The sequence below is a fragment of the Rhinopithecus roxellana genome, chromosome 6, assembly GCF_007565055.1.
Source record: "Rhinopithecus roxellana isolate Shanxi Qingling chromosome 6, ASM756505v1, whole genome shotgun sequence".
In the NCBI taxonomy this organism is placed as follows: Eukaryota; Metazoa; Chordata; class Mammalia; order Primates; family Cercopithecidae; genus Rhinopithecus; species Rhinopithecus roxellana.
Genome location: NC_044554.1, coordinates 126,309,218 through 126,381,306, shown reverse-complemented (window position 1 = coordinate 126,381,306; position 72,089 = coordinate 126,309,218).

Sequence of the window (72,089 nt, the reverse complement as noted above, 5' to 3'; positions counted from 1 at the left end):
AATTTTTATAGCAATAAAATATTATTGGCAAAAATAAAGACCCATGGTTCCTTGACCTGAATACTGCCACAAAACTCAGGCAGTTTAGTAATTCTCAACTATATGGATATATACATACATACACATTTGAAAACATTATATATATTCTTTATCTTAAAAAATGGAGCAGGCAAGTGGCTGAAAGCTTAAAATTACTGCCTTGCCACATACCACATAGTTTAATAAGTCAAACTGCTTACTATATTTCATATATTCAGAGGCTTTCATACTTTTTCTGTTGTCTTTTCTTATCTTTTCCTCTAATCTTTTTTTTTTTAATAAAGAGATAAAGTATCACAGGTGTAATTAAGTCCTTTTGGCACCCTTCCCTGATCTCATTTCTCTCTTCCTGTCTCTCTCTTAAGAGGTAACCAGTAGTCCAAACTGGTGCATCTTTTATGTTCATTTTCTAAGTTTTAATTGCATCTGTGTGCATCCTGAATTAATAAACAATACTGTTCAGTATTTTAAAATTTATAAGCATTGATTTATTCCATATGTATCTTTTGTACTCAACATTGTTCTTGAATTTTTATCAAATAGTCGTACCACCTCTCAATGCTTACGATTACATGTGCAAGTTCCTAATTCCCTTGTCATCCCTTCTATCTAATTGCAAATCCCCAAGGCTCTGTTTGACCTTGTAGAATTGTTGAAGATGCAGTTCTCAACAACATCACTAGATGTTGTAAGTATATTAAATACATTTAATAAGTGGGATCCATTACCTGATAATAGCATTTGTAATAACTTATAGGACTGGACCATCCTCTGATATTTAAATTTTGGAGTTTCCTTAGGTGACCTTTTGAAGTTTTCTAATGGTGTGTCTAGAACATAATGATCATATAAAATTTGACATATGTAATGACCAAGAAAAGGCCATAATATTTTAATTACATCACAGAAAAGATAGGTGTATCTTATCATTCAATCTGTACTCCAAACATATTCTTACCAATTAATTTATTAGAATGTTAAAAGCCCATATCCAGACTTGCCTCAATCAATGAACACATCCACAAGTAAGATTAATGTGTCCAAATAAATGTTCCCTCTGAAAAGAACCAGAGGTCTTTGGAGAAGTGGCTGATTCTGTGACAAGAAATATGCAAGATGACCTGGGAACATCTCATCCTATAGATATCAAGTAAACTATCAAAAGACTTCTATGGTCATTTCAAAAGGACTCAGGAACCAAAATAAAGAGGCTTCAAATGACCAGAAATAGGATAAATAGTGCATCAATTCAGATAAAAACTGCAATGGATTAAAACTGTTCAAATATGTTTAAATCTATGGTCACCTTTGAAGAATGCAAGCCAACTCATAATTTTGAAAATAGGTAAACAAAAAGAAAGAATCAAGTATTTATTCCACCTTCCCTATATATTATATGCCAATGGGTAACTGCTATGGTCTGAATGTTTGTGTCCCCCTAGAATTCGCAGGTTGAAATCCTAATTCCCGGGGTGATGGTATTAAGAGGCGAGGGTTTTGCGAGGTGGTTAGGTAAAGAAGCCTCCACCCTCAAGAGTTTGGATTAGTTCCCTTATAAGAGACCACAGAAAGACTCCTCTCCTTTTCTACCATGTGGACCCTCGCCAAACATTGAATTTTCTGATACTCTCACCTTGGACTTCCCAGCCACCAGAAATGTGAGAAATCAATTTCTGTTGTTTATAATCCACCCAGTATATGGTATTTTGTTATAGCAGCCAAAACAGACTAAAACAGTAACAAAATAGGAAATGCAAGAAAATAGCTCTTTGAATAAGTGTTATAGCTAATAAATAAAGAAGAGATGATAGAATTATAATATTACTATTTTGCAACCTTTCATGAACTAATGGATTAATAATAGCTGCTAACAAATATCTCACAAATAGAGATAATTCTTCATAAGGCCAGGTGCAGTGGTTCACCCTTGTAGTCCCAACACTCTGGGAGGCCGAGGTGCGTGGATCACCTGAGGTCAGGAGTTCGAAATTAGCCTGGCCAACATGGTGAAACCCTGTCTCTACTAAAAATACAAAAAAATTAGCCAGGTGTGGTGGTGTGCACCTGTGATCCCATCTACTTGGGAGGCTGAGGCAGAAGAATCTCTTCAACCTGGGGGCAGAGGTTGCAGTGAGCTGAGATGGTACCACTGCACTCCAACCTGGGGGACAGAGTGAGACTGTCTCAAAAAAAAAAAAAATAAATAAAAGAGAGAAAACTCCTGATAGAAATACAAACCACCACTACTTTGACGAAATAGCCTCAACAAACAAATCAAATTTAAATCCAACAAATCTCTAGGTCCAGCTAATAATTTATGTGAAATACAGTCAGAAGAAAAACATATGCAAGAAATATATTAAACTACACCATGGGGATGCAACCAGCAAAACCCCAACCCAATGAAATTCTGTAGGAAAACCAACCTGTGTCTTCAACAAGTAAATTACAAGCAGAAAGAAAGGGAGAGAGAATTCATAGATTAAAAGTGACTTCAGAAACATACCAAGAAATCATAACATGGAAAATTTACTTGAATTCTGATATAATCAAATGCACCATTAAAACACTTTTATGACATTTATGAGATCATTGGAAATATGAACACTGTATGATAACATGAGGAATTGCTTGAGTTTTTTTTAGGTTTGAAAATGGTACTGTAGCTGTTCTTATAATTTGCATGATTTCTTATGTAAATAAGGTATTTAGAAAAGGATTAGTATATAGGTTTTGATTCAAGATAATAAGGAAAGAATGTATGGTATACTTCAGTAACTAATTGATGAAGTAATATGAGGAGAGGTACAGACATAAATGAAATCAAATTGGCCATAAGCTGGTAATTGTTGAATCAGTTCATGAGCACATGGGGATTTGTTATACTATTTTATATGTTTGAAATTTTCTGTAATAAAAAGTTTTTGAAAAAACCTAACTGGGGAAAAATAAAGTGGGGAAGAAGAATTTAGACATCAAGCTTTGCTTAGGAGTCTCTGATTGTAGTTTTTCTAAGACAAGAGTTGCAGATTCTATAAGAAAAGGGGTCACTTTAGGAAAGGATATGATGTGAAAACCATAAAAATAAATTCCAGGAACAGCACTTGTTCAAACAGCATACCTGTGATGTTTGGACCCCAGGGGGTGCTGACATGGACTTCAGAAAGTTTTCAAATTCCCTGAAGTTGTAATCAAGATATTCTCCATATGTGCATATGTGTAAGAAGAAAGTGCAAGCTTCATCAGACCCTTAAAGGAAACCCTTTCCTCCTGAACTTTTAAGAACTACTACCTGCAGCAGGGAAATGAAAACAGAAAGGATATATACCCATGTGTTCCATGGCCAACCCAATAGGAAGTGAGCAGCTGTGAGCACTGCAGGATCTCTGTGAAACTGGATACTTGGGCAGTACCACAGTATCTGGGTTGTATCTGTGGTCAGTCATCCCTTACTCTTCTAGCTGAAGAAAAGGTCATGGTGAACCATGACCCCACGCACTTTACCAACAACTATTATCAGTGCTCATGCAGCTGTAATGGCAGCAATCCTCAGTTTAGGGAATTTTCAAGTCAGCACTTTCTGTTCAGAATATCTATTGGCCCTGGAATTTTCTAATGCTTCATAAAGGCACTGTCAATAAGTGTCTTTCTGATGCTGAAAATAAAAAATGAGGCTAAGGTTTAGGAAACCCTGTGTTACTCCAGCACACCAGACATCTAAGAGAAGATGAAGTAGAAACTTCCAGGGACATTGACTAGCTTCTCTCAATGATTTATTCATTTCAGTGACTTATGCAATTCATGATATGCAGTCTCCGAGATGAAAACAAAAGTGGTGAGTTTTCCTAGACTAATCCTTTTTCTCCTACAAAAGGTAATCATGGCTTTTTGCCTGCTGGGAAAAAAAGTTGCAGTGGTGACTTGGGCCACCAGCAAGAAGAGGCTTTCAGAATAGCAAGCAGGTTTTTACTTTCAAGTCTGTGCTATTATATTCAAATAGACACAGAGTTCCAGAGCTCTCAGGCGCCAAACGCTCATTGTTCAAGAATAATAATAACTATAAAACAGAACAGCATATAGATTGATAGGTCCTTGGAGGTTATAATGGGGATCAAAGAGTTTAACAACTCACTAAATAGGCATGTTTTTAACAACTGAGCTGATCATAGCCTTTTTGGAGACCCTGCATGTCTAAAGATAAGCTTATGCTTCTAGTAGAGAAATAATGACCAGTGTATTCTGTTGCTGACCATCCAGGGTTATTTTATGCAGCACTTGATCAATGCTTGGGTGTTAGAAGACCAATCATTATTTAAGGGAATCAGCATTGCTGGGTCTTAGATTGGCCTGATAAAGGGAGGGGCCCCTAGAGAAACTGAGAGATGCAAGCCATTTCTCAGACTGAAACAGAATCAATCACCTATTATAGAATGCATCTTATGGTGAAGTTATATAACTCATCCACATTCATTTGGCCCCTACATCAGAACAAGATGGCCAGTGCCAAGCACAATGCCTTCCTTACATGTAGAAGGAACTCAAACATGTGTTGAATGAATTACTGCAGCATATCAGTGAATTTGAGCATGAAATCACTGGCTAGAGAAGTTTTTCTATTCTAGAATTTACTCTTTCATCAGAAAATAAAGGAATGGAGAATGTATTAGGCTATTTTGACATAACCCAAATAATAGTAGCTTGCGTTTTTGAATATTTACTGTACATTGGGGAGTATTATAAACATTTTACATGTGTTAATTCTCACAAGCTTGTGAGACAGGTATCATGATCCATTTTTACAAATAGAAAACTGAGGCACAGAGAATAAAATGTATATGCTATAAGTCTTATAGTTGGTTAGTGGTACAGCCTGGAATCAAACCTAGTCTGACTCACTCCAGGATCTGCAGTCTTTATCAGTGTTCCAGACTGCCACTACCTATCCACAGCAAGTGAACAAAGGCCTTATTTAAAGATCTGCATTTACTTTGAGAGGATATTTCAAGGAAAATTTTCTGTATAATAAAGATGCCATATACTACAGTGGTATAGAGCCTAGGCCCCAGAATCAGGATTTGATTTATGGCTCTACTAATGATCCTAAGCAGGTTAACCTCTCTAAGCTTACTTTAAACTGGAGATAATAGTACTTGCCTCAGAGAGCATTTCTGAAAATTAAATAAAATAGTCCACATAGGATTGGATAAAGAAAATATGGCACATGTACATCATGGAATACTATGCAGCCATTAAAAAGAATGAAATTTTGTCCTTTGCAGCAACATGAATGCAGTTGGAGGCCATATCCTAAGTAAATTGACAGAAGAACAGAAAACCAAATTCCATGTGTTCTCACTTGTAAGTGGGACCTAAACACTGGGTACTCATGGATATAAACATGGGTTATAACAATAGACACTTTGGACTACTAGAAGTGGGAGGGAGGGGGACAGTCAGGGTTGAAAAACTAACTATTGGGTACCATATTCAGTACCTGGGTGATGGGATTAATTGTACCCCAAACATCGGCATTATGCAAACCTGCACACATACCACCTCAATCTAAAGTAAAAGTTGAATGTATTAAAAAATAATAATTCACATAAAGCACTTAGTATATTTGGCACACCTAATAATGATAATAATAACATATTTACTGAGCTATTATGTACTAAACATCCAACACATTTTAGTTAAAATAGTTCAGTGTGCTCAATGGCAGCTTGATATCCACCACATTTGGATGGTTTTTAGTCTTTCTTAACATTAAGTGATGTACTTATCATCATTGAATTCAATAACTTTGTGAAACAATCTTCATTAGCCTCAAGTTAACGATTAATCAAAATAAGATTGGGGCTTTTTTTTTGTGAAAGGTTTATATACTACTAAGATGCCCTAAATCAGAGAGTTGAAGAAGGCTAGCCAATTATATGTTGCTCAGATCCACTCCCTGCTAAGTAGGAGTTAATATTACTAAAGGTCAGTGAGAAAACATTTTAAAACCTGCCTTGACTATTTATTTCCATATAGAGAAGTGGACTTAACATCAACTCTGGATGTCGTCGTAACTTTCAGACCTACTAAGACTTCTCTGGCAAGGCAGGATGGAGAAAAGAGTAAATCAGGACTAGAGGGGACAAACTAGCTCTACCCAATAACTGAGAATCTTGGCCATTACTTAGACCATGCACAGGTGTAATAGTGACCTTAGGTCTGATTCCAACTTGCAATGATATTCAATAAGTCTGATCTCACGGCAGGAGCACCACAATAGTCTTTAGGCTACAGTAATATGTGAAGGTTAACTGATGGTAACATCTTGGTTCTTTGGGATTTCATAATAAGAGGGAGACTTTTTTCACAAAATCCAGTTGTAGCTACATATAAACCTGTGGCAAAAGGAGTAAGAACAAGATCAGGATTTTGAAGGAAAGATGGTAAGAGCTAGAAAGGTTTTCAGGACCATGGCCAAATGTAGTCCAGGCCTGACAGGGAGCTGGAAGGAGTGAAATCCAGGAGCCAAGAAGAAAATCTAACCTCCTCTCTAGGAGCATGTGCTAGAGGATATGAGAAGAAGCTGCAGCAAAGATAATCATGAATGGCTTTTTGAGAATTAAGTAGAAACTAAAGCAGTATAAGGAAGCACAGATAAGTTGGAATAGCAGTGGTGAAGACCTCAAATCCCTTCATGCGCTAAAGCTGAGATCTCTAACCTGGAATCCATTTATGGAGTTCAGAGGTCCCCCTGGAATATGCACCAAATATTCTTAGGTGGACACATACGTGCAGTTTTCTGGGAGGAAAGTTCATAGCTTTCATCTGATTCTCAAAGCAGTCTGTGATCCAAAAAAGATGTATGATGACTGGCCTGAGTGAAGTTCATATAGACTTGATTATTTGGTAGTTACATTCATGAGACATATTTCCTTAATGTTTGAACTCATGAAAACCCAGGTAGTAAATAGTGAAATCACAGCATTTTCACATGCTGCTGTTCTTCATATCCAAAGAGGACCCACTTGGCCCTCAGAGCCACCTGCCTTTGATGAGGCTACCAAAGAGACTAAGGCCTGATCAGAAGGCTAGTGTCCCCTTTGCTGACACTGCATTCTCAAGACTGCCTGGGTGTGTGGCTGCACCTCTCTTTTTTTAGTCCAGTGTTGTTTATGTCATGGATACTAAAATTGATCTGTGGAAAGGGTTCTTAAACTCCTATTTGCAAAGGGGTGCCAGACTGACAAGGCTTTTCATGGTTCACGAAAAAATGAGAAAAACAGAGAAAATTAAATGAATTATATTTCACGAAACTAAATCTATTAAATTTAAGTATCCTTTATTCTGATAAGGACAAAAGATTATACCCTTACTAATTATTTGATGTTAAACAAAATATGTGTTGATGGTGATACTTGATGGTGGTTTGTTCTTTGGTTTTTATTTTACTTGATCTATGTTGGTCTCCAATTTAAAACAAAACAAAAACAAAAGAATCCAACTTACAAGGGATGTAAAGGACCTCTTCAAGGAGAACTACAAACCACTGCTCAGTGAAATAAAAGAGGACACAAACAAATGGAAGAACATACCATGCTCATGGATAGGAAGAATCAATATCGTGAAAATGGCCATACTGCCCAAGGTTATTTATAGATTCAATGCCATCCCCATCAGGCTACCAATAACCTTCTTCACAGAATTGGAAAAAACTGCTTTAAAGTTCATATGGAACCAAAAAAGAGCCCGCATTGCCAAGACAATCCTAAGTCAAAAGAACAAAGCTGGAGGCGTCACGCTACCTGACTTCAAACTATACTACAAGGCTACAGTAACCAAAACAGCATGGTACTGGTACCAAAACAGAGATATAGACCAATGCAACAGAACAGAGCCCTCAGAAATAATACCACACATCTACAGCCATCTGATCTTTAACAAACCTGAGAAAAACAAGAAATGGGGAAAGGATTCCCTATTTAATAAATGGTGCTGGGAAAATTGGCTAGCCATAAGTAGAAAGCTGAAACTGGATCCTTTCCTTACTCCTTATACGAAAATTAATTCAAGATGGATTAGAGACTTAAATGTTAGACCTAATACCATAAAAACCCTAGAAGAAAACCTAGGTAGTACCATTCAGGACATAGGCATGGGCAAGGACTTCATGTCTAAAACACCAAAAGCAATGGCAACAAAAGCCACAATTGACAAATGGGATCTAATTAAACTAAAGAGCTTCTGCACAGCAAAAGAAACTACCATCAGAGTGAACAGGCAACCTACAGAATGGGAGAAAATTTTTGCAATCTACTCATCTGACAAAGGGCTAATATCCAGAACCTACAAAGCACTCAAACAAATTTACAAGAAAAAAACTAACAACCCCATCAAAAAGTGGACAAAGGATATGAACAGACATTTCTCAAAGAAGACATTCATACAGCCAACAGACACATGAAAAAATGCTCATCATCACTGGCCATCAGAGAAATGCAAATCAAAACCACAATGAGATACCATCTCATACCAGTTAGAATGGCAATCATTAAAAAGTCAGGAAACAACAGGTGCTGGAGAGGATGTGGAGAAATAGGAACACTTTTACACTGTTAGTGGGATTGTAAACTAGTTCAACTATTGTGGAAAACAGTTATGGAGATTCCTCAAGGATCTAGAAGTAGAAATACCATATGACCCAGCCATCCCACTACTGGGTATATACCCAAAGGATTATAAATCATGCTGCTATAAAGACACATGCACACGTATGTTTATTGCGGCACTATTCGCAATAGCAAAGACTTGGAATCAACCCAAATGTCCATCAGTGACAGACTGGATTAAGAAAATGTGGCACATATGCACCATGGAATACTATGCAGCCATAAAAAAGGATGAGTTTGTGTCCTTTGTAGGGACATGGATGCAGCTGGAAACAATCATTCTCAGCAAACTATCACAAGAACAGAAAACCAAACACCGCATGTTCTCACTCATAGGTGGGAACTGAACAATGAGATCACTTGGACTCGGGAAGGGGAACATCACACACCGGGGCCTATTATGGGGAGGGGGAAAGGGGAGGGATGGCATTGGGTGTTTTACATGATGTAAATGATGAGTTGATGGGTGCTGACGAGTTGATGGGTGCAGCACACCAACATGGCACAAGTACACATATGTAACAAACCTGCACGTTGTGCACATGTACCCTAGAACTTAAAGTATAATAATAATTTTAAAAATTTTTTAAAAAACAAAACCTTTTTCTAGCCCATGAAATCAAAATTGTAGGAACTGGTTCCTGATCTACTCAACAGCAATGCATCTAGCCTACAAGTGACTGCCACAATCAGATCAAATGTTTGTTTTTCCATTCTATGCCTAGTGACTACTAGGAAAAAAGTCCTGATTTTATGTGGTAGAGTTGGAACTAAAACAAGCACAACTGACTTGTTTGTTTATTTGTTAAGTAGACACCTGGCTTAGACAATTAGGATAGCATCAGGACTTAGTAGTAGGATAGTATCAGGACTTAGAATGTACACAGCATCACATTTAGTAAATGCTTGTTGAAATAAAATTGACTCGCTTTGTTCAGGACACGTAAGGAACCCTCACGCAGTTCCCTCCTGCCCGCTGTGAGTCACATTCAGCCAACTGCCACCCAGCACAGGGCTACTCACTTTCTGTGAGTGAAAAGTAGCTCTTATAAAGGGATGGAGTATTAGAGCAATAATCTACTTATGAGCGTCTCAGTCTCAATTTTATTACTGACTTATTCTGTGACCTGAAATGGTCACTCAAGTGGACTTTCTATCCTACTTGCAGGTAATGAAAAGGTGGCAAATAACTGTTGTTGCCTAATAGTCTTAGTATGAGGACACTAGGCTGAATGAGGTATGTAAACATTATTCAGGAACACAAATTTCTTGACATAACTGTGGACTTCAAAAACTGTGAAGCTGAAACATTTTAATCTCAGGATAAACCCATTATTTAAGTTAAGGTACTTTTGAGAACAAATATGATTACTTCATTGAGGTATTCACACCAGAGTATTAAGACATTTTGGTTTTTGAAAAATCCATGTGCTTTCACTCTTTATCAGTTGAATAGTGTCTATTATAGTTAAGACTAGTCTATTAAACAATCTTTATATAAAATGATTTTATAGAAAAACTATTAAAATAAATGTCTTGTACAGAAAAGTTATAATGGGACAGAAACTATTATTAAACTCATTTTCAAGAATGATTCTCTACAAGAAATACTTTGTATGACCTTTGTTTGTGTAACCTTGTCAAGGTTACAGGGTTACCTGGACAATTTAGGTAACATCTCCCTGCTCCTCTACGCTATAAATAACAATAGAAGCTACCTCAAAGAATTAAATGTGGTAACACATGTATGTTAGCAGAGCAGGATACACAACAATCATCTGATAAACTTTAGCTAGTATTATATTCTTCTTCTTATTATTGGCACACTTGAAGTATCAGTTGCAGAATACGTTAACAGCAAGAAAAAAGCTGTGAACAATCTCATATTGTTTTGTTCTATGATTAAGTTGCAAGTTTCCCTCAATTCATCTCTATCGTATCTTCCTGAGAAAACAGCAGAATATAAATAAGTTCAATCATTCTCCATCTCAAACCTTGTAAGACTCTCAGAAAAGCCTATCTGATCTCTAGCAAATCTATACCAACATCATGCACACAAGCGTGTGTGTGCACACTTGCACACAGACACGTGTGCACGTGCACACCCATACAAAGCAACGTGTCATTTTTAGTGAGATTCTCTATGAATTTCAATAACCATCTATAGATAAGGTTCATTATTTAAATTATATTTTATGGCAAGCATTGCTATAAACAATAAGAATGTTGCTTAAAAGCATGAGCCTAGCAGGCGGGCCATGTGGTTTCAAGTTTCAGCTCTACAATGTACAATTATTTATCTTTTCTAATCCTTGGCACCGTCATCTGTAAGACCTGCTTTATAGGGGAAAGACTGTAGTTAAACGAGGTGCTGCATGTAAAACACTCAGTGCAGGGTCTGTCACCTTGTCAATATTCATTAAATTTTAGCTATTATTACTCTTCATTACAGATGTTGTATTTTTCATCTCCAAAAGTTCTATTTGGATCCTTTTTATATTTTCCATTTCTCTCTTCTTAAGGCTTGTGTTTTCTCTAAAATTTTGAGCACATAGAGAATATAATAAGTGTTTGAAGTCCTCATCTGTTAGCTCCGTCATCTGTTAGTTCCCTCATCTTTGTCATTTCCCAGTCTGGAAATACTTTGGTCATTAAACTGGTGCAATCATAGGACTCACCTTGTTTGCTTCTCTTCTCTCAGGGATGAGGGTCCTGTGCTCCCTACTGTTCAATGTCTAAAAATTGCTATTCCATATTTTTTGTCCAGTTTTCTAGTTGCTCAGGGTGGGAGGATAAATCCAGTCCACGTTACTCCATCTTAGCCAGCAGTTGAAGTCTTTGGCTATTATTATATCTAAAAGTCAGTCTTACTTATAAAGCGGTCCTCAACTGTAAGTCAGATTAAAAGGAGTAACAAATGTGAGACATTACAGACTGTACAGGTTTGTGTATGTGGTTATAGGATGTTATTAAATACATCTATCAATTTAAGCATGCACCATTTTCTTTTCCTTTTTGTTTTTCACTTCTGAAAACATTTGATCTTTGAATTATTGACACTGGGCCAATCTTTATGAAAAGCCACAAGTTAGGAAGCTTTGTATAATTTAAAATCCTGCTTAAGGTGTGATTAAGGCTTTTGTGAATGACTTGGTAAATTAAAATTTTCCTAAAAGAAAAAAAATTGATTTTCTTTTGTTTTTTCTGAGCCATGCCATCCTCTGAATATTGAAAATTAGATTACTCTTACATAAATACATTGCAACTGTAATTGAACAACCTATGAGGCTGAAGTATTAAGATCCTCCCAGTGCAAGGTTTAATTTTTATTACACAGAATCATACGAATATTAAGCATTATTACATTGTTTAACATTAGATGAATTTGTAGAAAGTGTGTGTATGACAGAGTGTGTGTGTGTGTGTGTGTGTGTGTGTCTGTGTGTGTGTGTGTGTGTATAGGAGACCCAGGAAGAATATGCACACATGACAGGGAGAATTAAGCTCAATTTCTTGCTTAAATAAATATTTTATACTTGTTAATATGGTATTTAATCTTCAGGCTGAGAATTATAAATCCATGAGGGGAAACTGAGGAATTCAGACTTTAAAAAATGCCCTTGAAATGAAATTTAATCACTGCATTTTGAGACATATAAAATATACTGCAAAGTGTGAGATAGCACTACAAAATTTTTATTACATAGAAATCATTCAAATGAGAAACACCTCCTAGATTCGCAAACTGTAGTATATATGTCTAATAAAAATTACTCTTAAATCTTACGTTTCCCCTTTGAGACATTTATTGTTCCTGGAGAAAGCAATATTTTTTTCTTATTCCTAAATCTGTCTTCTATTAAACTAGGAAGTTCTATAAATCAGTGATAACTTTTTAGATATCAACCTCTTCATAATTATGTCCTCCAAATCCAGGTAATTATTTACATATTTTATACAGAAATAAATAGGAGAAAACATATGTTCCATTTGATTGGGGGAGGTATAAAGATTTAGACTATTTTTCAGCATTTGTGAAGTTTGGCTTCACACTCTTTTATATTACATTTGAATAATTAATTTATTTCACACAGAGAAACAAATACATCAGATGATGCTATGCAGTTCTGAAGGAAGAACATGTATTGCCAGGTAGGAACTGATATGGATTGTTTCAATATATGGCTTTCATTAAATATAATCCTCTACATGAGTTAGTATACCTGGAGTGTACTATGGCTATGATTTTAACTATCTAACGAGTCAAAATGAATGTTTGGTTTTAGTCAAATCAAGCTCTGGGTATTCTGATGCTTTTGCTGTATTTCTCAACAGGAAGTGGGTAAACTTCCAAACAAGAATGATCTCAGATTAAGAAACAACACCAGCATCTGGAAGGCTGTCTGTTTGTACAATGAAATGACAGCAAACAGAGAGGCCTGCAGCTGTTTTCCTAGATGCCTACTCTGGGTGCCAGCCATCTGTGTTCATTTAGATGGTGTATGTGTGTGTAGGTAGGTGAAGGGAGGGGGAGAGACAGATCTCAGGTTGCAGGTCTGAGTGTGGTCTCTGATACAGAATGAAACCTCTGCCTGGTGCCTCTCAAACAAGACCCTCATCTGCTGGTCTCTCCAGAGAAGTAATTTCACCAATACCAGCTGCAAGGGGTATGTTTTGTGTTTTCTTTATTCAAAGTGAAAGATGTTAAACAGAAATTTTCAGAAGCACTTTTGTTTGGAAGAGGGGAAAGGAAGATCACGGGAACTGGAAAACATCCATGAAATTAGCCCTAAATCATGGCCAATACTGATCATTTCCTGACAAGCTGTCTATCAACCAAGCCACAACAATAGTTTATTCAAGGTCCTCTGGTGCTGACAGTGATAGAGTATTGTTAATTAAATGTTGGTATAATGGTGGATTTTTTAAATTTTAACTTTCATAACTGCAGTAGTGGCTAGAACAGCACTGTACTATCAGGAGTCTTCAAAATACATTGTTAATGTCTGCCTTACAGATTGCATTAACAGGAATTAGAAAAATATCAGTTTGAAGTAAAGTCCCTGAGAGCTTATTTGACTCACCTAAGAGCAGTGAAAGAGAACAGAAAGTAGAGATGCTTTCAGTCATGTTAGCTCCAAATTTGGTATTTATTTGTGAAAAAGTCTATCTAAATACAATGTCTATAAATAGGAGACGGAAATGAGCTAATTTGGCTGTGTGATTTTATTTATTCATTATTCATAACCAAAAAATTCTGGTTGCCTTTAATTAATGTTATATTTCACAACATTTCTATGGCCTGAAATATCATTAGAATATTCTTCCAATGCTATTCTCCCACCTCTCTCTTTCCCTCTTACTCTCTCTCCATCCCCTTCTCTCTCATTATCTCTCTCAGTTTTTGTAGCTCTCATTTATCTGACCTTCTGTGACATATTCATAAAATTTCACAATATTTCTATGGCCTGAAATATCATTAGAATATTCTTCCAGTGCTATTCTCCCACCCTCTCTCTTTTCCTTTTGCTCTCTCTCCACCCCCTTCTCTCTCATTATCTCTCTGAGTTTTTGTAGCTCTCACTTATCTGACCTTCTGTGACATATTCTGGTCTTAAACTTGAATTGGTCAATGTTGTGATTTTAACACCCATGTGCTAATGTAAGAGGAGGGCATGCCAGATTCTGGGGTTAACTTTCTGGATGTCATGTCTGCTTACAGAAAAATGATTTGTATTCCCAACTTAGTGTCAAATTATCCATTTATGAAATTATTATAAGGTGTAAAACTGTTCCTCCTAAGCCCTTCTCAGGGAAAAAAAATCTTTTTATTAACTGGACAAAAAAGCTACTTGAGAAAAGCTCCCAAAATTTATAGTGGTAAGAACATTTCAAATTTCTTAGAATGCTGTGTTTCTAGGGTTTGCATGTAATCAAAATGCTTAGGAGAGGAGCAGGAACACTTATTAAGTATTTCACATATTTTGAGAATTATTTAAAATGAGAAACAGACTCACCTGGGTAGCATTTTGCCTTGAAAATTCACTGGCCCGAGTTTGTACACCACAATGCAAAAGATGCATAAGGAACTATTTAAGCTGAACTCTTTCTATTCTGGTATTTGACAACCACTACAAGAGATTTCTTCCTGGGTGTAAAGCAGTTTCTTCCTAAGGGCTCTGATAAACTCTGTCTCTACCTTTTGCAATTTGTGTCTTCCTGTTACTCTGTCTTATTTCATGAGCCAGCAAGCACATATCTGTCCAGACTCTTAGGATTCTCACAAAAAGTACAGGACAAAGATCCTATACTCAAGAAGCTTAGCATGTGGGAAGGGGGAAGCAAAACTAATACATGTAGGAAATAAATGGAGAACCTATATGTTTTGAAGAGCAATAGGAAATGGTTTTGAGAGATTAGTTGAGTAGAAAGCAATGGCATAGATTAGGGAAATAGCTTGGCTTATAAGACTAACACTGAAGAGAGCCCTTTCAGTAGAGAAGAAGGCAAGGAAGACATGTAAAATAATGTTGGACAGATGAGAGGGAATCAATTCATTTACTACCTTGAACTTGATGTCACTGTAGATTCTTGAGTGGGGAGTGACATGATGAAGCAGGTGTTTAGGAAAATCACTCTGACAATGATATTGGAGGTTTGGTAGGAAATGGTCTGGAAGCATGGAGCTGTATCAAGCAGCCTTTGGAGTGATCCACAATGATCAGACTTGGGCTGAGGTTATGGCAGAGTTAATGAAAATAGCCCAATCTTGAGGATACTTTAAAGAAATAAACAATAGTATATGACAGACTATAGGAGAAGGGCACTGGTAAATCATCCAAGGTGACATCATGATCTCAAGCTTGGAAAGCTGGAAGAATGCTGGTATCACCCAGAGAAATGAAAAGGTTGGTAATTTGGATAGGAAATGCATTTTCAAAAAATTTTAAAATGTATTTGAGAGTATGGTAGCTTCAATTAACATTCATATATATATATACACACATATAACATTCTAGGCCAGGCATGGTGGCTCATGCCTGTAATCCCAGGCCAAGGTGGGCAGATCACTTGAAGTCAGGAGTTCGAGACCAGCAGGGCCAACATGGAGAAACCCTGTCTCTACTAAAAATACAAAAATTAACTGGGTATGTGGCTCCAATCCCAGTTACTCGGGAGGCTAAGGCACGACAGCCACCTGAACCCAGGATGTGGAGGTTAGAGTGAGCCGAGATTGCGTTATTACACTCCACACTCCAGCCTGGGAGGCAGAGTGAGACTCCATCTCAAAACAAACAAAACGTTCTAATACTCTAGCATTCTTACTTTTGAATATACAGCACAAATAATTGAAAGTAGGGATTTGAACAGATATTTGTACATCCGTGTTCACAGAGCAGCATGATTCACAATAGCCAAAAGATGGAAACAACCAAAATGTCCATTGAAGGATGAAGGAATAAACAAAATGGGGTGTACACACACACACACACACACACACGAATATTTTTCACCCTTAAAATGGAATGGACCAGGCATAGTAGCTCACACCTGTAATCCTAGTACTTTGGGAGGCCAAGGCTAGTGGATCGCTTGAGCCCAGGAGTTTGAGACCAGCCTGGCTAACGTGGCGAAACCTTGTCTCTACTAAAAAAAAAAAAAAAAAAAAAAAAAATTAGTCGGGCATGGTGGCTCACACCTGTAGTCCTAGTCGCTCAGAAGGCTGAGACAGGATGACCACCTGGACCTGGGAGGCCAAGGCTCCAGTGAGCTGTGAACACACCACTGCACTCCAGCATGGGCAACAGAGTGAGACTCTGTCTCAAAGTAAAAGAAAGGAATGAAGCCCTGATACATGCTAAAACATGAATGAAGCTTGAGGGCATTATACTAAGTAAAATAAGCCAGATACAAAGGGACAAATATTGCATGAGTCCACTTACATGTGGTACCTATAGTAATCAAATGCCTAGAGACAGGAAGTAGATAGAGTTTATCAGGGGTTGCAGGGAGAGAGGAATGGAGAGTTACGGTTTAATGGGTACAGAGTTCAGTTTGGACAGATGAAAACATTCTGGAGACAATGGTGGTGACAGTTGCAGAACAATGTGAAAGTACTTAATGCCACTGAAATCTATACTCAACAACAGCTAAAATGGTTAAGTTTATGTTATGTATATTTCCAAATAGAAAAATGAGTGTCATAAAAAAAGGCCATGTAAACACTGAGGGCAAACCAAATAAGGGCTTCCAAGAAACAAGTGGAATCTGTACACCTGAATTCAAACTTATGAACTGCCACTTACTAACTGTGTGCCTCTTTTTCTTGTCTGTAAAAGGGTACAATGATGAGAACTAAAAGAAATAACCTGTAGCACTCCTTTTGTACTTGGTAGGTACTCCATAAATATCAATTTTCTTTACAGTTAAAAAAAATTATGCTTCAGTTTGAACTTTTTCCCTGGACAGAATTAGACTTCAGATATATTACTGTGGATCTTTCATGCCAGAGAATAACTTCAAAGAAGAGGTGCAGCAGCTGTCAGAGAGCAAAGACATGCCTCGTTCATGCAGGAAGGGCACCTCTTTCCTTATGCAAAGACTGAAAAACAGGAAAACGTAGCAGTAAATATGGGACTGCCTTTGTCTGGCAGCTTCCCTTCCTGCCTGTGCCTCTAGCCCAAATCCCAGAAACATCTGTCACATACACTTGACTGTGTTTGGTTTTTATCTTAAAGAATCTTTATGACTAAATAAACTAATAAGACATGAGAAAACTTTCAAGTTCTCAGAAAGTTGACAGTTTGCTCAGAAATGCCCCAATGATTTCAGTTCTCTCAGTTCATTGGTAGAGAAGGAGGTTCAAGGGAGAAGTAAGACAATGTCATGTTAAAAAGCTAGCACTGCCTCTGGTTAAGAAAGAAAACTGGAAATTATCATAACTATTAGCATGTGGTTAGAAAGGATTTTTAAAATATCATAAATGTTACAAAAACCCTTAGATATTTTCATGACTTCTAAAACATTATTATGTTCCTGATTAATATAAGAAGAAATGTTTTTAATCAAAAAGGATGTCAAAGCCAGAATCCACTGATGAGAAAATACTTCCAAAAATCTAAATAAGTAACCAAACCTCTCTGCTTTAAAAGAAAAAAAAGAGATACCTCTGTAAAACAGAGGCAGCAACACAAAGCGAGATACATGAATTTAGACATTCATTACATTTGTATACCCCACATCAGTATCCTTAAAAACTGCAAGTAATCTCAGAGATCCTGTATGCTGGAGCTAAGACCAGAATCCAGGGCTCCTAATCCTGAGTTCAGTTTTGTGTTCCACTGTATCCACTGCCACTGCAGGGGGTCACAGAGTGGTCTTCAAAGAATCCCCCAAAACCACCCCCATATCCGATATTGGCATAACGGATCCAAAATAAAGCCATCTGGACAATTTTGATGGTGATCCTGAGATGCCACCTCATCCAAAATAAACCTCACTCGCTCTGATTTCCAACTGACTGACAATCCACACCACACCTTCCAATGTGACCACATTTGGCTTGGGCTTGTGGTTTGCATGTTAGTCCACCCCCACCCTGACCCCATGAATAATCACCTCTCCAACTGAAGCTCAGACGACAGGCATCCTGCCTCCTGCTTTACATCGCAAGCATTTTAAAGAGACGCCCTTGTGGTCTTAATTCCTGGAAAACAATCATTTACACTGTACAAAACTTAAAACTCTAGGGAGGCGGTTAAGTAATTTAGCATTTTTGTTTCATGTGAAAATGTTATTTCCAGTTCATAATGGGAAGTTCAAAACATTGTTTCTTATCATTAAAAGCTCTCAGAAGTGTGTAATCTGGGCTATTTATAGGTATGTTCCCTATAAAATGCCCTGAGGAACAGAATACAGGTCTTTCTACAAAGAAATGCCTTCAATATCTTTTGTTGTTTGAGGAAAAGTTCTTTAATTTAGAGTTGAATAGTCATAGAGATAAACACTTTAAAGTCCTTGGAATCTGCAGTTAGTTTAACAAGCTTTTAAGACAAATGAGGAGTGTTTTTCGTCTGTAACGTTGTGATGACTGTGAACTGGAAGTAGGGAGTATACAGCTCATCCATTCAAGAAATTTTTTTTCATCCCATTCTGTTCCAGACTCTTCAAGGCAGTTGGACACACATGGATCTGGCCCTCAGGGATCTTACAGTCAAGTCAGGGTTCTGTACAGGATTGAATAGTGTCTCCTCACAATACCCCTGCACAATTCATGTCCACCAAGAACCTCAGAATGTGACTTTACTCAGAATTAGGGTCTTTGCAGATACAATTAAGGCGTAAGTTAAGAAAAGGTCATACTGGATTAGGCTAAGACTTAAATCCAGTGGTTGTCATCCATATGAAAAGAGGAGAGGGCGCACAGACATAGAAACACATGGGCCATGTGCGTGTGAAAGTGGAGGCAGAGACTGGAGTGATACAATTACAAACCAAGGAAGGCCAAGTATTGCTGGCCACAGCTGGAGCTACAAGCAGCCCCCTCCCAGGAGCTTTTGAGGGATGGTGGCCTGCCAACACTTTGACTTGGTTCTTCCAGCCTCGACAACTGTGAGAGAACAGATTGCTGTTGTTTTAAGTCACTCAGTTTGAGATAATTTGTTACAGCAGCCCTAGCAAACTAATACAGGCTCCATCTTCAAACAGTCTGATTTAATTGGCCTGGGGTAAACTTGGGCATCAGTATTTTCATGAAAGCTCCCTAGGTGATTCTAATGTTTTAGAACCATCACTCTAGATTGGTAGCTTTCAAAGTCTTCATTAGCATCAGCATCAACTGGGAACTTAATACAAATGAAAATTCTCTGGCCCCACACAGGCTTCCCAAATTAAAAATTCTAGGGGTAGGGCCCAGCAATTTGTAGCTTAACAAGCACTCCAAGTCATTCTGATGCCGCTAATGTTTGAGAACCGTTGTTCTGGTTGATAGGGGATCCAGGGAGCAATGGAAAATAATCAGTGAACAAGAATGGAGCAAAGCCAATAGGCAGGCATATTTTAGAAAGTAAGGGAGGAGTGTTCATGTGTTCTCCTGGAGGCACAGTGACAGTACATCTGAAAACCTCAACATCATGCTTGGTGTTGCTTAGAGGTATGTGTCCAATCAATCATCTTCCAAGTGCAATTTTTGAAGACCTACTATTTTTAAATGTGAGGGCGGCCCTGACAATTTTCTTGCTATTCAGGTCTATAGCCACCCAGACTCTACATTAAGATTGTATCTGTACACACATCCTAGGAGGCAGAGAAGGAGGGCAATCTCAACACCTGAGATGAAAAACTTCATTGAGGCCAACTTCTTTTCATTCAATTATTAGAAAACTGGCTCCCTTTGCCACTTCTTTTACCCACAGCCCAAAGAACAAAACAGGCCAATACATTTCATTTTGGCATGGAATTATGCTCTTTGCCAGAATCAAGCTATGTGAGGCTACAGTAACCACTAAGGATGGGGTAACTGGAAATTGCCCCCCTTGATGAAAAGCCTTGGTAAAATCCACATGGCTGGCAGTTGATACAAAAGAAAATATTAGATGTTATTTTTTTCAGAGATGAATGGTTTAAGAATCCAATTTAAATATTTTTATTTGTTTGCTTGATTTTCATGCTTCTGACCTCAAGCAGAAAGGCTTCCCTGGCAGCACTGACAAGATTCTTTCTCAAGTTGCTTGCATTGTAGTCACATGTTCAGCTCAGCTTTCTCTTATGCCTTTATGGCCCTAGTATTGCATTGTCAACTTAAGGTACCATTTCCACAAGCATCAAGGTAAAAAGTACTAATTTTTCTTATAACTCTTTCTCTTACTCGATCTAGATTTAGAAACTACCCTGACAGAAAGAATTAACTTCTCATTTCTAGCCAGTACAAGAGAAATTATTAAGTAGACCAAGTTTGTCTTTGAAGTCCCTTTCCGTTTCTTTTTGGGGTGCTCATCCCATGCACCCAGTGCCCACAAGCAGACGATTGCTCAGGACTCCCATCTAATTGGAGTGGTCCCTCATTTTTCAGATTTTTCTTCTTCTCTCATGTCTCATAGTACATTGGTCTTGTGGATTAAGAAGACCATGCTCTCCCTTGGTTAACAATAGGGATAATGGGTTGATGATTGCTATTTGTTAATTAGCTGAGGTTACCCTTACTAGATAAAGTAATATTTTAACCCACATGAAGTACAGACGTCTTCTTACAAGAGGAAATGTGAATGATAAGAACAGCAAGCTCTTGCAGGCATAGATTGGGGACATCTGCCTGGAGTCCTTACAGAGTTGCCCCAACTGGCTGGTAGCTCATTGATGTCAAAATCAGCTAGTGTGTTTGTTAAACGAAATGTAGACTATTGCATTCCACCCTAGACCTTCTGAATCAGAGTCTCAGTGGTTGGCACTCAGGAATCTGAATGTTAACAACTCTCCTGATTATTTTTTGGTGCACTGGAGTTTGAGACTCTCTGGTGTCATGGAAAGATCCCCAGATTCAGAGTTGGCAGGCCTGATTTTTAATCTCATCTTCACCATGTGCCATGTAGTCCTGGGCAAGTCGTGCCTCTGGTTTTGGGATTTAGTTCCTTTACTGTCACATGCAGGTAAAAATACTTGCCATGTCCACCTTAGAGAATAGTTATAAGGCTCAAATGAGTTAAAGCCTCCAGACTGCCCTTTGTATTACAGGGCTGGCACTAGAGTAAGGAGAGTTGGACACTCACCTTGGGGCACAAAATTAAAGGGGGTCCCAAAAAACCCATAATCAAGATAAATGATATTATAATGCAATATTTTAAAATAAAAATTAGTGCATAAAAGTCCATAATGATCAAAACATCAACACTTGTGATGTTTTGGGTTAGTGTTACTAATTTTTTTCTTTTGGCCTCAAATTCATAGTATAGCATGACATTGTTACTAATATTTATTTTAAAAGTTGATGTTGTGTTTACTGTAGATATTTTGCACTAGTTTTGATTTTTAAAAAGTGCTTCCATCGAAATATTGTTTTCTTGATTAATTGATTGCTGTGTGGTACTCCCTTAAAATCTGCACCTTGGGTTGGTAACTCACTGGTCTCTCTCTAGTCCCAGCCCTATAATCTAGAATAGGTTGTGCAGATGCATGTTGTTTTTACCAGGCTTGGACTCTCCCAGCTCCAACATTTCCTCAAACAGTTGCATGCTCACGTCAAAAAGCCCTGCTGGCATCCTAGCTAAATTCTGCCTGTTGAATGGTGGGAATGTGGTCCTAAGAACATAAGGCAGGCATAGGCACGCGCACCGTGCTTTTCAGGGGCCTCCCTTTCCCAGGGGCACAGAAGAAGAACTCTTCATTGGGATATTTGGTGTGAGAACCAGTTTAACTGGTGTAACTGGAAAATTTGCCTTTGTTTAAGGAAGAACTCCTCCTGCAACTACACACCCATCCCAGAAAAGTTTGGATTTGCAAGTTGCCCCATGTGTAGCTTTTTCTTTCAAAGGCTACTATTATGTACCAAGGTTACCAAGTCCTCTTGTGCTGGAGGCAAGAATAAGTGACACCCAGACTGGGTAGCTGGTAACCAGGGAGTGGAATGATTAAAAAGAGGCCTGAGGGTCGGGGAGAGGGGTGATCTACTGAGCAGAAAGAAGCCCCTGCTCTTAAGCTGCTTTTGGTTTCCCCACCTCACTCAAGGAGGCTGCTTAAAATCCAGTAATGAGAAGACACAGGGCCAGGTGGAACAGGTGCCCACTTCCTCACCTCCTGCCAACCTGGAAGGTCTAGGATAATACCTTTAACTTCTTTTATAGGACCCCAATATTTGTGCAGTGTTTGCTGTACAAGGAGGAAAAATGGGAAGAAAGCATGGCATAAAAAGAGGGAGGAGACCCAGCATGAGAAACCCAGCTCAGCAGGCCAGAGGACCCTGGATCCATGAGAGTAAGCATCCAGCCTTCGCAAAGCAACAGATAAACTTAGAGATGCCCAACTCTGGAGTGATAACAGAGCGAGCCTGGGTGTAGAGGTAAGCAGATGACAGCCACAGAAGGAAAAAAAAAAAAAAAAAGGTAGAAAAAAAATTAACTCTCTAAGTCTTTGACACCAGATACTAAAACTAAAGACCAACAACATTGTGACATTCTCAACCATGATATTTACACATGATATTTTCCATTCTTCCAATTCTTCCCTGGTCCATACATAATTATTTTTAGAATAAAGTGTTATACAGCTTATCACATATCAGAAAAGCCTTGGTGGCTGTGGTAAGTTAAACAATGTCCCCCTCACCCCCCATAAAAAGTCCACATTAGAATCCCTGTACACTGTGAACATGTTGGCTTACAGAGTAAAAGAGATTTTGCAGATGTGATTAAGAATGTAGAGATGGGAGGCCAGGCATGGTGGCTCATGCCTGTAATCCCAGCACTTGGGGAGGCCGAGGCGGATAGATTACAAGTTCAGGAGTTCAAGACCAACTTGGCCAACATAGTGAAACTCCATCTCTACTAAGAATACAAAAAATATGGGGCATGGTGGCATCCCAGCTACTCAGGAGACTGAGGTAGGATAATCGCTTGAACCCAGGAGGCAAAGGTTGCAGTGAGCCAAGATCACACCACTGCACTCCAGCCTGGGCGATAGAGTGAGACTCCACCTCAAAAAAAAAAAAAAAAAAAAAAAAAAAAAAAAAAAGAAGGTAGAAATGGGAAGATTAGCTTGGTTTATCTAGGTGGGCCCAGAGCAATCACAAGGGCCTTTATAAATGGAGGCAGGAGGCTCAGAGTGAGTAGAAGGAGTTGAGAAGATTAAAGCAAGAGGCTGGAGGGATTGAGAGAGGGGCTTCTAGAAGTTGAAAAAGTCAAGGAACCCCCTGAAGCCTTGAGAAGGGATACAGTCCTGCTAACACCCATGTTTTAGGCTTCTGACCTCCAGAACTGTAAAAGAATCAATTTGCCTTGTTTTAAGCCACTAAAATTATGGAGATTTGTTACAGTGGCAATAGGAAACCAATACAGTTGGTAATGGGTTAACACTGGTCATTCTGACTTTAAAAATTTTTGCCTAGACTTAATAAGCAATGACCTTGTCTTGCAAGTAATTTGGTGGCAAATGTTCAAAGCTGGCAAAACATTTACTTAGCTGTGTATTTGGAGGACCTCAAAGTTTGTTTGAGCTGAACATGGCGTAGTACACAGGCCTGACACTTAGGCAGCACCCAGGTCAGTGCTATATACTATGAGGCACTTAATAAATGTTTTTTGTCAGTCTCAACAGGAATAACAGCTGACTATGGGTTATGGTGTTCCCATTTCCACCAGGGTAAGACAATTTAGAAAGTTGGATTCCAGAGACTTGAATCATGAAATCTAATATTTACAGCTCCACCTCAAGAAAAAAGAATTGGGCAACGTAATGGAACAAAGATATAAATGGATATAAATGAGTAACTTTTCTATATGGTGAGAGGATTTTTAAGGATACCAATTAAATGGAGTCATTTGGAAGGGTTAGGATTTGGGAGGCACTTTTTGGTAAGTGAGTGGAATAACTCCTTGTCAATTCCATGCTGGCTTCTGCATCTACTTGTGGCTATGCCTTTTCTGTTCATAATGGTTATGGCACTGATGTGTTTATACTTTCCAGTGGAGTCTGAATCAGCAAGGTTTATACACACACAGATAATTCAAATCCATAAAGCCATGCCTGTGATTCTCTTCAGGTGTTTACTTAGAGTGAGGCACATGTAGCCACACTTAGCATTTTACCTTATGGTTTCTGGCTGTCTTCTCTGATTCACATGAAGAGCTGCTCATTCATCTTCACAGTTAGAGAGATGCCACAGTTTGATGTGTCTTTGAAAAAGAACTTCACTCTATAGAGAGTTAAAGTCATTGTGGTGAAGATGAAGTTGAAAACAGGCATATGATTTTCAGATTCCTTTCTAAGCAGCGACCACAGGCAGGAAGGAGAATGTACTCAGTGGCTACATGAGTACACTCTGTAGGGCATAACCTCTGGACCTATTCTGCCAGCGATTGCATCCCACATTGCCACTTACTAGCTATCTTTTCTTGGGGAACTTACTTAACATTTGTACCCTAGTTTTCTCATCTCTAAAATGGGGATGATTGGATCTACCCCACAAGGTTGTTGTGAAGATTGCATAAGTTAATATGCATGAAGTGTAATCAAATGATTCCTGGCCCACAGCATTTATCATTCTTCTTCATGGGTCCTTTACTCTTCCCACTGCTCTACTGAGCCCCGCACCATCCTTGGTGCCAGCACTGTGAAGATTGTTCTTGCCTGCCTGGCTGCCATTTAGGTGATCTCTACAATCTGGCCCCAGCAGAAAGAACTTGCTGGCAGCATATCAATAGCAGAGATGGAAGTCTGGTCATATGGTGTCCACATCTATTGAAGTAATCATGCTGATACCAGTTATCCCTGGCTCTCTGTCTTCAAGGCACATGGTAGAACTATACTTCCTAGCTTTCTGTGTGGCTGGGTGGGTCACATGACAAGTGCAGACAGATGAGTTATGACTAGAAGCATTTAATTGTTAATACATATTCTAGTGCTCTTTCCTTCTGCCATCACAACTGACGATGTTTCAGACAGTGACTTCTCCACCATGCTGGTTCCAGAGTGAAAATAGAGCCCAGCAGAGTCTGTAGCTGAATACAATACGGACACGTAGGGTGAATGAGAAAAAGCTTTTGTTGGGTTTAGCATCTGAAGTTTGATGGTTTGTTACTACTGCAGCACATCCTTACCTATGCTAACTAATATGATTATCATTGACTAACCTGACAACAGAAGAATCTTTCCACTTCTACTGTGATGAGGAACAGAGTTTTACCTGTTATATCTTATTATTAGATAGCAGCAGCCTCTGGAAATAATTCTATCTCTACCATTTCTTACCCATGTGGCATAAAGCCAGCTACTAAACCTCTCCATGTTTCAGTTTTCCCTTTTAAAAGTGGGAATAAAAAGACCTTTCTCATGGAGTTACTGATCAAATGAAATAATTAAATAACGAGTATTTAAATTTAAATGAAAATTCAAATGAAATAATGCCTATGAAGTAGTTATTCAGTCCATAATATCCTCAGTAAACAGTAGTTGGTCTTACTAACACAAAGGAAATTGACAAAGCCATGCCATTTTTCCAAAGCAGTTTCTAGGACCATATTATCTCAAAAAATCCCAACTTTCCACTGTAAATTTGAGCTGTAAACAGGTTAATCCATTGCAATGGCCTGTTCATCCTTCTTGTTAGAGTTTAGCTATCAGTCATCTTGTTGCTGAGAACAAAGCCAGCCTAGTTGTTTGTAAGCAGGCCTCTACAGAGACAGAAACTGTCTTGTATTTATTTGAATATCCTCTACTGCATCTAACACTGTGCCTCAGCTATATTTCTGGATCTTTATTTGTTTTGAATGCTTCTTATGTTTAATTTCTGCCATCTCCTTTAGGAAAACAATGTAATCCTTCCTCCAACGCTCATGGTATAAGCCTCCATGACTGGGCAACATTTGCCCCCATGTTTAAAGAATGTAGTTCTGTAAGGTTCGTTGACCATCTGACAGGAATTCCTGCACCAAATGGTCAGTCAGTGAAGCTCTCTTTCCACTGGCAACTTTATCAAGAAAGTAAGATACAAGACTGTATGTAAGGTATATTCTCCTATGTGAAATCAAGGGACAGAAAATAACTGGAAGAAAATATTCCAAAATATTAGCAGTAGTTTCTCTCAGAGTGTGATGTATACATTTGGATGGGTGCTATATAAAGTACTTTTCGTAGACCTGGGCAAGAGATGTTTTAGAGGGTACCACATACCACAATCACCCACAAATAAATGTATTAAAGAACACACAGATGCCTTTATCACTCAGGATGTGGCACTCAGAGCTGGTCCAGCATAGTCTATAACACTTAACATCACTCTCATGACCACACTGTTCAGGTCCTAGGGAAATGTACCTCTGTATTTCTTCCCTGTATCCTTAAAAGAAAAGCTGACCTAATTTGAAAGTTGATAAAAATCAGAGATTATGACGATGTTGCTTCAGACTTCTTGGAGGATGTAAGAGAAAAATAGTACTGGGTTATGAGAAGAACAAAACTTATCAAATTCCTCCCTGAAGATAACATAAATACAATAGATTCTTTTACAACAAAGTGTCATTTCTCAATAATGCCAAGAATCCTTTTTCATGCTTCTCTTCTTGTTCACATTCCTGTTTCCCATGCTACTCAATTAGCATAATATTCAGAAAAGTTGCAGACGGTGATTTAGGAACACTTTGTAATATTAACATTTCATATTACCCTTAAATTTGTATGCATGCATCATATGTGTATCATGGTACCAATTCTTTATATTGGTAACTAAGTGGACATAGAGTGTTTACAATGTGAATAGTGTTATCTCTATAAAAACAAGATTTAATTAAAATGTTAATATATGAAATGAAATTTTGGCATATATTAATTATAACTTGAATTTTACCTTTTAAAGTTAATAGATCATTTTGAATATTTTAAAAGACTTTTGTAAACATATAAAATAACTTTTAGATTTTATTTTTCTATTTAATTTATATATTCTCATTAAAATATGTTTAAGTATACTTTGAATATAATTGCAATTTTTAAAGCCTTCAGAGAATTACAATGAGTTGAAAACAAATTATGTAAACATATTGATTATAACAATGAAGTAGTTTTTCTGAAATAATGGCAAGAAAACTTAATTGATGGAACAAATACAAATTTATAAGTTATGTATGCATTTTATTACTCATTCAACCATCACAACCCATAGACAGAAAAGCCAGATGTGTGCAATAATAACTTTAGCAGACATTTTGCCAGCCCTCAGATATATAAAAACTGTAGCTTTACATATATCCTTTAGTTTTTGTCACTATAAGGTATATTTGTCAAGGTAGGAGGATAAAATATATTTTATATAATAGTTTATAATAAAGAACTAAAATCCCCTCCAAGTGTCAGCTTCAACAATCCCTTTGGGTCTATTTGTTCAGACTGGAGTGTCCAGCCAGTCTCCCATTCCAGACGAAATAGAGATTAAAGCCCAGATTGTCCCCAAATGGCAGTATCCCTGACCTCGTGGCAGGACAGAAAGAAGGCAGCCTGCAGGAAGTGACTGATTCACCATGAAACAGTGGTTTCACCAAAAGAGAGACCTCCCAGCAGCTCCAGGCCAGAATTATAAAGTACTTTAAGAGCCAGCTCCACAGGAAGAGGGCCAATTATGTCCCCAGACTGACATGGTACAAAAGAATAGCAGAAAGATACAACCATGGGGAAAATTGAGCCCCACAAATAAAGTCTCTTGTGGTGAGTTTCCTTTAGTTTCCCCAGCCCCAACACTCAGATATGCTTAAGACAAAAAGTCCTTGAACTTGACAGACAGCTGAGAGCACCGATTGTCTCAAGAGCAGAGATTCTTTGGAAATGATACGGTGTAAACACTGTCAAATGGCTCCCTTTGCATTGAACTGCAATCTCCAGCTATAAAGGCTGCCAGGACCAGCAGGGGCAAAGCTCTGAGCCGTCCCTCAAAACACCAGGCTTCTGCTGTCTGAGGGCTCCTGGACTTCCTAAGGACAGAGGCCTAGGAAGCCCAGGTTTGGGATACGTTTTTTCGGAGGAATCTCCAGGCACAATACTCAGAGAAACAAGCAGCCAGTGAAGAAGGTTGTGCGGCCCCTGTTGGGAAGGTTACTAAGCAGGGGGACCTTAAGGTGAAGACAGCTGGGCTTCTCTGCTTTTTTTTTTTCAACCGTCTTTCTCAAAGCTTAGCTGGACAAAGCCCTGCTGAAGCCAGAGGTGGGCCCATGGATGTGTATCTTCTTCTGGGACCGAGCTGCTGGGAAGCATCTCACTTGAGAGAAATTATAAATGTTCTACGCTCCTCAGAATTCCAGATTGTTTCTAAAGGCGGCAGTGCAACCTAGATGGATTCTCAGGTAAAGCGCCCAATCAGAAATCGATCTGGGAAGCTGGTGTTAATTCACGAAGACACGATTACTGGATACTGAAGAACTGAATGCTGCTCAGACCTCACTGAAAGTTCACACATTTGAGAAAACCTGGCATACTCTACCCTGACTTGCCATATGCACATATTCACAAAATGTCCAAGGTCTGGTACTATCAATGTTCAGGTTATTCATTGCTGTCCTCATTTATCAAATACTTATTTAGTGCCTGAGGATTAAAACACAGGAATGTGAAGAATCACAATATTCTTGAGCCCTTAGATTTTTTTAGGTGTTTGAATAAGGCCAGGTTCTGCTATAGGTGGAATAAAGTAAAATTCAGTTTGACAGGGGACGGAGGGTATAAACAACTTCTCTGTGCCCTAGACCATTGAAAACACCAAAATTTGTATTCCAAATTTTAATATGGAAATGTGGTCTGGCCTGATTTTCTTCCTTGTGTTACTGCTTTAATCTAATCCTTCTGTAGCAGCAGTCCCCAGTGCAGAGGTTGTACTAGTGAATATGTTTGGGGAGTACATAGAGGGAGAAATGTGGCTGTTCTCTGTGTGTGTTCAAAGCTTTTGACGTTAAAAAACACACTCTCTACCCTGTGGCTTTTCCACTTACGAGACTTGCTCAGGCCTTCTGTGTCCCTTTCCAGGCGTCTGCTCACATTTGTCCTCCATGAAATGTCCTCCAGTCTCTGTCCAGCTCTGTTTCTTGCACTTGGTGCCCTATTTATACATCAAAAAACCAGTAAAGCTGCCCAGGAGTACTGATCTCTAATGCCAAGAATAAAAAATCACAGTAAAATGTATAGCTAATTTTTCCTGTTTTTAATGTGCCAAGTGCTTTACTTTCTGTTTCATTTTATATTCACAATCTTTGCCATTGTTCTAATGAGGCACTGAGGTCACGAGACTGGCCCGAGATCACATTGCTGGAATGCAGCACATCTAGGATTCAAAACCAAATCTCTTTGACCCCCAAACCTGTGCTCAGAGTTAAAATGCTGTGTGGTCTCCTCTAAGCCCCTTTAACACTCACTGTCTCCAGTTATGTCCTCTTTTCCATTCCTAATATGATCTGTCTTCTGTTCTTAATACACGCAGCCAGAATTTTGTCCCTTTTCAAAGTTTCTTAAGAGAACCAATCTTAATTGTTGATCAATGTTTTCTATTTCATTAATTTTCAACCTGATCTTTTATTTCCTTTGACTTAGGTTCTTAAGACTTATTCTGCTGTTCCTGTTTTTAATTTCTCAAGTTTGATTAGTTCATTAATCTCTACCTTTCGTCAATATGAGCACTCAGGTAATACATTTTCCTCTGCGTACAGCTTTTCTTCAAGTTTTGATATTTAGTCTTGTTAATCATTCGATTCCAAGTATCTTCCATTATGTTAATTCTATGATGCAGAAATTATTTGAGGAGTTTTTAAACTTACAAGTATGCATTTCTCTAACTTAATTGTAAGAATATAGGATGTATGATACCAGACTTTTGTGTCCTAGCACATGGTCACTTTTCATAAATTTTCTGTGTGCTTGGAAAAAATACATATTTACCAGTTGTTGAGCAATGTTCTTATATAGATTCATCTTATCAAATGTGTTGGTGGTATTGTTTGGTTCTATATACTTTGCAATTTTTGTCTTTTGATCTTTTAATTATTGTAATAGAAAAATAGTGTTAAATTTCTCACAATGGTGGTGAATTTAGCAACTTCTTGTAGTGTAATCAGAATTTCCTTTTGATGGAATAAATCTCTGTTTCTAAGTTGATATACACCTAGAATGGTTAAAGCTTCCAGTGAATTACATCATTCATCATTATGTAGGGACTACCTCCACTAATATTTTTTGCCTTATAGTTTATTGTGCCTGATATTAATTACTTTCTCTTCACCAGCTTTCTCTTAAGCAGTATTTTCCTAGTATTTTTGTTGTTGTTGTTAATCTTTTAATTTTAAACACTTCTGGTGGAATGTCTCCATATTTTAGGTGTCCCTTTGGGGAAAACATAACTGAACTGGATTTTATTTTTTAATTTGGTATGATAGTCATTACCTTTTAACTAGAAAGTCTAACCTATTTACTCTTATTGTGAGTTGTGATATATTTAGTCCATGTTATCATTTCTTCAATCTTATCATTTTGGTTTATTTGTTTTTTTCTGGTCGTGTTCTTTCCTGCCTCAATTTAAAAATGTGTTCCATTTTATTCTTTCTATTAGTATAAAAATTATAAATTTGATTTCCCTTCTTTAATGATTTTCTATAAATATTAACATTAATATTTAAGTTAAGTCCATGTCTTTGCATTCTCTTGGAATACTAAGACTTTTTTTTTTTTTTTTTTTTTTTTTTTTTGAGACAGAGTCTCGCTCTGTTGCCCAGGCTGGAGTGCAGTGGCCGGATCTCAGCTCACTGCAAGCTCCGCCTCCTGGGTTTACGCCATTCTCCTGCCTCAGCCTCCCGAGTAGCTGGGACTACAGGCGCCCGCCACCTCACCCGGCTAGTTTTTTGTATTTTTTAGTAGAGATGGGGTTTCACCATGTTGGCCAGGATGGTCTCGATCTCCTGACCTCGTGATCAGCCCAGTCTCGGCCTCCCAAAGTGCTGGGATTACAGGCTTGAGCCACCGCGCCCGGCTGGAATACTAAGACTTTATAATGCTTTCATTATAATGATACCACCACTCCATAAACAAATAATATGCTATTTCTGCTTTTTTTTTTAGTTTTACATGTTAAGCATTTATTATTATTTTATACAGTTCCTATTTATTTCAATATACTGACATTTTTAACATTGATTCTTACATATTGGGGCTTTCTTATGGGACCGTATTCTTTCTTTCTAATGCACTTTTTCTAGATGTTTCTTTAGTAAGATGTTGATAGTACATGGACACAAAGAAAAGAACAACAGACACTAGGGCCTCCACCAGGTGGAGGACAGGAGGAGGGTAAGGATCAAAAAACTAACTATTGGGTACTATGCTTATTACCTGGGTAACAAAAGAATCTGTACACAAAACCCCTATGACATATAATTTACTATTATAACAAACGTGCACCTGTACCCCTCAACTTAAAATAAATGTTTAAATAAACAAATAAATAAAAAGATGTTGATGGTAAGCTTTCTTTTTTTTTTAATCTCAAAATGACCTTAATTCAACCTTGTTCAAAAGAGGTAATTTTACTGGGTATACAATTCTTTTCCTTTCTTTTTTCTTTTTTTTTTTTTTGTAGAGATGGGGTCTTGCTATGTTGCCCAGTCTTACCTTGAACTCCTGGCCTCAATTGATCCTCCCCACTTGGCCTTCCAAGTGCTGGGATTACAGATGTGAGCCACTGTGCCCAACCTACAGTTATTTTCTTTTAGAAATATGTAGAAACATTCCACTCTCCTCTGGCCTCACTGCACTCTAGAGAAGTCCCTCTATAAGTAATAGCAATAATAAGCAATTAAAGTTTTTTTTTATAGTGTTACAATGTGCCAGGGACTATTTTTGGCTGTATTCATACACGCTGTCATTTAATTTTCATGTCCATACAATGGAGTAGGTACTATTGTAGGTCGAGTATCCCTTATCCAAAATGCTTGGGACCTGAAGTGTTTTTGATTTAAGATATTTTTGGATTTGGGAATATTTGCACTTACATAATGATATGTTATTTCATTTATGTTCATTTAAGTTCAATTATGTTTCATATATACCTTATACAAATAACCTGAAGGTAATTTTATACAATATTCTAAACAATTCTGTGCATGAAGTACATGAAACAAAGTTTTGACTGCATTTTGACTAAAACCCATCACATGAGGTCAGGTGTGAAATTTTCTACTTGTGGTGCTCAAAAGCTTCCGATTTTTGAGTGTTTTAAACTTTCAGATTAGGGACACTCTACTTGCATTGCTATTGCCATTTTATAGATGAGGAAACTCGGGAAATTAGTTGTTAGTGATAGAGCCTAGATTTGAATCGAGGCAGTCTGGCTTCAGAGTCTGTATCCTTAACCATTACACTGGCAGCATTTCTGACTTATGTCAAGTAGAACTTTTAATTTTTACTTCTTGGGATTTGTGTAACTTCCCACATTTTATGTGACCTGTTATTCTATAGTTCTGGAAGTTTCTCAGACATTATCACTTCAGATATTGGCTTTTCTTTATCCTTTGAAATATCCAGTAGACATATGTGAAAGCTTATTAATCCCTCATATTTTTCGCATTTCTAATCTTTGTCTAAAAAGCATAATAGTCTCTTCAGTTGGAGTTTCTGTTGCATCATTTTTTCTTTTGTTTTGTTTTGTTTTGTTTTTTGTCCTGATTGGCTTAACCCATTGCTTATCTAATTTAATTACTATATTTTTAGTTCCAGAAATTGTATTTAGTTGGTTTTAAAATTAGCTTGGTACTTTTTATAGTCTCTTCTTGTTTTCTTGGTTATATTTTTAATGGTGTCTTTAATTTATTTAAGTGTATCTCATACAGTTATTTTATATATTTATCCAATAATTTTAATAGCTTTGGTCTGTATTGTTTCTGCTAACTTTCTAATGGTGACTTCTTTCCTCATATATGTTTTAATCTTGCCTGTGTTTCCTGGAATAGTAATTCTTTTAGACCTAAGTTTGGGTGGGTTTCTTCAAATAGAGTTTTCACATTGACAGCAGTTTAAAAAGACGAAGAGTGAGATTATATATTGATAAAAGGCCTTGTCCAACAGGAAAACATGACAATCCTAAATATATATGCACCTAACACTGGAGCTCCCAAATTTATAAAACAATTACTAATAGACCTAAGAAATGAGATAGACAGCAACACAGTAATAGTGGGGTACTTCAATATTCCACTGACAACACTAGATAGGTCATCAAAACAGAAAGTCAAAAAAGAAACAATAGATTTAAACTATACCCTGGAACAAATGGACTTAACAGATATTTACAGAACATTCTATCCAACAACCACAGAATATACATTCTATTCATCAGTGCATAGGACTTTCTCCAAGATAGACCATATGATAGGCCACAAAACGAGCCTCAGTAAATTTAAGGAACTTGAAATTATGTCAAGCACTCTCTCAGACCACAGTGGAATAAAACTGGAAATTGACCCCAAAAGGAACCCTCAAAACCACGCAAATACACAGAAATTAAATAACTTGCTCCTGAATGATCATTGGGTCAAAAATGGAAATTAAAGAATTCTTTGAACTGAACAACAATAGTGACAAAACATATCACGACTTCTGGGATACCACAAAGGCTGTGGTAAAAGGAAAGTTTATAGCCCTAAACGCCTACATCAAAAAGTCTGAAAGAGCACAGACTGACAATCTAAGGTCATACCTTAAGGAACTAGAGAAACAAAAACAAACCAAACCAAAACCCAGCAGAAGAAAGGAAATAACCAAGATTGGAGCTGAACTAAATGAAATTTAAACAAACAAACAAATACAAAAGATAAATAAAACAAAAAGCTGTTTCCTTAAAAATATAAAATTGATAGACATTAGCAATATTAACCAAGAAAAGAAAGGAGAAAATCCAAATAAGCTCAATTAGAAATGAAATGGGATATATTACAACTGACATCACAAAAATACAAAAGATCATTCAAGGCTACTGTGACCACCTTTATGCACATAAACTAGAAAACCTAGAGGAGATGCATAAATTCCTAGGAAGATACAATCCTCCTAACTTAAATCAGGAAGAATTAGATACCCTGAACAAACCAATAACAAGCAGCAGGATTGAAATGGTAATATAAAAGCTACAAAGAAAAAAAAAGTCCAAGACCAGAAGGATTCACAGCAGAATTCTACCAGACATTCAAAGAAGAATTGGTACCAATCCTATTGACACTATTCCACAAGATAGAGAAAGAGGGAATCCTCCCAAAATCATTCTATGAAGCCAGTATCACCCTAATACCAAAACCAGGAAAGCACATAACCAAAAAAGGAAACTATAGACCAATATCCCTGAAGAACATAGATGCAAAAATCCTCAACAAAATACTAACTAACTGAATCCAACAATATATCAAAAAGATAATCCACCATGATCAAGTGGGTTTCATACCAATGATGCAGGATGGTTCAACCTATGCAAGTCAATACATGCAATATACCACATAGACAGAATTAAAAACAAAAATCACATGATCATCTCAACAGATGCAGAAAAAGCATTGGAAAAAATCCAGCATCACTTTATGACTAAAACTCTCAGCAAAATTGGCATACAAGGGACATACTTCAATGTAATAAAAGTGCCATCTATGACAAACCCACAGGCAACATAATACTGAATGGGGAAAAGTTGAAAGCATTCCCTCTGAGAAGTGGAACAAGACAAGGATACCCACTGTTGCCACTCCTCTTCAGCATACTATTGGACGTTCTAGCCAGAGCAATCAGACAAGAGAAAGAAATAAAGGGCAAGTCAAACTGTCACTGCAAGAGAAAGTCAATCTGTCTCTGTTTACTGATGGTATGATTGTTTAACTAGAAAATCCTAAAGACCCCTCCAGAAAGCTCCTACAACTGACAAACGAATTCAGCAAAGTTTCCAGATACAAAATTAATGTACACAAATCAGTAACTCTTCTATATGACAACAGCGACCAATCTGAGAATCAAATAAAAAACTCAACTACTTTTATAATAGCTGAAATAATAATAATAATAATAAAATACTTAGGAATATACTAAACCAAGGAGGTGAAAGACAAGGAAAACCACAGATCACTGCTGAAGGAAATCATAGATGACACAAACAAATGGAAACACATCCCATGCTCACGGATGGGTAGAATCAATGCTGTGAAAATGACCATACTGCCAAAAGCAATCTACAAATTCAACTCAGTTTCCATCAAAATACCACCATCATTTTTCACAGAACTAGAAAAAACAATCCTAAAATTCATGTGGAAGCAAAACAGAGCCCACATAGCCAAAGCAAGACTAAGCAAAAAGAACAAATCTGGAGGCATCACATTACTTGATTTCAAACTACTATAAGGCCATACTCACCAAAACAGCGTGGTACTGGTATAAAAATAGGCACATAGACCTATGGAACATAATAAGGGAACCCAGAAATAAACCCAAATACTCACAGCCAACTGATCTTCAAAAACAGCAAACAAAACATAGAGTGGGGAAAGGACACCCTATTCAACAAATGGTGCTGGGATAATTGGCTAGCCACATGTAGAAGAATGAAACTGGATCCTCGTCTCTCACCTTATACAAAAATCAACTCAAGGTGGATCAAGGATTTAAATCTAAGACCTGAAACTATAAAAATTCTAGACAATAACATTGGAAAAACCCTTCTAGACATTGACTTAGGCAAGGATTTCATGACAAGAAACGCAAAAGCAAATGCAATAAAAACAAAGATAAACAGCTGGGACTTAATTAAACTAAAGAACTTTTGCATGGCAAAAAGAATAGTCAGCAAATTTAACAGACTACCCACAGAGTGGGAGAAAATCTTCAAAATCTATACATCTGAAAAAGGACTAATATCCAGAATCTACAACGAACTCAAACAAATTAGCAAGAAAAAAACAATGCCATCAAAAATTGGGCTAAAGTAATGAATAGACAATTCTCAAAGGAAGATACACAAATGGCCAGCAAACATATGAAAAAATGCTCAACATCACTAATGATCAGGGAAATGCAAATCAAAACCATAATGTGATACCACCTTACTCCTGCAAGAATGGCCATAATTTTTAACAAATCAAAAAAATAATAGATGTCGGTATGGATGAAGTGAACAGGGAACACTTCTATACTGCTGGTGGGAATGTAAACTAGTACAACCACTATGGAAATCAGTGTGGAGATTCCTTAAAGAACTAAAAGTAGAACTACCATTTGATCCAGTAATCCCACTATTGGGTATCTACCCAGAGGAAAAGAAGTCATTATATGAAAAAGATACTTGCACAAACATGTTTATAACAGCATAATTCACAATTGCAAAAACACGGAACCAACCCAAATGCCCAGTGAGTGGATAAAGAAACTGTGGTGTGTGTGTGTGTGTGTGTGTGTGTGTGTGTGTGTATATATATCTATATATATATATATAACAAAAAGGGAGAGGACGCTTCACTGAGTCCCAAAGGTCAAATGGGTCCAAATGGGGATATGGAGGGTAACATGGGTGGAAGCCATGAAAGAACACAGGATATTCAGAAAATGCAAATTTTTTCACATGGCTTAGGCCGAAAAAACAATGGAAAGCAATCAAGTCAAGAGCAGCTCTTACTGGGTCTGGTGGCATGCACTTGTAATCCCAGCTACAGAGGAGGCTGAGGCAGGAGAATCGCTTGAGGCCAGGAGGTTGAGGCCAGCCATGGCAACATAGCAACACCCCATCTCTAAAATAATATTTAAAAATTAGCTGGGCAGGGTGGCACATACCTGTAGTTCTAACTAGTTGGGAGACTGAAGCTGAAGGATTGGTTGAGGTCAGGAGTTCAAGGTTACAGTGAGCTATGATTGCACGACTGCACAACAGCATAGGTAACAGAGTAAGACTTCGTCGATAAAAACAAATTTTTTAAAAAGAGAAGCTCTTGTAGGAAGCAGTAGAGACAGAAAAGCTTCTAGGGAGAACAGTTTGGAGAGTGAAGTAGAAAGAGAAGATCTTAGAAATGTAGATGAATACCTCAGCAAATGACTTGCAAAAAGAGCAAAATGCAAAATATCTTGTGCCAAAGGTTTATTATTTAGACCAATACTTCCAAATATTACTGTGCATACAATTTCACCTGGGGTCTTATTGAAATTAAAATTCTGATTCAATGGGCAAGGGATGGGCCTGAGATTCTGCATTTCTAACAAGCTCTCAAGTGATGCTAATGCTGCTGATCCGTAGGCCACACTCTGAGTAGCAAGGGTTTAGAATGTATCATGGTTTCTCCTAAGTCATTTACGTGATTGTAAAGGTAGGCTCTAGTCCCATCTTTCAAAATCCACCCCATGTTACTAATATTTCCAAAGAATCTACTTTTAAAGCTTCATATAGGATGTTCCTTAACCTTTTATTGCATTTAAACCCTAGAATTAGATGAAAAGAAAAACAAATTTCATTCTTTCCTCTTCTTTCAGGATGAATATGCTTCTGGGATCTCATTTTCTCTTTTACCAAATACAGTATCTCTTCCAAAAGAATATTTTACAATTTGGTTCTCTCATTTCCTGAACATTTTATGGATACACAATACAGTTCCTCTAATAAAGAAGTCCTATAATTCAGCAGATTATAAATTTCTTGGAATCTGTAACTAGATTTTGGAGAATTTTGTACCTCCCATAGTACCAAATATAGAGCTTTGTAACAGTGAATGCTCGTATCTGTCTATTGAATAATACATATATACTCTGTTGTTTCAAAAGAATTTCATGACTACATAGAAACTGATTGTACACATAATGTTTTTTCCTCATGTGCATGTAAATTTTGCATTTCAAATGCAAAAAATGGGCTTCTTTCACTTCCAATGGGAGTTTTGCACACAGTCTATAAATCTTGCTGTTAAGACATTTTCCTTCATTATCCTAAATTTATCTTAATTTCAATCCAATTAAAAACTGTTTACTAGAGTTTTCCCCTCATATAATTGAGCACAGTATAGTTGATTTTTAAACTGTAAACATACATCTGTGAATAATTCCTAAATGCCACAGTATATAGGAGATTCTGCAGCATAATGGAAGTAATTTATTTCCAAATTGCTCCCATTTCTCTTATGACTTGCTTGCAAAGCTTTATTAAAATCAAGTCCAGCAGGTATGACAAGAGACTGACCTCGTTTCCTAAGCATTATGCCTGCTCCCTGTGCAAAAGACTCCTAAGGCTTTTGCATAGCTAATAAATGCATGTCTATCTCTGAAGCTATGTCTCTAGTTAGTGATCACAGCGAAGAATACCAGCAATACAGAGGAATGTTTAAAAGCATGAAATCCAGAGTAAGATTGCAGAAATTCAGATTGTCTCTCTACCATTCATCTGTAAAGTAGAATAATAACAGGAGATACTTCACAGGATCATTGTGAGGATCAAATGAGCTGATGCACATTAAGAACATGATCAGTAGTTATTAATATAATCAGTATTAGGGTCATTTTTAATTCTTACCCACTTCTATAGCAGCCAATTTCCAGGCAATAGATAGAATTGCCACAGACAGACAGTAATAACTAAACACCATCTGCACAAAGAGTATAGCAACTATAACATGGTCTGTCTGGTCATCTTCGTGGTCCAATGTGATTTGTCAGCCAATCAAATTCATCTTTCAGAAAATAATCTTTTAATATTTCCTAAACCAGCTTATTGTTTTACTCTGTGTCTCAGTAGAGCTGGGTTTTCTATCAGACAATTTGAACAATGTGTCAATTGGATCTGATTCATCAAATTGGTATTGAACATCCACAGTGTGCAAGGTACTCAGCGATACCAACTTGATACAAAGAAGTGTGGAAGATACAACAATGAATAATTATTCAATAGCTACTAAATGCCTTTCTATAGGCCAGACACTGAGCTAGGTGATGATGATGTAAAAGAGAGAAGGTACATATAGTTTCTGTCCTTGGGGACCTTCAAGTCTAGAGGGAAAAAATAAACCACAATTATAATGAAGTCTCAGTGCTGTGCCAAGGAAGGACAAAATGCTATGGGAAAAAAAGAGCAAGATGAGGTGGAGGTCTAGGAAGGTGACCAGGTGGAAGCGACTCTAAGTTGAGAACAAAGCATGAGTAGGAATTACCCAGGTAAAGAGCTAGGAAGAGAACTAGGGAACAGAACAGGGAAAGGTCCAGGCAACCGCAGGCCCCCACAGGCTTCCCTGAGAAAGCAGTAGGAGTTAAGTATGACTATAGTGTAAGGTGTAGTGCAAGAGGGGAAATGAGGGAGAGATGCTGATAGCACCTGGTAAGCCATGGTAAGGAGTTGAGAATTTATCTCAAGGGCAGTGGAAATATACTAAAGATTTTGGCAGGGGAATGAGATGATCAGACACACAGCGATTGTAGAAAAATCACTCTGACTGCAGAGTAAGGAATGAATAGGTAAAGGGAGGGCTGGGAGCAAGACTTGAGTGAGGAAAGCCAAATCAATTGCTGTGAGGACAAAAGCAAGAGCCAGAGATGGCCTGGACTCAGAGAGGGTCATGGAAATATAAAGAAGTGAAGGGGCTGGGCACAGTGGTTCATGCCTGTAATCCCAGCACTTTGGGAGGCCAAGGTGGGCAGATCACCTGAACTCAGAAGTTCGAGACCAGTCTGGCTAACATGGTGAAACTCCTTCTCTACTAAAAATACAAAAATTAGCCAGGCATGGTGGTGGATGCCTGTAATCCCAGCTACTCAGGAGGCTGAGGCAGGAGAATTGTTGAACACAGGAGGTGGAGGCTGCAGTGAGCCAAGATCTCACCATTCCACTCCAGCCTGGGCAACAAGAGTGAGACTCTGTCTAAAAAAAAAAAAAAAAAAAAAAAAAAAGAAGACGGGTTTCAAGAGATATTGAGAAGAGATAATCAAGAACAGTCCGTAACTAACAAGATGCAGCGGATGTGGAAAAAGAAAGACTCAAAGATAACTTTGAGATGAGAAAGAGGACAGGAAGTACAGAACAAAGCCTCCTGATCTCTGTTGTATGGAACAGGAGTTAGGACAGAATATGATCACTGACATAATAGAAATTCAAAAACACAGGAGTGGCATGAGCAAATAAATCTTTAGGGATGAGGGCTTCAGAAACACCTTGGGAGGCATTGGAGTTGGTTAAGATTAGTGGGGACTGGTAGCTTAGAGATGCTGAAAGGATATTTCCACTCTCCAGTGATGGTCAGTCCTATAGCTTGGACCCTTTTCAGTGGCAAGCATCCTCAGGGCAGAAGAGGCTTTCAGGGAAAGATACTTCCATCTGTTCTTCAGGACCTGGAATTTCTGCCTGCAAAAATCTGCGGCACCAAGTAACATTTCTCAAGCTGTAGATACTTGAGGTCATGTCCAGGTCTTTTATGGTTTGGGAATTACTGCTTTGAAAGAGTACTTAGCGAAGGCCTTGCCAAAGGTATCGGTACAAATCACTTTCCCTACCCCCCTAAAGTTTCTTCCTTTTTAAAGAAGACAAAAGCCAAATTTTGATATAATTTTTTAAGATTTTTCATACCAGATTTTGAAGTGGATTTTGATGCAGTATCAGACCTCAAAGAAACAGATACTGCTCTCAGTCTGGATTCTGAACACTGACCCTTTCTCCTCTAGCCCTACTAACGTTAGCCCCACAATCAGAGCTTTCAGCAGTGCTCTGAAGGCCCAGAGAGGAGTTATCCTGACTTAAATTGCCAAACCAGCACATGTGGGATATGTCTTTAACCACAAAATATGTTTTCTTTAAGGCCTTTCCTCAATTGTGAAAACTTAAATTTAATAAGGATTGAAAAAGCCTATAAATCAAACACAATAAAATATTAAATTATGCACCTTACTCTAAGTGGGGTACATATATTTTATCATCGAAAGTGTGGGTCTGGACATTCTGGAAATTCTGGTTTCTCAGGCAGACTGGGAGTAGGAGAACAAAGCTGCATTAGTTTTCAATTTACAGAACATGATGTTAGTGATTACATTAACTTAATCTAATATTATTTCCCATATTTAAAGACAGAATGAGAACCTTGTGTTTAGATTGTTGTTGGCTTTAAAAAATATAAATGTGAATGTATGTGTGTGAGTGTGTGTGTCTGTGTGTGCATACATAAAGAAATAAGGACCCGGCTGGCTTTCCATATAATAGGCCATGTTATTAGTACAGCTGCACATTCTGTGTCTCAGGGGATTAGAAGCTCAGCCTAAAATCTCATTTAATTACAGAGCATTGACTACCATGGACCTCTTGCATCTGGACCCAGGAATAATAGAGAACATTTTCTCTGAATGGTTTGTAGTGTTCAGGATAGAAACACATGTAGTTCAATTTCTAACATTTGGTTAAAACACAAAAAGCAAAAGTTCACAGATGGTTAGCTCAGCCTATTAAATAATTTTACTGAAGTTCCTTGACACTCTTTTTCTTTGGAGGCATAAAAAGTGCAATTTCTTTCCCTTTCGGATGCAGAGGTGAAAGGGCACAAAATGATTTAGTTCATCTGTAAATGACCGTAACAATAGTCCCTACCTCAGAAGTTATCATGGAGAGGAAGCCAGATAACACGAATGAAAGGACACCCCAAAATATCAAATGCTATTCAATGTTAGTTAAATAGTATTATCATCATTACTCATTTACTCCTTTATTTTTAAAAATAACCTTTTGAGCACCTACTAAATACAAAGCACGGTTCTACATGAAGAAAAAGTAGGCCGGGCGCGGTGGCTCAAGCCTGTAATCCCAGCACTTTGGGAGGCCGAGACGGGCGGATCACGAGGTCAGGAGATCGAGACCATCCTGGCTAACACGGTGAAACTCCGTCTCTACTAAAAAAAATACAAAAAAACTAGCCGGGCGATGTGGCGGGCGCCTGTAGTCCCGGTTCCTCGGGAGGCTGAGGCAGGAGAATGGCGTAAACCCGGGACGCGGAGCTTGCAGTGAGCCGAGATCGCGCCACTGTACTCCAGCCTGGGCGACAGGGCAAGACTCCGTCTCAAAAAAAAAAAAAAAAAGAAAGAAAGAAAAAGAAAAAGTAGTGGTGAATCTGACAGACACGACTTCTGCTCTAATGCAATTTCCATTCTAGTGAGGCAGACGGATAAACAAATTAGATATTCCATAGAGATAAGTACTGTGAAAAATATGAAACAAGACATATTTTTCTTGGTAGACAGTGGCTGCGGCATTTCTTTGGAACAATCCCTCTGAAAAAGTAACAATAGTTGTTGCAAATAGTTGTAACAATAGTTGTAACAAATAGTTGTAACAAAAGTTATAATAGAGATGTGAATTAAGAGGCTATTACAATAGCTGAGGGGAGAGAAATGATGGTGGCAGTAGGGCGGTTGCAAGAAGACAGAAAAACAGGCAATCAAAGTAGAGGGGTCAAGCTGGAAGCTTCATTGATGACCTAGAGTTCAGGCAGAAGTTCAGGGTAGACTTGTAAAAGTCATCAGCAAAGTATTGTAGGGACTGAATTGTCCAACCCATGGCCCATGGGTGGCATGCAGCCCAGGATGGCTTTGAATGCGGCCCAACACAAATTCATAGACTTTCTTAAAACATTATGAGATTTTTTTTTTTTTTTTTTTTTTTTTTTGAGATGGAGACTCGCTCTGTCACCTAGGCTGGAGTGCAGTGGCGCAATTTCAGCTCACTGCAAACTTTGCCTCCCAGGTTCAAGCAATTCTCCTGCCTCAGCCTCCCAAGTAGCTGGGATTACAAGCATCCACCACCATGCCTGGCTAATTTTTGTATTTTTAGTAGATACAGGGTTTCACCATGTTGGCCAGGCTGGTCTTGAACTCCTAACCTCAGGTGATCCACTCGCCTTGGCCTCCCAAAGTGCTGGGATTATAGGTGTGAGTCACTGCGCCTGGTCCAAACATTATGAGATCTTTTTGCAATTTTCTTTTAGTTCATCAGCTATGGTTAGTGTTAGTGTATGTTACTTGTGGCTGAAGACAATTCTTCTTCTTCCAATGTGGCCCAGAGAAGCCAAAAGATTAGACACCCCTGATGTAGAGAAAAACAGAGGAGGAAAGTAACAGCAAAGGAGCAACCAACAAGAGGCAGGGAGAAATCTAGGAAAGTATGGTCTAAGAGCCAAGAGAAGAAAGTGCTAAGGAGGGGCAGTTAAGAAGGAAGGAAGTGGTCAATGAGTCAAGTGTAGTTGGAATGAGGAGGAAGACGAGTACCCAGAAGAGGTCACTGGATTTGGCAAAGTGGAAATCATAGATGATCCTTAAAAGGAAACTAAACTCCAATTAAGGTGGGCTGGAAAAACACCTGAGGAATGTAGAAAACAATTTTAGACAACTCTTCTGCAAAGTTTTACTATGAAGGATCAAAGAAATGAGACATGGGTCAAAAATATTCTTGTTACAGGCATATGAAAAAACGCTCAACATCACTAATCATCTAAGAAATGCAAATAAAACTATGATGAGCTATCATCTCATCCCATTCAAAGTGGTTTTTATCCAAAAGACAGGCAATAATGAATTCTGGCAAGGATGTGGAGAAAAGAAAACCCCTGGGCACTATTGGTGGGACTATAAACGAGTGCATCAACTTTGAAGAAAAGTATGAAGGTTTCTCAAAAAACTAATCAGAGAACTACCGTATGTCCAGAAATCCCACTGCAGGGTATATACCCAAAAGAAAGAAAATCAGTATATCGAAGAGATATCTGCACCCTCATGTTTATTGCAGCACTATTCACAATAGCCAAGATATGGAATCAACCCATGCTATCAACAAACAAGCAGATAAAGAAAATGTGGTACAAACATATGCACAACGGAATATTATTTAGCCATAAAAGGAATAAAATCTTGTCATTCACAACAACATGGATGGAACTGGAGGTCATTACGTTAAGTGACTAAGACACAGAAAGATAAATATCACATGTTCTCACTAATATGTAGGAGCTAAAAAAAAAAAGAACTGGTGAAGATAGACAGAGTAGAATGATGATTAGCAGAGGCTAGAAAGGGGAGAGAGGAAGGACGGAATAAAGATGAGGTGGGTAATGGGTACAGAAATACATTTAGAGGAATAAGATCTAGTGTTCAGCAGCACAACAGAATGACTATAGTTAATAATAATTAATTATATATTTCAAAATAACTAAAAGAGTGGAATTAGAATGTTCCTAACACAAAGAAATGATAAACACTTAAAGTGAGAGATATCCCAGTTACTCTAGTTTTGGGCTCAAGGAGTTCAAGGCTGCTGTGAACTTTTATTGTGCCGCTGCACTCCAGCAACGGTGACAGAGCAGAAAACCCTGTCACAAACAACAACAACAACAAAACTAGTCAATAACTTTGTTTTTTCTTGCTTTGGTGTTTTCTACCTATACTATGCACAAAATAAAAATGGCTGGCTGACTTTCCCTTGTGAAACATTTCAACTGGAAGCATTAGGTAAAGTCATTAAACACTGGGTCATCTTGAAACTTATACATGTCACTAAAAAAATACAATGTGGATATAGACAAATCAACAGTTTAAATGAAAAGTAGAAACAACCCCCATGGCAATCCTAAACAGAGATTTTTTTAAGCATTCAATTTTATAAAAGAAAAACAGAGTAGCAGGTTTTCTTAGTTGCCAAGTCAGTTTCATCAGATACTCCTTCACCATACATTAAACTTCATCTAAAAAATTTTGTCACCTAAGTGAGTAAGATAATTTTCTTAATCAAAATATAATAAGCCAAAGAAGTAGCTTGAATAATGATAGAATACAGTCCTTCATTTATAGTTGTAGTCACATTTTATTTTATAAAGTGCTTGTAGGAAGTACTCTAGGGAAAGGAAACTAACCTTTTGCTTACTTACCATGTGCTAACCACTATACTTGATGCTATATTTACATTAACTTGCTTAGTACTCACTACTACCCTACAAGATATAACCTGTCTACAATTTAGAAATGAAAAGACTGGTTCAAAGTTTAACAAAACCAATTCAGGTTTACATAGTGATATTGGTGGAGTAGCAGATTTGACTTCAGGTCAGTCTGTCTAAAGGTGCTTCTCACTTCTTTATACTACCTATTTTACATACACAAGAGCAAGATAAGCAGACCATTTCCACCCCACACAAGGCTGAGTATCATAAGATAGACTCCTGTACATGTTGAATCCTTTTGTAGAATTTTACACATTTGTTTGGTGATAAATTCCTCCATAGAATCTACAGTCTGTAGGCTCCATGAGGTCAGATCTTCCCACTTACTACTTTATAAAACCTCTGTACTTTGCACATAGTACTTGCTCAAATATCTGTTAACTGATACCCTTTAAAGAGATTCATAATTTAAAGAAAATACCAGACAAATATACAGTGATTAAAGATCCACAAAGCGGCCGGGCGCGGTGGCTCAAGCCTGTAATCCCAGCACTTTGGGAGGCCGAGACGGGCGGATCACGAGGTCAGGAGATCAAGACCATCCTGGCTAACCCGGTGAAACCCCGTCTCTACTAAAAAATACAAAAAACTAGCCGGGCGAGGTGGCGGGCGCCTGTAGTCCCAGCTACTCGGGAGGCTGAGGCAGGAGAATGGCGTAAACCCGGGAGGCGGAGCTTGCAGTGAGCTGAGATCCGGCCACTGCACTCAGCCCGGGAGACAGAGCGAGACTCCGTCTCAAAAAAAAAAAAAAAAAAAAAAAAAAAAGATCCACAAAGCAAGCTACTCTCTGTCAGAAGACTCATGTCTTGAAAGGTAGCCTGCATCTGATACAACTCTAAGGCAGATTTTTCCAGGTACTTGAAGGTCAGCAAATTCTGTGCCTTTCATTCCTGCCATTCTTGGCCACCACCTCAAAATGTAAGCCTCTCCTGACAGCTGTCCTCTTCAGTCAGTTTAGCTCCTCTGTGCTTCCTCTCTTCTGACCCAGCCCCAATTCCTCCTCTCCCTTGAAAGCATCACGTCACATAACCCTTTGAAACTTATTTCAGAGTAAACAGACTTCCCTCTACTCTTAGCTGCTACACAGAATACATCTTACGCTTTCCACCTTACTGAAATTTGATGCATCTCCCAAGGCCACTGCTGTGGTGGCCCTCTCAAGGGCCATATTCCCATGTTCCATATTTCATAGTTCTAAGAGGTGGCTCCTGTGTTCTTTTCACTCCCCAATGCAGCTTTCAAACCAATATTTCCAAGTCCTAGAGTCTAAAAAACAAAGTTTGTTCTTTGAGAATAATGGCATTTACCATATCATCTCCTCTCCTTCAACTGTCAACCACCAACCACCTAGACATGGTTTTAGTCAAAAATTTTGGCCCCTGAATCATAATACTTCTGTCTACCTAAAGTCCTGTCCAGGTAACTATCCTAATCAATATCCGTATGTGACATTTGCTTACCTTATAAACCCCACTCCACTTCCTCACCTACTCTCATCATACCTCAGACATTGCCATCATTCTCTAAAGTAATGAATTTCAGTGTTCCACTGTCTAATAACAGGCTCTTTCCAGCTTTACCTCCCTCATTCCCACTATGCCTATCCTGGAACTTCAGTTCTCTCCTTTCTGTCCATCCTTTTGTGTTCAGCCTAGACCTCATGCTCCATTGTGTCATCCCTCTTTAACACTCTTCCCCACAACCTTGTCCCACATCCTTCTGTCACACTATCCTAGTAAAGTCCTGTCTTTAACTTCCATGATCTACCGACTGGTAATAGAGCATACACGCTCACAGTGCACTTGGTGTCCCTTTACATTCTAGATCTTTGATTTTTGCTTGGTTTTCAGCATAGCCTATAAATCCTTTATATATTCCTAGCCAGCATTCTCTCCTTAAATAGTAATATCAAAACCTCATCAATCTTCTCAGGCAGCATGTTCAAAACCTATCTCTCTGTCAAGGCATGACCTCACTTCCTACTTCAGAAACAGTGAGGACATAAGCCTATGAGACTTCCTTCAGTTCCCCACTCTCAGATCTATAACATTAGCTAAATCCACCCTTGGCCTTTTCACTGTTTTCTGTCTCAGTGGAAGACTTCATCCTCCTGAAGCTAATCCTTAGACTCATGCTGTGGTGTCCATTTCCCAGATCTGCAGAGATACAACTCCATCAATTATTCCTTTTTGTCTTACCTCTTCAATCTCTCCCTCTCTGCTATTTTGTTCCAATTAGCATATACACACGCTTAAGTCTCTCGGTTGACCTTACATCCCTCTCTCTAGCCATGTGCCCCCCCTGCTTCACAGTCATCTCTTAGAAAAAAAATGCTTATAGCCATTCTGTCAATTTTACTTCCAACTAAGTTTTCTATTAATAACAAATCACTGCAACTACTCTTGCCGGTAACCAGTGATCTCCTTGTTGCCATTCAGTGGATGGGATTCTGTACTTAGATTACTCAATTTCTTACAGATGTCTTTCTTCTTGAGATACTCTCTTCCACTGATTCTCTATAACATTACACTCTTCTGGTTTACTTACTATATCCCTGGTCATTTCTATCTTCCTCTAACTACCCTGTAGGTGTTGTTCTGCTATAAGAACCCATCGTTGACTATCTTCTCAATCTACATATTCTTGCTGAGTAATTTATCAATTCCTAGAATATCTACCATCATCTATATCTGTTGTCCTTAAACTTTTTTGGGTCATGAATCCCTCTGAGAATCTGATGAAAATTCTGGACCTTGTCCCAGAAACAGAAAAGAAATACACAACCATATTTTTTTCCAGATCATTTTAGAATGTTCTTGGACACTCTGAACCTTGTTAATGAAGCTTTCAGTAAGTATTCCTGATCTGCTGTGCCAACAACTCCCAAAATTTATCTGCATTCATCTCTCTTGGGCAAGCCCTGAAAATTAGGTTGCCTACTTGATATCTTTAATTGGAAATCTGTATTAATCAGGGTTCTCTAGAGGAACAGAACTAGTAGGAGATATATATATATATATATACACACACACACATACACATATATATATATAAAATACACATTTACATATATATTTGTGTGTGTGTATATATATATATATATTTTGGGGGGGAGTTTTTTAAGTATTAACTTACATGATCACAAGGTCTCACAATAGGCTATCTGCAAGCTTAGAAGCAAGGAGAGCCAGTCCAAGTCCCAAAAATGAAGAACTTGGAGTCTGATGTTTGAGGACATGAAGTATTCAGCATGGAAGAAAGATGTTGGCTGAAAGGCTAGGCCAGTCTCACCTTTTCACATTTTTCTACCTGCCTTATATTTGCTGGCAGCTGATTAGATTGTGCCCACCAGACACCAGATTAAGGGTGGATCTACCTTCCCCAGCCCACTGACTGAAATGTTAATCTCCTTTGGCAACACGCTTACAGACACACGAAGGATGAATACTGTGCATCCTTCAATCCAATCAAGTTGACACTCAGTATTAACCATCACAAGTCTACCCCTTGTCAACTTGAATGCACACACATCTCCTGAGATCATACATAATCTTCAAATAAAGACAATAATAAGGTCATAATTACACCTAACATAATACAACTATCCTTCGTACAACTGGAAATGAACCAATCCCCAACCCAAATACTATTATATAAAGTTAACATTTAAATGCTGATATAATAAATCTTATGTCACATGATAAAGGAAAAGGAAATAAAATGAAGATATTTTCTTAGCACAAGTGTATAAATACACAAACATGTTTTTAACAATTTAAGGAAGAAATACTCATGACAGTTACAGTCCTTATTTCTGCAGCTGGTCACATGGTTGTAGCGGGTATTGATGACTACCTTCTTCTGCCACCCATTCTGTATTCCCTTTGCCTTCAGCAAGCACCTCAGCAGGTCATTGTTTTTTTCCTGGTGGAGTGACCAAATCTTCATTTCTGAGGGGTCTGGATCATTTGTAATCCTGCCTGGATTGAGCTGTTGTAGTTTCCCATTGACCTTAATCACAAGCCATGGTAATACTAAGAGACACCCTAATGGATCTTCTGTATTCCACGCATACTCTTCCTTACCTCTGTTATGGAGTAGTAGACTGATTTCCTCTTGCTAGTCCAGATCTTTCACCCCAGCCAACACTGTAACTCCTTTTTTAGCCCATTGACTTAAAGGTAGGAGGAGCCCAAATGCCCAGGTGGCAATCTTAATTTCCAGTTTAATGGAATCATTGTTGTGTCTCCTGGTGGCAGTGTTCCTCCCTCTGGAACTAAAACCTCTAGGCCAGCAGAACATAATGTCATGGGAACAGGAAGCAAAAACTTTGCTAGTGGATCACTAGGGGTGATGGTGAGTGGTGCCACTTCCATTTCCACCCCTTGATTCCTGAACCTGTGAATCCTGCCTATGGAAGAAACAGTACCACATAATGGACACTGGTTCAGAGTATACATGACCTTCTGGAGAACTATGCCCCATCCCTGCAAAGTATTGTCACCTAGTTGGTGTTGTAATTGTGACTTCAGAAGGCCATTCCACCATTCTATCAATCCAGCTGCTTCAGGATGATGGGGAACGTGATAAGACCAGTGAATTTCACAAGCATGGGCCCACTGCTGCACTTCTTTAGCCATAAAGTTAATGCCTTGGTCAGAGGCAATGCTGTGTGGAATACCATGATGGTGGATAAGGCATTTTGTGAGTCCACAGGTAGTAGTCCTGGCAGAAGCAGTGTGTGCAGGATAGGCAAACCCATATCCAGAGTAAGTGTCTATCCCATTGAGGACAAACCTCTGCCTTTTCCATGATGGAAGAGGTCCGGTATAATCAACCTGCCACCAGGTAGCTAGCTGATCACCCCAAAGAACAGTGCCATATCAAGGGCTCAGAGTTGGTCTCTGCTGCTGGCAAATTGGGCACTCAGAAGTGGCCGTAGCCAGATCAGCCTTGATGAGTGGAAGTTCATGTTGCTGAGCCCATGCATAACCTCCATCCCTGCCACCATGGCCACTTTGTTCATGGGCCCATTGGGCAATGATGGGGTGGCTGGGGAAAGAGACTGAGTGGTGTCCACAGAATGTGTCATCCTATTCACTTGATTACTAAAATCCTCCTCTGCTGAGGTCACCCATTGATGAGCATTCACATAGGATACAAATATCTTCACAGATTTTGACCACTCAGAGTGATCCATCCACATACCTCTTCCCCAAATTTGTCACCAATTTTCCAGTCATGCTGCTTCCAAATCCCTGACCATCTAGCCAAACCATTGGCTACAGCCCATGAATCAGTATGTAATCACGTATCTGGTCATTTCTGCTTCCATGCAAAGTGCACAGCCAGATGGACTGCTCGAAGTTCTGCCCACTGGGAAGATTTCCCTTTACCACTGTCCTTCAGGGATGTCCTAGAAAGATGCTGTAGTGCTGCAGCTGTCCACTTTCGGGTGGTGCCTGCATATCATGCAGAACCATCTGTGAACCAGGCCCTAGTCTTCTCTTCCTCTGTCAACTAATCATAGGGAACTCCCCATGAGGCCATCAGTGCAGGTTGGGGAAGAGAAGGCAGGGTGGCAGGAGTGGAGACCGTGGACATTTGAGCCACTTTCTCACGTAACTTACTTGTGCCTTCAGGACCTGCTTGAGCCTGATCACACATATACCACTACCATTTGATGATGGAATGCTGCTGTGTGTGACCCACTTTATGGCTAGATGGGTCAGAAAGCACCCAATTCATGATAGGCAGTTCAGGTCACATGGTGACTTGATGACCCATAGTCAAACGTTCAGTTTCCACCAAAGCCCAGTAACAGGCCAAGAGCTGTCTCTCAAAAGGAGAGTAATTATCTGCAGAAGATGGCAGGGCCTTGCTCAAAAATCCTAAAGGTCACTGCTGTGATTCACTTCTAGGAACACTATGATTAATTAGCCAGTGTCAGAGCTCTACATGAGTCAGACTATTCTGATTGCCACTTTGCCTCTGGTGTCCATTATGGTAGCTACGCCCATCTTGCCTTTGATGGTTGAGTGCTGCCACTTGGCCCTTGCCACCTTGGGATCCAATTATTCCCATTGTATGTAAATTCTGTAGTTGAGTGACTGCAGTTCCCACCGTTAGATCTGACATACAGAGAAGAGCAATTACAGGGCTCTTCAGAGATGCAAGTTCTGCCCTCAAAATCTATTTCACAAGGCCTTGGTAAAGGGCATATCTTCTGGACCACCCTCGCAGCTGGGATGAATAGGTCTAAAGTGACTAATCAACTCCACCATCTCAGTCTCCCTAAATCTTTGGATCCCTTCCTCTATATTAAACCAAGGGAGATCAGGGCATTTCTAGCTCACTTACAGTGAGCCACCTTTTAATCCATATTTCAGCTAACCAAGCAAATAAACTATTATAACCTTTTTTAACTTCCTGAGCTGCAACATTAAAAGCAGAGTCTTTACTTAGTGGGCTGAAATCAACAAATTCAGCCTGATCCAACTCTATGTGTCTTCCACCATTATCCCATACCCTTAATATCCATTCCCATGCCTGTTCTCCAGATTTGTTTATATAAATTTAAAAGCTCAAACAGTTCTTTTCGAGTGTAGTGCACCTCCTCATGGGTCACATTCTCAACCTCACCTCTAGTGGCCCACCAGGACTTTAGTCTAGTTATAAGTCTAGAAGCAAACAGGGGTGTTAGGGGTGGCTCCTGAGCAGAATCAACATTATATTGCCTGGCAACTGCCTCAACAGAGACCATTATTGTTGCCTCAGGCAGTGCAAGGTTTATCTCCTCAGACAAAGGTGGAAAGGCTGATGGCAGCATGGATCGGGGAGGGGATGTTGCCACTACTGGGTATGGGGAAGCTGTTCCTTCTGGCAAAGAAAGTCCATGAGAGTTTACAAACTCAGTGTCCCCAGCTTCATCAGAGTCCTCCCACATATTCCCATTCCAAGTTTCAGGGTCACTTTCTTTTCCAATCAATGCCCTCACTTTAACAGTAGACACCTGGCGAGGCTGTGCATGCATCTTTCATTGCAGGTAGGCCACTCACATAATAAGAGCTTGTGTCTGTTTTTCCATAATTTCAGCTCTTTCTCTACAGGAGCTAAGACTCTCACTCAGGGCAGTCTTAGAGATTTGAGGCTCAATATCTGCTTCTGAAGCTGGGAAACAGAATCCCTGAGTTCATCATTTTCTTTCATCACTTTGTCCACTGAACTTAGGAGTAACCAACCAGTTTCATTATGTTCCTTGGCTTTCCACATATAGTCAAATGTATTACATATACAGTCACTAAACTCCTTTCACTAGTGGTGAACCAGGAGTGTCAAAGGCATTTATTTTGCATAACTCTCTAAACAGTTCACACCAAGGACTATCAGTATTCTCCATACTTTTAGAAGTAGACTCCTTAGCATTTTGGGGTCTAACCATATTAAGCAGCTAACTCCAGAAACCCCAAAACAGTGAAAGAACTCCATCCTTAATATTCTGTTCCTCTAGAACCACTCCTGGTACCAAAATCTGTATTAGTCAGGGTTCCCTAGAGGGACAGAACTAGTAGGATATATATATGCACACCACACATATATACATATATATGGGAGTTAATTAAGGGACAGAACTAATAGGAGATATATATATATATATATATATATATATATATATACATACATACACACATATATATATGTATAAACCTAAAGAGGGGAGTTTTTAAAGTATTAACTTACACCATCACAAGGTCCCACAATAGGTTGTCTGCAAGTTGAGGAGCAAAGAAAGCCAGTCTGAGCTCCAAAACTGAAGAACTTGGAGTCTGATGTTCAAGGGCAAGAAGAATCCAGCACAGGAGAAAGATGTAGGATGGGAGGCTAGGCCAGTCTCGCCTTTTCACGTGTTTCTGCCTCTTTATATTTGCTGGCAGCTGATTAGATTGTGCCCACCTGACTCCAGATTAAGGGTGGGTCTGCCTTCCCCAGCCCACTGACTCAAATGTTAATCTCCTTTGACAGCATCCTCCCAGACATACCCAGGCTCAATATTGTGCAGTCCTTCAATCCAATCAAGTTGACGCTCAGTGTTAACCATTACAACATCCCACCAGCACTGCCCATTAGACATGTCTAAAATCAATTTTCTTCTGACCCTAAATCTGACCCCTACAGATTTTATTTTATGTTCTTCAACAATATTATATATTTTCTTTTATTGGATTTTGTGCAATTCTTAAGTTTGTTCCCATTTTTATTTCCAGGTACTTACTGCTAGCATAGAATATAGGTATTTTTGTATATTTACCAAATATTAGGCTCTTATTAAATTTGACTAATCTTTTAGTATAGTTTCTTGGATTTTCTAAATATAAATTTAAATACGTGGCAGAAAGCTAGTTTATTTTTCTTTTCTAAAGTTTGCATTATTTAATTCTTGTCTTATTGCATTTGCTAATCTTGCTACTGAACATGTGAAATCAACAGCATCGGCATCATCTAGGAGCTCATTAAAAATGCAGAATCTTAGGTCTCATCCTCAAACACACTGAATCAGAATCTGCATTTCAGAAAGATCTCCAGACTAGTGACCAAGATGGCAGAATAGGAAGCACTGGATCTTCTTCCCCATCTGCCATGGTCACACCAATTCAGCAACAATTCATAGACAAATTTCCTTTTTGAGAATTTCAGAAACTAGTTAAAAGGCTTCTGCATTTTAGGCAAGTGTAAAATCAGCCAAATTGAAGCCAGTAGAAAAATTTGAGATATCCTCTTGCAATAATCCCTACCCCGGCACAGTACCATAGAATCTGGACAAAACCCCCAAGCTTCCAAATTCTCCCCAGCGAGGGAAAGAGGTACACCGTGTGTCCAATGTTCCAACTCTTCCAAGTGCTTCCTAGAGAACTGGCTTCATACTAGCCTGTCTTAAAGTGCTAATAGAATATGACATACTCTAGCTACCAAGGATAATTGAGAACAGATAATGCAGTTTGGGCTAGTAGGCACCATAGCAACTCCACTCAGCTTACCATGAGTGAGTAGACAAAAAATCCAGCTTGCAACTTCTAACAGGGGAGGGGAAATTGTGCACCACACTTGCAAATTTATCTTGAGTTTGTCTGAATTATTGACCTCAGTCTCACTTGTCACAGAGCACTGATGGCATACTCCAGGATGCCTAGGAACCACAAAGAACAAAAAAGTGGACTTGCACAGAAACTTGAAAGCCCCCAGAATCTACGACTGGGCTGATTGGTGAGTGTCCTCTCTAGTACAAGACCAGTCCTTAAAGACTAAGAAAGGTGATTGTTTTGTCTAATGCACAGACACCAGTGCAGAGGGTCAAGAAAAATGAAGGATCAGGCGAAGATATACCAAACAAAGGAACAAGGTACATCTACAGAAACTGACTCTAATGAAACAGAAATATATAATTCATCTGACAGAATTAAAAAAAAAATTAACGGTGTTGACCAAGGTCAGGAGAACAATGCATGAACAACATGATAATTTCAGCAAAAAGATTAAAAAAGAAAAAAACTTTAAAAACTATCAAACAGAAATCACAGAGCTTAGCAATACAATAACTGAAATACAAAATTCACTAGAGGGGTTCAAGAGTAGACTAGATCAAACAGAAGAAAGAGTTCAAGAACTCCAAGATATGTCATTGGAAATTATTCTGTCCAAGGAACAAAAAGATAAAAGAATAAGAAAGAGTGAAGAAAACCTAAGGGACCTCTGTTATATCATCAAGTGGAACAATGTATGCATTATGGGAGTCTGAAAAGAAGGTAAAAAAAGGACCAGAAAACTTATTCGAAGAAATAATGACTGAAAGTTCCCCAAATCTGTGGAAGAATATGGACTTCCAGATCCAGGAAACCCAAAGGACCCAAATAAGATGAACCCAAAGAAATCCACACCAAGGCATATTACAATCAAATTGTCAAAAGTCAAAGACAAGGGAACTACCATAAAACTATCAGCAGATTTTTCAGCAGAAACTTTGAAGACCAGAAGGAAGTGTGATAATATAGTCAAAGTGCTGAAAGAAAAAAATAATTATCAACCAAGAATACTATACACGACAAAACTGTGTTTCAAAAATGAAGGTGAGGGAGTCTCTCTGAACCTATTCTGGCTCAGGGACTGCCCAATTTGGAAAAAAAAAAGTGAAGATGAGATAAAGACTTCTCCAGACAAACAAAAGTCGATGGAGTTAATCACCACTAAATTTGCCTTACAAGAAACACGAAAGAGATTTATTTATTTATTATTATTAATTTATTTTTCATTTTTTGTTTTTATTTTTAAAGAATAAATTTATTCTTTATTTTTAAATTGAAAATAAAGAACACTGAACAGTAACATAATAGCTTAAGAAAGTCTAAAACTCATTGATAAAGCTAAATATATAGACAAATACAGATAATATGTTACTGTAATGGTGCTGGGTAAATCACTTTGAATTCTAATATGAAAGTTGTTAAAATATAAAAGTATTGAAAATAAGTATTATTAAAAATATGTGTTAATGGGTACACAATACAAATAGATGTAAATTGTGACTAAGAACATAAAGTGGAGGCTGGGCACAGTGGCTCAGGCCTGTAATTCCAGCATTTTGGGAGGCCGAGGCAGGCAGATCACTTGAGGTCAGGAGTTCAAGACCAGCCTGGCCAACATGAAAAAACCCTGTCTCTACCAAAAATACAAAACAACTAACTGGGCATGGTGATGCATGCCTATAATCCCAGCTACTCTGGAGGCTGAGGCAGGAGAATCACTGAAACCCAGGAGGCAGAGATTGCATTGAGCTGAGATCGTGCCACTGCACTCCAACCTGTGCAACAGAGCGAGACTCCATCTCAAACAAAACAAAACAAAACAAACCTCAAAGATTTCACAAAAGAAAAAGGAGTCAGAGTATATCACTAGAAAAATATCAACAAAACACAGTGGAAGATGGTGAGAGAGGAAACAAGGGACATAAGAACTATAAGACAAATAGAAAATAATTTTTGAAATGGTAATACTAATAGTAAATCCTTCTATATGATGATTACTTTAAATAGAAACAGATTAAACTTTCTAGTTAAAAGACATAGAGTGACTGAATGGATTTAAAAACAAATAAGATCTAATTATATGCTGTCTACAAAAAACTCACCTTAGATTTAAGGACACACATAGGCTGAAAGTAAAGCAATGGACAAGAAATATTCTACACAAATGACAACCAAAAGAAAGCATAGGTGGCTATAATTATATCAGACAACAGAGACTTCAAGGAAAAGCCCTACCAAGAAAGACATTATAAAGTGATAAAAGGATCAATTCAAAGAGAAGATACAAGAATTATAAATATATATGCACCCAACATCAGAGCACCTAAATATATAAAGCAAACGTTGACAGAAATGAAGGGAGAAATAGAGAGCAATACAATAATGATAGGAGACTTCAGTGCCCCCACTTTCAATAACGTGCTATCAACCAGACAGAAAATCAAAGAAATAGTGGACTTGAACATTATATGCATTATGCATTATAAACCAAATGGACTTAACAGCCATATACAGAACATTCCACCTAACAGCAACAGAATATAAATATCTTCTTAAGTGTACATACAAAATTTTCAAGGATTACATATTAGGTCACAAAATAAGTCTTAACAAGTTTAAGAAGGTGAAAATCATACCAAGTATCTTTTCTATGTACAATGTTATGACATTAGAAACCAAGAGCAGAAAGCAAACTGGAAAATTTACAAATGTGTGTAAATTAAACAACAAACAATGGGTAAAAGAGGAAATCAAAAAGAAAATTCAAAAATATCTTGAGACAATGGCTGGGTGTGGTGGCTCATGCCTGTAATCCCAACACTTTGGGAGGCCAAGGCTGGTGGATCACTTGAGGTCAGGTGTTCAAGACCAACCTGGTCAGCATGATGAAACCCCATGTCTACTAAAAATACAAAAATTAGCCAGGTGTGGTGTTGGGCACCTGTAATCCCAGCTCCTCGGGAGGCTAAGGCAAGAGATTAGCTTGGATCCGGAGGCAGAGGTTGCAGTGAGCTGAGATCGTGCCATTGCACTCCAATCTGGGCTACAATAGCAAAAACTCTGTCTCAAAAAATTAAAAATTAAAAATTAAAAAATGTATCTTGAGACAAATAGAAATGAAACTACAACATACCAAAACTTACGGGATGTAGCAAAAACAGTGCTAAGAGGGAAGTGTTTCTCTGAAAAGATAAAACATTGACAAACATTTGGCTGGACTAAGAAAAAAGGAGTGAAGACCCAAATAAATAAAATCAAAAATAAAAGTGGAGAAGTTACAATTCATGTTACGAAAAATTTAAAACATCATAAGAAATTACTGTGAACAATTATACACTAATAGTTTTAGGATAACTTAGGTAAGATAAAGAAATTCCTAGAAATATACAACCTAACTCTGGATCATTAATAAAGACAAAATCTAAAAACCCCTAGAACTAGTACGAAAATGGAATGAATAATCCCAACAAAGAAAAGCCTAGGACAAATTGCTTCACAGGCAAATTCTACCAAATATTTAAAGCAGAATTAGCACCAATCCTTCTTGACTTCTTCCAAAAACTTAAAGAGGAAGGAATATTTCTAAACTTATTTTATGAGGCTAGCATTACTAAAGCCAGACAAAAACATCATAATGAAAGAGGACTACAGGCCAATATCTCTGATGGATATAGATGCAAATGTCCTCAAAAATTACTAGCAAACAAAATCCAACAACACATTAAATGAATAAGTATAGCTGGAAGGCAAGTATAGCTCAATATATGTAAATCAATTAACGTAATACATCCCATTAAAAGAACAAAAAAATCATATCAACCCAATAGATTCAGAGAAAGCATTTGATAAAATTCATTCTTTCACAATATAAACTCTCAACAAATTAGTTACAGAAGGAATATACCTCAATGTAATAAAGGCTATATATGACAAGCCCGCAGCTAATGTCATACTCAATGGTGAAAAACTGAAAGCTTTTCCTCCAAGATCAGGAAAAAGGCAGGGATGCCCACTCTTGCCACTTCTATTCAACATAGTGCTGGAAGTCCTAGCCAGAGCAATCAGACAAGAAAATAAAATTCATACAAATCAGAAAAGAAGAAGAAAAATTATCACTGTTTTTAGATGACATGATTTCATACATAGAAAATCCTAACTCCACATACGCACAAGAAAACTGGTAGTACTAATAAACAAATTTAGTAAAGTGGCAGGATGCAAAATCAACATACAAAGGTCAGTTGCATTTCTATACACTGACAATGTATTATACTAGAAGGAAATAAAGAAAAACACCCCTATTTACAATAGCATTTAAAAAAATCTTAGGAAAAACTTGACTAGTGAGGTGAAAAAATTGTACACTGGAAACTACAAAATATTGATGAAAGAAAATAAAGAAGACACAAACAAATGGAAAGACATCTTATGTCATGGATTGGAAGACTTACTATTGTTAAAATGTCCATACTATCCAAAGTGATCTACAAATTCCATTGCAATTCTTACAAGAGTCTCAATGGCATTTTAAGAGAAATAGAAAAAATAATTCTAAAATTCATATGGAAATACACAAGACCCAGAATAGCTAAAACAATCTTGAGAAACAACAAAGTGGAATTCATCACACTTTCTCCTGATTATAAAATATATTACAAAGCAGTGGTAATTAAAATAGTATGGTACTGGAATGAAGACAGACATAACCAATGGAACAGAATAGAAAGCAGAAATATGCACATCGACTGATCTTCAACAAGGGTGTTAGGAATACACAACGGAGAAAGGATAATCTCACATATATTATGCTGGAAAAACAATATCCACATGCAAAAGAATGAAATTAGACCCCTATTTTGTGCCATATACAAAAATCAACTCAGAATGGATTAAAGACTTAAACATGAAATCTGAAGCTTACAGTTTACAACTCATAGAAGAAAACACATGGAAAAAACTTTATGACATTTGTCTTAGCAATGGTTTCATAAAAATGACATCAAAAGCATAGGAAATAAAAATAAAAAGAGAAAACTGAAACTACATCAAACTCAAAAGCTTCTGTGTAGTAAAGGAAATAGCAGAGTGAAAAAGCAACCTACAGAATGGGAAATAAATAATTTGCAAACCATATATTTTATAAGGAATTATTTTCCATAATATCTAAGGAATACCTACAACACAAAAGCAAACACACACACACACACACACACACACACACACACAATTAAAAACAAGCTAAAGATTTGAATAGGTATTGCTCCAAATGATCAATAGGTATATGAAAAGATGCTCAATGTCATGAATTATCAGGGAAATGCAAATCAAAACCACAAAGAGATATCACCTCACACTTGTTAGGATGGCTATCATCACAGAAACAAAAGACAACAAGTGTTGGTAAAAATGTGAAGAAATTGAAGGCCTTACACACTGTTGGTGGGAATAAAAATGGTGCAACTCCATTTCTCCTTAAGAAGCTCCAAACTGGGTGCAGCACACCAACATGGCACAAGTGTACATATGTAACAAACCTGCACATTATGCACATGTACCCTAGAACTTAATGTATAATTTAAAAAAAATTAAAAAAGAAAAAGAAGCTCCAAACTGTTTTCCGTAGCAGTTGTATCATTTATCCGAAAGAACTGGATAAATCTTTTTCTGAGTGTTTATCCAAAAGAATTGAAATAATCATTCTTGAAGAGATATGAGCACCCCAATTTCATCACAGCACTATTCATAATAGCCAAGATGTAGAAACAACCTAAATGTCCACCATTGCTGATTTCATTGTTTTTTTGCAGTCTACCTAGATTTTCCATTGTAATCAGTGGAAGAGATAGGCATGGCAAGCTTACTCCATCTTGATTGGCATCAGAAGTCTATCACTTTTGTTAGTGCTTTTTGCAAATAGCACATCCAATCTATTAGTTTGGTTTTAAATTGGAAACGTCCGTCTGCTTACATAAAGACTATATTCTTGATTATATTTGTTCCATCTTTATGTCTGTTTATATTGCACTTTTTTGGTGTTTGTTTTATTCCTATTGTTTATTATTCCCTCCCCCTCTTATTTAGGAATGCTGCTGTAATTTTCCAATTCGTAAATATTCATTTTTCCTTTCCCAAAGGTCATAAGTGAGCATCTTTCATTTAACTATTACACAAAAAATAGGTATCAACTGTTTTCTCTCCAATAGTGCATCGGTCTTTCATTCCTTTACTCTTTCTCCAATAACAAGAGCTTTTAAGAACACATTTTCTATTCAACACACTTTCTCCATCCCACCATCCCAAATGAGACTTTTGTTATGCTTTCATTCCCTTCTATTTCTCTTGTTATAGCCTAGGTTTAACAAAAATTTAGCACTTTGTTTAGTTCCAGACTAGCATCATCGTCGTTATTATTATTATTTTGCAGTACATGAACTCTACTCCAGGATCATTGTCCTAGCCCTGCATTATGTATGCTGAGATAACGATTATGCATGTAGAGGAATGAATGCATTGGTAGATATTGCATACCCCTTTGCTCCTATTTCCTTTTCCTTCATCTTTCCTTACCTTGAGTTTTCTGTTTCGATTGATGAGATTTTGGTTATAGTCTCTTCTCAGGTATTTTCCTCTGATTTGGTACAATAACATATTCAATAATTCTTTGTATATTCGCAAACACTTTTGAACTCCTGTAGATGAATCTCAGAAACTGCAATGAGCAGAAGAAGCCAGACACACAAATGAGAATACGCTGGATGATTCTATCTATAGAAGCTCCAGAACAAATAAAACTGCTATATGTGATCGAGGTTAGAATAACAGTTACTTTTGGAAGCAGAATGAGAGAGACTGCTGGGATGCTGGAAATGTCTGTTTCTTGCTCTGTGTGGAGGTTACCTGTGTTTATACATAGGTAAAAATCATCACGCTGTATGATTAGGGTTTTTGCACTGTACTGTATGTGAAATATACTTCTAAAAGGAGAAAGAGTCTTAAAAAGGGAAGAAAAATTAATGAACCAAGAGCCTAACTGGAAGAAAATTGAAAAAGAAGACCAAAAATAAGCCCTTCCTCTATAAAAAACATCAGAACAAAAACTGTTAAAGTTCCAGCAAAACTCTCAGGAACAAATATATTTAATGCTATTTAAAATGTTCTAATTTTTAGGCCAGGCACAGTGGTTCATGCCTGTAATCCTAGCACTTTGGGAGACAGAGGCAGATGGATCACCTGAGGCCAAGAGTTCAAGACCAGCCTGGTCAGCATAGCAAAACCCCATCTCTACTAAAAATAAAAAAAATTAGGCATATATAGATAGTGGCCACCATCTGTAATCCCAGCTACTTGGGAGGCTGAAGCATGAGAATCTCTTGAACCCGAGAGGCAGAGGTTGCAGTGAGCCGAGATCGTGCCACTGCACTCCAGTCTGGGCAACAGAGCAAGACTCGGTCTCAAAACAAAAACAAAAACAAAAACCAACAAAAAAGAATAAAATGTATTGATATTTAGAAGTAGATAAATGAATTGAAAAGTTTCCCAAATCATCTACAACATAAAAAGGTGACCTCATATATTTGGCCTTATGTTGGCCACAATATAGAAGTATCAAGTAGCCAAATTCTTTTTTTTGTTGTTGTTTCCCCTTTATGAGACGGAGTCTCACTCTGTCGCTCTGGAGTGCAGTGATGTGATCTCAGCTCACTGCAGCCTCTGCCTCCCAGATTCTAGCAATTCTCCTGTCTCAGCCTCCCAATTAGCTAGGATTACAGGTGCACAACACCATGCCTGGCTAATTTTTGTATTTTCAGTAGAGATGGGTTTTCACCATGTTGGCCAGGCTGGTCTCGAACTCCTGACTTCAAGTGATCCGCCTGTTCTGGCCTCCCAAAGTGCTGGCACTACAGGCTCAAATTCTAAATAAAGCTGCAAACAGACACAGTTGGACTTGTTAGGAGACACTGAACTCGTCCTCTTTTTTTTTTTTTTGAGACAGAGTTTCACTCTGTTGCCCAGACTGGACTGCAGTGGTGTGATCTTGGCTCACTGCAACCTCAGCATCCCGGGTTTAAGTGATTCTCCTGCCTCAGCCTCCTGAATAGCTGGAACTATAGGCACATGCCATCATGCCCAGCTAATTTTTGTATTTTTGGTAGAGACAGGGTTTCACTATGTTGGCCAGACTGGTCTCAAATTTCTGACCTCAGGTGATCCACCCACCTCCGTCTCCCAAAGTGCAAACTAGCCCTCTTAATCCAGCCTTGCCTTCTTTTACTTTGGAGTGCTACAAGGAGGAAAAAACTGAAAAGGCAGCTAAACTTCCCCATCCCCACCCTGAAGCCCTTCAACTACAGATTAAGCTTGATCCGGGGGAAGGGAAACAGTTTCAAATAATTATAAATGTACATGATTGACATGTATCCCGTGAGCTCCAGTTATTTGGTCACCACACAAATAAGTCAAGGATTCATGAAAAGATTTTTCAAATTAAAGTATATTCAAAAGCTAGAAATCCATTGAAAAGCATGACACAGCCAAGTTCAGGCAGCTCTCTTACAGCGTGTAAACGTGAATTTTCAGAAAGTTAAAAGCTAAACATTAAAAATTTTATTTTAAAGATCAGTGAGAACAATACCTGTTTATGTCAGTCCAGGTTACTCCTATGATACAAAAAGCATTTGCTATAACAAGTTTATATGTCTTCACTAAAGGCCCACTTTTACTCTTTCTATTTGACCTCTGTGCAAATGAAACTTGTGAAGTAATCATTGCATCTACTGGAGCTGGGAGTCTGTTTGCATTTCCATTCATCTCCTCGTTTCTGGGGGTTCTACATTCAGGCAGAGAAAGAAAAAACTAATAGAGCAGCAGGCCTTGGTCTGAAATCACCACTTACAGTATCAGCCCACGTAGAAACAGATCTTTTTGTAAGGTTGAATAGGGCTGATAAAATAATAGATTGTCCTGCTGTGTGGAAGCCATGGGAATGCAGCTAATGGTACTCACACAGGTCCCAGGAACCCACCTAGGAGTTGCAGCAAGAAACTTATGAGAAAGTAAGGTTTAAGCAAGGTCCTGTGGCTAAATTAACATAGTACGTAAATGTGTATATGCTTGTGTCAGTAGGGCCTATGTGTATGTTGCATCTTAACCATTAATACACACACTGGTTTGATATATCCAACTTTGGTTTCAAGTTCTAGTACTGTCCAGCAATCTTTTGGAAATATGCCTCACATTTCAACCGTACTCCTGCCAAGAGAACAGACTCCCAGGGACATGGCAGTGTGTATTCCATTAAAACCAATCAATTGTATTGTTAAACTATACAAATATTTCCATGCAATTTTTCAAAAGAAATATAATTTTCTGAGCAATATCACACAAATGTGTTGAAACACACCACAGAAATCAAAACGTTCATTTGGAGTCCCCCAGTCCTTAGATTTCTGTCTGTGATTCCCAACTCATTCAGCATCTTAGGAACCAAGCAGGCATATTCTGTAGCTAGAACACATCAGAGCAACTTCAGCCTTTTCCCTCCCCCAGGCAAAAGCCATCCTATGCCTTTGGGCTCTATTCCTCATGCCCTAACAGACAGAAAAAAAAATGCACAGGAAATGGCTTTGGATTCAGGAGGTGAAGGTGGTGGCAAAAAGAGCTGGTAACTATGCAGTGCTAATGGTAACATTCGCAAAACTAAGGTGTGTGTGCATGTGTGTGTGTCAGAGACAGAGAGAGACAAGAGGACACCTACTTTAATAGGAAAGAAAAAGTAGTTCTTGGTAGGGTCTAAATGATAAATATGGACCTCACAGTAAAGCCAAGTCTGCACATGATATTTCTTTTTATAAGACTTGTATTACCAAAACTTTTTTATTTTTATAAAGAATAGTGTCTTAAGTTAAATGGAAAAAGCTATAATGTTAGAATATAAATCTTTGGGCTTACTGAGCTGAAAAGGGAGATAGATTGTCCTGGAGAGACTCGGGGAGGGAGGGCATTATATGGTGGTGTTCTCTCCACATCCCTGAAAATGGAATTATGATTCTACTTTATTTCAAGGCCTTTCCAGAATAGAGGGCTATGTGTGCTTCTCTGGTCCCTATGTAAAGAATTAGAAAACTAAAAAATATATATATAGAATTAGAAAATTAGTAAACAGTTCAAACCCTTAGAGCATCCATGTTAGGACCTGAAAGGATCACACACTGGAGTAGTTGAAGGGGCAGCCAGGGACAAACAGCAGCCCCTAATGCCCTACTGGGTGGTCATGTCACACAATCTGCCCATGAGCCAAAGGAACTTGAGTTTGTACAGAGCTGAAGACAATATGGCAGACTAAGCAGCCTTGGCCTTATAAGAAAAGCTGCGTGTCACACTCAACCTCACCTTCCTCTGAAAGGCTTGGCGGCCCAGGGGACATGAAGGATACCAGTACTCACTCTAGACACTTGGAGCTTGGCCGCTCTGCCCTGTGTACCTCTTGTCTGGTGCATCAAAAATGTAGGGTTGAGGAAGAACCTCAATTTTAGAAGGTAATTTTCAGGTAGTAACAGGTGAGTAGGGTCTAACACCCATGTAACTGTATGTTCTATCACTTTTCAGCTTGCTTTCTGAGGTGTACCTCCACTCTCACAATGCACCGTGACCCAACTCAAATTCTGCTAGGGATGCCTGTAAGCCACATTGGTTGTACTACTTGTTAGTACTACTTCTGAGCCCCTTGAGCTGCCCACAGTAAGTATTCAATAAATGTGCTTAAGAATACTATTCAGCCTCATGTTGGTTCTTACCGCTTCTTTGTAGCTATATCCTGTATCTCCATTAGGATTATACACAGGGCCAACATATTACACTTCACATCTCTTACAGATCTTTACAAAGCACCATACTCATAGTCTTCTGTAAAGACACAGTCCTTAATGCTGGCCCGTACTGGCAATAGATGGGTAACATCTGTTGATGTTTACTTCACTTACATTATTCAATACAGTAGGGCTATTTAAACTTTCAGCTTCCAACAATGACTATTAGTTTAACACACCAGCCCCTACATGGTATTAGCCTTCCTTAATCCTAGTGGGCAGCTCCAAGGAACAGAATATGTTATCAATTTTATAGGACATTTTGATCACTTATATCCTGTTACTGAGATTTACAATAAAAACATTACCAAAATATTGTCCAGTAAATGAATACAATATTTTTTCTTATTGCTTGTATTTATCCATTTTTAAGGCCACCTCTGTTTATTTTGTTCTCTTTTCTGAAGTGTTTCTGAGGTCAAATAAAAGACATAACTCCTTTCAGGTAGTCTGTTTGGAATGAATTATCCAAAGGGTAACCCAACAATGTGTGAGCTTTCCTAGGCAATATGGCCATCCACCACTTTAAGGAAATACAGCATAAATAGATAAAGCAGTTGGCAGGTAATTACATGCATAAAAGAAAGATTTTCTGCTTTCCAAGGGAGAATGAGTGCAAGCTCCCATGTTGCATTTGAATATGAATTTTAACTTTTAAATTTTGATTTGTATGAAAGTTTTTGTAAAGAGAGGCACATCTATAACAATAATTCCTCCTACACCAGGATTTAGAGTTGGGCCACACAGACTCCTTAACTGGCAGAATATTTGCATTTCAAGGCCTTTTTGAAAATACCAACCCCACACTGAAAAACCTATATGAACAGCAATTAGAAAAACCAATCCTGCTATGAACATCCTCTGCTAATTATAATGAGGAGGCCTAAGGGAGAATCTTCCAACCCTAGCCATTAATCCAGTCAGATTGCATCATGCGTTTGAATGAGTGACATCAGACCTCTCTACAGCTGTGACCCATTGGGGTCGCCGAGCCAATCAAAGACTGAGTGCGCAGCTGGGCCTGGTCATTTGTTTTCTCAGACCTTATCAAGCTTGACTCCTTTTCCCATTAGAACTCTCCTTTCTCACTTTCAGTCTCTATTTTCCTCTACTCAAAAACACCAAGAATAGAAAGGAGCTTAAAGGTCTTCTAATCCACCGATTGTCAAAATTGAGTTTTCTTCATAATCAAGGAATTCTTCCTTCAAGTTAAGGCTCACCCAGAAGCCTAAGAGATAAAAGAGTCATTTGGATGTGCTCTGGTCATGGAGGTAATGTGGGCTAGCAGCCCACCTGGGCACTGACCTGCCCTTCCCAGTAAGGTCTTTAAGATAGAAATTCTATTCCTTCCATGTATGGATGAGGCATCCGGAGGGTGAACTGAGTTTTCCAATGCGGACATCCCTGGCATTTGAGGGCAGAAGCAGTCTTTACCATACAGGATCGGCCAATGCATAGTAGTCACTTAGCACCCCTGGCCCCCAGCTAAGTAACTGCAGTGCCCTGCCATACAGGTGCTGACCGAATTCAGATACTGCGAGAGAGAGTGGTTCTGGTTCCACCTGGGCCAAGAATCATGTGATCTGGAGTGATTTGTCCAGGGTTATTTAAAGGGCAGAGCCAGGATAAACCCAGGTTTCCTGATTCCCAGCCTATCCCTTCTCTCCAGCATGTGGACTTTTCTGTCAACTACCATGCTTTCCTCCCTCAGCCCTTTAGAGCTTTGTCCTACCGGCCAGGCTTTTGTCTAATACAATTCTGCTTCTACTCCTCTGAGGCTGTCAGACCTTACTCCTTCTATTGCTGTTCCTATTGTGAGGCCCATGCAGGCTCTTCCATCTGAGAACTGAGATTAATTTACCCACAGGGAAGACATCTCCAACACTTTCTCAGTTTATGGTAAGCACAAATTTAACTCCTGGGCTATGACCAATGCAGTTTCTCAGTGAAATGTGATTTTCAATTCACTAACTCCAATACACTAATTTTTTTTCTTCTCTCCAGATTGTATTGTTTGATTCTAGATTGTCTAGGTTCTATGTAACCATCTGTATAATCATGATTCTAGTAGATAAGTTCTTGGCTGCCATCCTGGTTAAGTAGCTAGAGAGATCTGGGTTTGAGTCCTCTTCCTCCACTGATCAGCTATATGAACCTCTAAAAGAGACCTGGCTTTTCTGAGCCTCGGTTTCCTCATCTATAAACTGTGGAGAAAAGAAAACTTCCCTTGTAGGAAGGGAAGTTCCTTGTATGGACTAAATGTGATAATGCATGTATAAATGCAATAATGCATGTATAGTACTTAGCACTAGCAATTGCTGCACTGTTATTATCACCATCACCATTTCCTTACCTTAGTGTAATTTGTTGGAGTAAATTCCCCTAAGGTTGATAATGTTGTCACGTGGAGGTGACTGAGCACCCCAATTCTAGATTCCATGTTCAGAGTTTCCTCTCAGCTTTCAAGCTTGCCCAGTAATATTGGTCAATTCTGGAAGAAAATGATAGATTCCCCTCTTCCTCCTCTAATAAGATGAGTAGACATCTCTGTGGTTGTCCAAGAGATCTTATTTCCCACTGATAGAGGGGTCGGCAAATATCCAGACCTTTTAAAATGCGTTTTTACCAACAGTCTATCAAGTCTCCAGAGGAAACTATCACGTCTGAGACAGCCAGGATCCTTTATTACTGACAAGTTTGATCTGTGTGGTTGAAATCGTTTTTGACAAGACAAAAACAGGCTCAAGTACAGCGAAATCATGGATCATCCACAGTGACCAATTTTCAAACTTCAAAATCCTCACTAGTGCTTAATCATTACACACAAAAATGAATTTCCATGGAAATGTGATGTACATGTTTGTCTTTTGCACTCAGTACTGAAAAACCAGTCAAACAATTTCAAAAATCACAGCTATTAAGCCACACTAAACCAAACACATTGTTCTGAGATATTTGCCAAAAGTCATTTCAGAGTACAATTTGCTTTGCTGAATCAATTAGTTTTTGCAAAGTTATATATGTGTAAAGCATTTGTTAGATGCCTGTTCAAAATCTATCAATGTGGTTAGTGTTTTAAATGATATATAAATATGTTAAGTATATATATGAAAAAGTACACTGTATTGAAAATAATTAAGACCCAATAATCACAAGGAATTCAATATTAAATTCCACATTGGGATTCTTTGGATAGATCAGATTCAGCAGCTCTTCTTTTTTGTGTGTGTTTTGTTTTGTTTTTGAGACGGAGTCACACTCTTGTCTCCCAGGCTGGAGTGCAATGGTGCCATCTTGGGTCACTGCAACCTCTGCGTCCCGAGTTCAAGCTATTCTTCTGCCTCAGCCTCCTAAGTAGCTGGGATTACAGGCGCTGCCACCACACCCAGCTAATTTTTGTACTTTTAGTAGAGATGGGGTTTTGTCTTGTTGGCCAGGCTGGTCTCGAACTCCTGACCTCAGGTGATCTACCCGCCTCTGCCTCCCAAAGTGCTGGGATTACAGGCGTGAGCCGCGGCACCTAGCCAGCAGCTCTTCTTAACAGAAAGCTTTTGTGTTTCTGAGGAAATTTTGCACAAGGAAAGACTGCTGCAGATTCCCGAGCTACATTTCTTTGCTCTTTTTATTCTCAATGAAACAATAATTATTCAATTAATCTTGTCAACAAGTGGAGGCTGGTTTCATTTCAGTTGTTTACTAATTATTATTGGGTAGATCTTTAGATCCTTGAAAATGTTGTCCAATTGCCACAAACTACTAATGAAGCCAGACTTGGTTAATTAGGGAATAAGAGCAATTAGCTTGTCAGCAGTTAATTTCGACAGTCCCTAGAGAAAGGCTACATTTAGGGATTCGTATCACAGGAGCTATTGACCTCTAAACCCTCCTCCTTTTCTGTCACTGCTGTTTAATGGAAAGTCACTTATTTTGTCAGGCTAATAATGGAGGTAATGAAGTATCCCATGGCTTCAGCTTGCAACTCTGTTTTTCTCTTGCTAATTTTAGAAAGTTTATAAATAGCTGAATGGGTCTATTTTGGACATCATTAAAAGGGGAAACCCAAGGTGGGACTTCACAGAATCCATTGAGGTCTGCTGACCACCCCCAAAGCTATCTGGAGCTCATTAGTCTACAGAGCTTTCTCTGCCAAAGAAAAGTTGGTTGTGAATTTTTTTTTTGTTACAACACTTTTAGGAGTCAAGGCAGTTTTGTTTAAATTTTTAATTTAATGGGACAAGAGAGGATGATTTTGAAATGTGTTCTCTTGTTTCCATCTCTCCTGACAGAAACTGTCTTTTTAAAGCAATGGAATTAGGTAATTCCTTTGTAGCCATTGTGGGGGATGGCGGGGAGTGAGACTGGGATGGGAGTTATTTATCATAAAAGATCTTAGAGAAAGCTCTTAGTACAACCTGACCAGCTTGTCAAAGAGTAATAATTTAAACCAAGGTCCTCTGATTGATTGTTCTAATCTTGGACCTCCCACTTTCAGTGGAAATTCTGTGCAGAGCATCCCTCCATGTCTAGACTAGAAGTGAATACGACCAGATTGAGATATTTCACTGACCAATTTACTGTTCCGTCTCCCCATTCTTAGAAAAGTCTAGGACAGAAAAGTACAAGCCCTGGATCTTGGAAGCCCAGTCACCAGGCCATGGTCTGTCTGCCACGTGGCATGTTTCAGAGTTTTATTTACCTCACCTTCACTTTTCTCCTTGGGAATATTATAAAAAATTCCTCTATGCTTAAGCCATGCTAGCAACTACAGAGGATATAAAAAGAACATAAAAGTAGAAATGAAAATGGAGGCAACAAATTCCATCTCATGGAGTTTTGCTGAAGTTGTCACCAATAGTAGGAGTAATGGTATTGATACTGAAAGGACTCATTGGTACTGAAAGGACCTAATAAAGAGCATTCTTGCCTTCTTCCCTGCAGAGTTCAGAACCAAATGAAAGGTAAGACAAAAAGTTAAGGTGAATGGCTGTCCGTATCAACTGTATTTTAAATTGGTAGAGTTCAACTCAGATTTTACTATACTCTCAAGGGCAATTACCTCCATATTTTTAAGAAATCAAAATGTACCACTACCCGCCAACTGTGGTGGCTCATACCCGTAGTCTTAGCACTTTGGGAGGCCAAGTCAGGAGGATCACTTGAGCCCAGGAGGTCAAGGCTGTAGTGAGCTGTGATCATGCCACTGGACTCCAGTCTGGGCTACAGAGAAAGACTCTGTCTCAGAAAAAAAAAAAAAAAAAAAAAGTAACTATATTAAACATCATATTAGAGAATGTGGCTTATATCACAGTCTTCCTGATAGGACTCAGACCCCGGAATTAGAATTTACTCACTCAATGCCTGAACTGCTAGACCATGTCTCATGGGAAAACTGTCTGTCTGAACTGAGGAGTTAAGCAGAAGATGTGCTCTTGCTGGTGGCTGCCTGCTGAAGAGAAAGGAGTTGGCTTTGCAGGCCCAGCTTCTTTTTCCAAACTCAGTAACCAAATTCTCTCCTTCTTCAGGGAAGCAGCCAGGATGGGGCAAGAATACAGGCATGTTCTCCAAGCAGAAATTCCTCCACCATAATAGGCAAGAACTACTCCTCCTTATGGATGTTACAGACAAAAGCTTTCTATATAGTTACATTTTCAGTGATTCATTAAGAAATTAAGAGTCCAATAAAATCTGAAACCTTATTAATTTTAAAATTAAAGTGATTAACTTTTGCATTGTCAATAACCAATCCATAAGGCAAATTAATAGTTTCTATAGAATTATTGAGGGATTCTTTTAATTATTAAGCAAATGCACTGATTTTAAGACCTTTCAAAGGAAAGTGGCCCTAAGTGTCTGTGGGGAATTGGTTCCAAGACATTCTGAGGATACCAAAATCCAAAGATGCCCAATTCGCTATGCATAATGGTGTAGTATTTGCTTATAACCAAGCACATGCTCCCAAATACTTTAAATTATCTCTAGACTACCTAGAATACCAAATACAATGTAAATGCTATGTAAAAAGTTGTTATACTGTATTGTTTAGGGACTAATGATATGGAGAAAATCTATATACATCAGTATAGGTACAATTTCTTTTCCAAATAGTTTCAATCCTTAGTTAAGTCTATGATGCAGAACCTGGGACATGGGGGGGGGGGGGGGGGGGGCGGGGGGCGCCTACCATAACACTCAAATGAAAAAGGATCATGCTAAATGTATGACACTTTTAGCTGTTAAAGTAACTAAACATGCATATGTATTTTGATCTTCCAGGGGAGTGGAAATGATACACAAAAGTCAGTTTTTAACTTTACTTCTCAATATGCACATATTTTGCCAACATGCCCTACCCTCAACTTGCTGATGAGTAAAGAAAGAATGAAAGGAAAAGGTACTGTGAGTTGCCCCATGTTTCCCTTTCCTTCTATGTTATTTTCAGCACAACTTATTGATTAATACAGGGAATTAATAAAACAAAAGACGTGACAAGGTTCCCTGGTCATGTGTTTCTTAGAACATTGCATTCTTCCTGTGTTTGAAACAAATTCTGGTTGGAACAGAAAATGTGGTCTTTTGAGACCGTTTGCATTCCCTACACACACACACACACACACACACACACACACACACACACACACGAGTCCTGGATGAAGCATCCTCACCTTATACTTGCTTTGAGTCTTGCTGAACTCGCTTATTTCATGGGTCCGCCAGAATTCTGTGTGCCTGGGGCAGTGGGAATGCTATCTGCAGATG